The sequence below is a fragment of the Gastrolobium bilobum genome, unplaced genomic scaffold, assembly GCF_033153095.1.
Source record: "Gastrolobium bilobum isolate Gb01-03AN ecotype WA unplaced genomic scaffold, APGP_CSIRO_Gbil_v1 utg5371, whole genome shotgun sequence".
Taxonomy (NCBI): domain Eukaryota; kingdom Viridiplantae; phylum Streptophyta; class Magnoliopsida; order Fabales; family Fabaceae; genus Gastrolobium; species Gastrolobium bilobum.
Window position 1 is genome coordinate 7,422 of NW_026895568.1, and position 72,089 is coordinate 79,510.

The 72,089-nt window shown below is 33.7% G+C and overlaps 5 protein-coding genes across 5 annotated transcripts; 2 read left to right on the plus strand and 3 right to left on the minus strand.

The window, feature by feature from the left end:
• The first annotated feature begins 7,266 nt into the window (after positions 1-7,266).
• Positions 7,267-8,851, plus strand: LOC133317082 (transcription factor bHLH71). Its single transcript, XM_061518898.1, has 3 exons — positions 7,267-7,655; positions 8,114-8,524; positions 8,753-8,851. The coding sequence occupies exons 1-3, from the start codon at positions 7,284-7,286 to the stop codon at positions 8,849-8,851; spliced, it is 882 nt and encodes a 293-aa protein (XP_061374882.1). The 5' UTR covers positions 7,267-7,283.
• Positions 8,852-13,437: 4,586 nt separating this feature from the next.
• LOC133317112 (RING-H2 finger protein ATL52-like) lies at positions 13,438-14,538 on the minus strand. The gene has a single exon (XM_061518939.1). The coding sequence runs from the start codon at positions 14,536-14,538 to the stop codon at positions 13,438-13,440; it is 1,101 nt and encodes a 366-aa protein (XP_061374923.1).
• Positions 14,539-18,857: 4,319 nt separating this feature from the next.
• LOC133317068 (30 kDa ribonucleoprotein, chloroplastic) lies at positions 18,858-22,891 on the minus strand. The gene is made up of 4 exons (XM_061518871.1): positions 22,495-22,891; positions 22,078-22,176; positions 20,752-21,045; positions 18,858-19,301 (listed from the first exon to the last, which is right to left on the minus strand). Exons 1-4 carry the CDS (start codon positions 22,852-22,854, stop codon positions 19,188-19,190), a joined length of 867 nt encoding a protein of 288 aa, XP_061374855.1. The 5' UTR covers positions 22,855-22,891; the 3' UTR covers positions 18,858-19,187.
• Positions 22,892-30,758: 7,867 nt separating this feature from the next.
• LOC133317121 (protein TORNADO 2-like) lies at positions 30,759-32,047 on the plus strand. Its single transcript, XM_061518947.1, has 2 exons — positions 30,759-31,256; positions 31,736-32,047. Exons 1-2 carry the CDS (start codon positions 30,759-30,761, stop codon positions 32,045-32,047), a joined length of 810 nt encoding a protein of 269 aa, XP_061374931.1.
• Positions 32,048-52,459: 20,412 nt separating this feature from the next.
• On the minus strand, positions 52,460-54,829 carry LOC133316991 (protein RGF1 INDUCIBLE TRANSCRIPTION FACTOR 1-like). The gene is made up of 4 exons (XM_061518791.1): positions 54,520-54,829; positions 54,130-54,327; positions 53,513-53,728; positions 52,460-53,118 (listed from the first exon to the last, which is right to left on the minus strand). The coding sequence occupies exons 1-4, from the start codon at positions 54,580-54,582 to the stop codon at positions 52,885-52,887; spliced, it is 711 nt and encodes a 236-aa protein (XP_061374775.1). The 5' UTR covers positions 54,583-54,829; the 3' UTR covers positions 52,460-52,884.
• Between the last annotated feature and the right edge of the window lie 17,260 nt (positions 54,830-72,089).

Genomic DNA, 72,089 nt, shown 5'->3' on the forward strand with positions numbered 1-72,089 from the left:
CCCCTTCTGAAAATTCAAGGGGTCGATGCTTTGCATCATAATAACTCTTTTGGCGACTCTGTGCTTTCTTCAATCGATCCTTAATCATCATAATTTGATCGGTAGTCTCTTGGACCATATCAGGCCCAAATAACTGCCTCTCACCAATTTCTGACCAACAAGTAGGCGCCCTGCACCTACGGCCATACAAAGCTTCATAGGGAGCCATGCCCAAACTGGCATGATAACTATTATTGTAGGAAAATTCCACCAGAGGAAGATATTTATCCCATGCATTTCCCTGCTCTAAGGCACAAGCCCTCAACATGTCCTCCAGGGTCTGAATAGTCCTCTCAGTCTGACCATCAGTCTGGGGATGATAAGCCGTGCTCAGCCTCAACTGTGTACCGAAGGCCTGTTGCACTGCATCCCAGAGTCTAGAAGTAAATTTAGGGTCCCGATCACTAATGATACTTTCAGGAACACCATGAAGTTTCACAATCTCTCTTACATATATCCGAGCCAACTGCTCTGTGGAGAAACTCGTTTTAACTGGTATGAAATGTGCAGACTTTGTCAATCTGTCAACAACTACCCAGATAGAATCAAAACCAGCCTGAGTTCTCGGTAATGCCACTACAAAATCCATAGAAATACTGACCCATTTCCATTCCGGAATATCCAAGGGCTGCAGTAATCCAGAAGGTCTCTGATGCTCAATCTTAACTTTCTGACATGTCAAACACTTACTCACAAATAGAGCAATGTCTTTCTTCATTCCCGACCACCAGAAATTTCGTTTCAAGTCTTGGTACATCTTGGTAGCACCAGGATGGATAGTGTACTTACCCATGTGACCCTCAGTTAATACCTCATCTACCATCTGACCTTTTGGAACAATGATCCGATCCTTGTAAAACTTAAGACCGAACCTATCAGTGGACACAAAGTCCTGCTCTTTCATAGACTGAATCTCTTCATCAAGCAATTGAGCTTCTTTAATCCGCTCAACTAATGAATTCAGGACTACCGTAGTAGTCAATAAATGCGGACTATCTTCTGTATTCACAGGAATGTGGAGATCCCTGAATTTCTCAATCAAATTATACTCAGAAATCATCAAATTGGCCATACCAAGCGCCTTTCTGCTTAAAGCATCAGCTACTACATTGGCTTTACCAGGGTGATATTGCAATTCAAAATCATAATCCTTCAGAAATTCCACCCATCGGCGTTGCCTCATATTCAGCTCTTTCTGATCAAACAGATATTTCAAACTTTTGTGGTCACTGTAGACAATGAAATCGGCCCCGTATAGAAAGTGTCGCCAGATTTTCAATGCGAACACTACGGCTGCCAACTCAAGATCGTGTGTCGGATAGTTCTCCTCATGCGGTTTTAACTGCCGAGAAGCATAAGCAACCACCTGACGGAACTGCATTAAAACACAGCCTAACCCAAACTTAGAAGCATCACAATACACCACAAATTTACTGGTAGGATCCGGCAATATCAATACCGGAGCTGTAGTCAACTTCCTTTTCAACTCTTGAAAGCTCACTTCACATTCTTGGGTCCACACAAATGGGTTCCCTTTACGGGTTAACCGTGTCAAAGGTAACACCATCCGTGAGAATCCCTCAATAAAACGCCTATAATACCCAGCCAAACCAAGAAAACTCCTGATCTCTGTAATATTTTTAGGACGTTCCCATTCTAACACTGCTTCAATCTTACTCGGGTCCACTGCCACTCCTTCAGATGAGATGACATGGCCCAGAAATTGTATCTCAGAAAGCCAGAATTCACACTTTTACGGTTTAGCATACAACTGATGCTCTCTCAGAATCTGCAAAACAACCTTTAGATGCTCAGAATGCTCTTCTTTACTCTTCGAATATATCAGTATGTCATCAATAAAGACAACCACAAACTGATCCAGATAGGCTTTAAAGATCCGATTCATATAACTCATGAAAACGGCTGGTGCATTTGTAAGCCCAAATGGAATAACCAGATACTCATAGTGTCCATATCGGGACCTGAAAGCTGTCTTCGGAACGTCATCCGGCTTTACACGGATCTGATGATACCCGGACCGGAGATCAATCTTAGAAAATACAGTCGCACCCCGCAACTGATCCAACAAATCATCTATCCGCGGCAAAGGATACTTATTCTTAACAGTAACCTTGTTCAACTGCCGGTAGTCTGTACATAATCTCATAGACCCATCCTTCTTCTTAACAAAGATCACCGGTGCTCCCCACGGAGACACACTCGGTCTGATAAAATTCTTACTGGACAAGTCTTCAATCTGCTTCTTCAATTCAGATAATTCTAGAGGTGACATCCGGTATGGGGCAAGAGAGATAGGTCCCACACCAGGCAATAAGTCAATTGCAAATTCAATTTCCCTCTCTGGAGGAAAGTGCGGAATTTCATCCGGAAAGACATCCTCAAACTCAGAGACAATCGGAATAACAGAAATTGGCTCCTTGTTGACGCCAACCAGACCTCCCAATAAAACATACCCGGAATCTCCTTCCTTCAAGGCCTTTACCACCTGAAGTACAGACAAATAAGGAGACTCCCTTTCTTCATCATGAGATGAGACAGAAATGGTTTTACTGCAGCAGTCAATCTTCACACAGTACTTGGACAACCAATCCATCCCCAGAATTAAATTCACAGAAGCAAGGTGCAAGACAATAAAGTCGGCAGAATATTCCCTGCCTTCATACTTGAATTTCACATTTTCACAAACATAGTCTTCATTAAAAACTCTTCCCACAGCCGTAACAATACGCATAGGAATTTTCATTTTTTTCACATGCAGACCAAATGCTTCAGCTACATAATCAGCAATAAAAGAATGCGTGGCACCAGAATCAAACAAAACACTAAGCATTTCATCACGAATAGAAATCATACCTCGCACCAAACTAGCTGACCTCTCAGCCTCTTGCTGAGTCACTGCATATACTCGGGCAACTGGAGGTGGGAGAGGTAGAGATGGTTCCTCAACCACAATAGGAGCCGGAGTGGCCTGAATAGTAGAAACCTGTCCCCCATTAAAGGGGCAGTCCCTAATAAAATGCCCAGGTTGGCCACATTTGTAACACAGTCTTTGCTCTTTTCTGCAAACCCCTGCATGAACTTTACCACATGTAGCACATAGAGAAGCAGGCTTAATATTTCCAGGCTTAGAATTTCCCGCCTTTTTGAACTTACCATCAGACTGTCTAACCTGCAACCCTTTTCCTTTAGAATTCCCAGAGGTGTTTTTAGGACCAGAATTAGGAGCAGATTGGTCCTTATGCTTCCTTCTGTAATATTCTTGAATATTTTTACACTTTTTAACAAGTGCAGCAAAAGTATCAAATGAGTCACCTGCAAGTTTTTCAGAGATGTTATCATGTAATCCTCTATGAAATTTAAAAATCAAGTCATCCTCTGTAGGTGGAGCTCTCTGGAAATGAGAGTATTTGGCCAGCTTATTGAACTTATTCAAGTATTCATCAATAGACATCTGACCCTGATTTAGTTCTTCAAATTCACCCTTCTTCCTTATCCGGGCTTCAGCCGGAAAGTATTTCAGCAAGAATTGCCTTTCAAATAAAGGCCAGGTAATAGCATAACCCTGACATTCCAAGGGCAGACGGGTATTTCTCCACCAATCAGCTGCATCATTCTGCAACATATAAGAAACATACAACAATTTCTGCTGATCATCACACTCCATGACAGTAAAAATGCGATCCAATTCTTCTAACCACTGAATTGCAGCAATAGGATCAATGCCTCCTTTATAATTTGGTGGTGCATGTTTTCGGAAGGCATTTAGCATTCTTTCTCTTTGCTCTCTATTAGTGGCTGGCTGTGCCACACCACCCCTGTGACTAGATTCTTCATTCACATCATGATTTCCTTCACCCTCCACAACAATGGGATTTTGAGGAAGGAGGAACAGGCTGTTGTGGTTGTGGCTCAGGCTGTGGCTGTGGACCTTGCCCACCCGCCCTCACCTCAACCAAGAGTAATCTCATCATTTCAATATTCGCCATTCTGCTTGCTGCCATCATTTCTTGATTGGCCAACCTATTAGCCTCTAACAGATCTTGATTTGCTTTCATCATCACTTCAAGCTCTCGCTGCCTAGCTGCAGCCATATTTTGTTGCATCTCAGTTAAGGCCATTATCATTGGATCTGGCTGTGAAGTATTTCCCCGCTGGTTAAGTCGGGGTCTTGCCAAATCTGCTAATATTGGATCGGTCGGGTCAATAGGAGGATCAGAAGTCCTTCTTGGGCGAACCATAATTCTGCATATTTCACACAAAGGAATGAGTTAGCTACGCTCACACTCGGTGATCAGACATGCATATCATAGTATTCCAAGAAAAACTCAAGAACATAACAACCCGAACAGTTCATGCAATATTTCACAGGCTCTCCTAGAGAAACTGCTCTGATACCATAAATGTAACATCCCCGTCTCGAGCCGGTTCAATTAACATACACATGATATAAACAGAAACAGCGGAAGACTTAACTTCTGAAAATACGAGCTAACTTTTTCTGTTTCTGTTTATATCATGTGTATGTTAATTGAACCGGCTCGAGACGGGGATGTTACACTCTGTGTTCTGATAAAGCTTAATCCAGATTCCAGTGCTTGTTTAGTCATTTTGTATGAAGTCAACAGTTTTAAGCTCGTTACTTTTTCATGATGCCCAAGTCAGGTTATTAACTATTCTTCTAGAAAGGAAAGGCATGTCAAAGAAGTTCCTGGAGGATGGCTGGATGTCTCACTATGTTAAAGTATCTTACTTGGAAGGGCATTCTTTTGGCATCAATGGATGAAAACTAATAATGAATACCGTGTGCAATGCAACCTGTACTATTTTACCATGGTATTGGTTGACAACCTACATGTTATTCTCACTTGCTTTTTATTCATTCAGTCACTGTCCAACATAATTTGATGGGTCATGTTGACTTTGTTGTAACTTGTGAGGTTTCCACTTATTTGGAGTGTATAGATTCTATTGATGCAATTCGATCCTCTTGAACTGAACTGGCATAAAATATGCAGTGGTATGGATTTACTTCAGTATCATTATCGTAATTTCACAGCTGAGCATTGTTGAGTACGCCAACAATGTAATTGTCAATTTGGCATATGATGATGGATTTGGTTTGAATATTTGAATGTGCAGTGTCAATTCTAATGCTGGCCGATACTATTCCTGGCAGTAAAACTTCAGCACTCGAAGAAGCCCTTAATTGGAACTTGGTGACTACGTTTCTTCTGGTGTACAAGATATTCTTTAGCTACATTCATATGCTTTCTCTCTATCTTTCAATTATAATTTTTTTAATAATTTGTATGCAGGCAAATATCCAACGGGATTGGTAAACTTGTCTGTTGATGATGCCCTTTTTGTGTCATCAAGCACAGCCCTTGTATCTTGCTTGTATATGCCTATATTTTATCAACTGTGGTTGAAATTGCAGATTAGTTTTGTATGAAGTTATAGTTTTTGGTGAAACAGCCATTGGCTGTGTTGTAGTCCTCTGTTAGTGTTATTATCTAATTTAAAAATAGGTATTTTTTCTGCCCTGTGTGTTAATAATCCGGTAAGTGTGACAATTATAATTGATCGTAAAAGGTAGTCATGAAATTAGAAGCTCTGGGCTACAATTCTAATAATACCTTGACAGTAGAATGGTAAGAGTCTGAACAGAGTGTTCATCCTTGATGGCACTTAAATATTAACGATAGCCATTTGCATGCACATGCAACTGTACGTTATCTTTGCATACACTGATTGGACACTCACAGCAAACACAACTCACAACTCATACTTAGACGTTGTTTGTTTGCTATACTTCATTTTCATGCATTTCTGATGTGGCATGCTTTTAGAAGTTTTTATATATGATGTGCAGTGACAAAAGTAGAGGGAGGGGCAAAAGAAGCTTCAATCTCCTAGCCAATATAGAATGGGAAAATAACGTGGAAAATGAATTATGGGGATTTTAATGTAAGTTAAGCGCTGCGGCCTCGGGTGAAGTAGTTTTTCGTGAAAGGAAGCCTACACTACAGTCACATGTTAGCCTAACAGAGATCTGACAGCTTGGACCATGGTCCAAGCTCGACTTCTGTCCTTCATATGTCATCATCAGCACATAAGGCTAAAATTGTTTGTAACATCTCTCTTTCATCCAACAAACACGAACACATTTGCATGCCGTAAGAATACGACATTGATAATAATGGTTACAAAATTTTACTCAAACTAGACTTAATTTTCTGCAGTTACATTTGCATGTTTGTTATCACGTATTAGCAAGGTGACTTGAAATTTTTTTCCTTGTCAAGTACCTGGTGGTCCCCGATCAATTTCAATACACTTTGTTATATCAAAGGGAGTACTTGGATCAGATGGTACTGTTCCCTTGACAATCAACGTAACAACGGGAAGTACGCCCCTTGTAGTAGGGGCTGCGCTGGTCATAGTAGAAAAGTTGTAAAATAACATCTCATTTCACCAACTCAGTTCACAGATGTCATCAAAATGTTCTTCTTGGCAGTTTTCGTATATTACGATAATGAAGTTCTAAACAGCTCTAACAATTTTATGAGTTCTTATCAGGGAAGTTATATTGTTGATTCAGTATTTGTACAACCCTGCATGGATTATAACAGCCATCGTTGGATTCACAAGTCAACAACGGCAAAATGTTGATATGCCTTTGACATGTAGAATGTACAATAAATTCCCAAGTAGACTCTATAGTCTTTGTCTAAAATCTAAATTATTTACAAGGGAATCTCGGGTATGTGGGTCAGCCATTTCCTGCAAACCCAAACAGAGATTTGAATGTGAGGAGTAGCTATTGTACAGCTTGTTCTGTTGTTTGTATGCATATTTCAATATAGATTTGGGTCCCCCACCCACTCTCCCTTGCAGAAACTGTGCCAGACTTTGACAGCACCTATGAAATTGTGAAGGGAACCAAAGCTAGGTTGAGTGAGGGACCTGTTTCCTTTTCCTTCACTTTCTTATTGCTGAAAAGCATAACACCTTTTCTGTCATTCTCACGTGCTGCGTATCCTCTAATCTAAATTACCCTTTCCCAAAATTTAATCAACTTTGAAAATCTCTTCCTTTGTCTCAAACTGCAATGACTTGGATTTGCTATTATAAATGATTGTTATGTTCCATTAACAACGCACGAAGCCTCTTGGGTAACTTACTTCTCATAAGAGAATTCAGACCAACAGTTGGAGAGAGTAATGGCTTTAGAAACTCTTTCATCTAATGAGTTTTCCAACTTCATTATCTATGACACTATCTCTGCAACACCATTTAGCAACCATGACTCTTCAGAGACTAGTTTCTTATTAGAAGAAAATAGAGTGAAATATCATGAACGTGACCCTGCATTTGATAACAATGCATTGGGGACACGAAAACGCAAAGCTGGCGAACCAGAAGCCACTGGCAGGAGGAAGAAGAGAAGAAGAAAGCCAAGGGTGTGCGAGAACAAAGAAGAGGCTGAGACTCAAAGAATGACCCACATTACAGTAGAAAGAAATCGCCGGAAGCAGATGAATGAGCATCTTGCTGTTCTGCGTTCACTCATGCCTGAATCCTACGTTCAAAGGGTTTGCCTTTCATCCTTCCTTCCTTTTCAGCCTCTCTCTGTCTTGTCTTTCTCATAAACATGTACTTGGAAATTTTCACAACAATGCTAGGAAATATGTTATGGTCCCCAATAGCAAAGTTGTGGAAATTCTCTTTCCAAAAAACTGCTAAGCAACGCAAGGCTAAAATCGTACAAGCATATATTCAAAACTTCATGAGAATAAATATGAGCTGTGTTAAGTGTACAGGGATATAGTTCTTTATGTTGGATATTTATTTCTTTGGAACGTGAGAAAGAAAACAGTACGAAGCCTGAACCGTATTGCACTTATTGTGGTGCCAAATAATTGAAGTTTGAAACCCAACGTGTTGTTAGATATCATACTTTGGGTCACTAGACAAGTATAATAAATAAATTCTCTGTTCCCTTTTGTCAAATACCTCTACTGATTCAATGTGCAAATTTTGTATGTTTTAGGGTGACCAGGCCTCTGTAGTGGGTGGCGCTATAGAATTTGTTAAGGAGCTGGAGCACCTCTTGCAGTCCCTTGAGGCTCAAAAGTTGCAGCTTTTACATCAAGGAGTAGCAAAAACCAGTGAAGATACGGCCATTTCCAAATTCATGAGACCCCCTTTTGCTCATTTTTTTGAGCATCCTCAGTACACATGGTCCCAGGCTCCTAACAAATACACATCTAAAACTAAGGCAGCCATAGCTGATATTGAGGTAACTTTGATCGAGACCCATGCAAATCTTCGAATTCTCTCGCGGAGAAGCCCCACGAAGTTATCAAAGTTAGTTGCTGGCTTTCAAACACTCAACCTAACCATCCTACATCTCAATGTCACCACCATAGACCCCTTAGTACTCTATTCTATCAATGCCAAGGTATGAGCTATACAATAATACTGTGCCATTTCCTTTTTCTGCCTCGTCAGCATAATTTGGAAAAGTTTTGAGGCTTAAATAGTAAATGAGGCAGAAGAGTCTTTTCATGAAGTACTTTGAGAATCTAAGATCTTACTTTTGATTAATGGAAAATGTTTGTCATTGTATAAGATTATGAAAATTTAGAGAGAGATTCTTTAGCTGAAATTGACTCTTTTTCTTATGAAGGTTGAAGAAGGATGCCAACTTGGTTCAGTAGATGACATTGCAACGGCAGTTCACCACTTGCTTAGAATGATTGATGACGAAGCTTCCCTTTGCTGTTAATCAAGTTTATTTGGTAAAGTGTCCAAATCAACCCCTTCCCTTTCAAGAGAGAGAGAAAGAAAGAGGACAGAATATTTTCCTAGAGCTTTGAATTTTGGATTTGTGTTTGTTTTGTGTGAAGTTGAACTGTTAAAGTGTTAATGCTAAGCAATAGTTCTGCGGTTGATGGTGTTTTGGTTCCTTCAAGTACTTGTGTTGGAACAAGTTCCACTCGACTGGCTTGGGTTAAAAACCAAATGGAAATTAAAATGGTGACACTGTTTATCTTGTTTTCAGTTTAGCTGTATTGTCCTCCTGTGGCTTAATATAGGTCCTTTCAGAATGAGGGTGATGTGATATCTTCTGCATATATGGATAATGGTGGACATATAATTATAAGTGTCTTATTAATATATTTTTCTTATTATTTGAAATTTCTCTCAATTCATTGGTACAGGAAAAAAAAATTAGTTAACTGTATATTTGAATGAAATTGCGCTGAACAAAATTTTCACAATAGACAAATGCCCACCCAACCATTCTCTATGTGCTGATATATATATATATATATTCAGGGAGATGAAGTAGAAAACAAAAATGGTGCAGCTAGGCTGTGGCCACATTAAAATTTTGTTTTTTTGTTTATCAATAGTGATAGTTGACATTGAGATACATGGGCATATTAGTCCAGCAAGATAAACTACAAGCAAATAACTATCATCGTTGGCCTGAAATTTTAAGTAACGACAAAGGGGCTTGCAAACTTTAAAGACACCTTTTGGATTTAGCTGAGGTTGCAATCGGTGGTTGCCTTTATTAGAGAACAAGAGAAGAGAACATTGAATAGCAAAGATGTATGGTTTTTACTTTGTCTTAACAAAAGCAAATTAGTTTGGCTGAGTACGATTAAATTTAGTTAGTACGAGCTAAAAGTGGGATTGGAATTGAAGCTTTAGAAATATATACTCAAAAATATCATCCACTCCCTTCACAAAAGAGAAGAAGGGGTTAGGGGAAGGAAGAGATATCAAACTAAAATTTCTCGAAACGGTGGATGTTTTCAACCAGAGTCTATCTTCGTTACATCCTCGTCTTCCTGGCAATGATAATGAAAGCATTTTTCACTTTAACTCGGGGGAGGTAGAAAGAGAGAATTTGTGTAAGTCGTGTAAATTATATTGTAAGAGGGTCTGCGACCTGCTTTTGGTATATTGGGATGTGTGATACGTTTTTGTAGTTTTCAAATAAAGGCTTGGATCAAATTAAAGGCCATTGTGGGATCGATGCAATTTTTCTTCTGTTTTGATTATCAGCTTCCAGTTTTGTTTCTTTATGTGGTATTGATAGATGATATATCCTCATTAAGTCATTGTGTCCACTAGTGTAAACCAGAAGCACATAGAGACATGCATGGATGATCCCTAGACATGTGTGTGGGGATGGATTTGTTTGGAGTATGAAATGGAAAGGAAAGAGAAATTAATCAAAGCATTATATAGTTTTTTTTTTAAGTAGTGTTAAGTCATAACCTTTTTTTAGCGAATTTCTTTCTTAAAAAGATACAAATAACATCATTTTAAGTTTTAACCAGATTAATAAAGCAGCTTAAAAATAGTGTATGAAAAAGATACAAATAACATCCTTTTATGGGTATGAGAGAATGGAGCCAATGCATATTGACTTTTGATGCAGTTACCATTTTGGGTTGGTAAGTGGCTTCCCAATACTATGTAAGGTAGTGTCCAAGGCTTGCTGTTAACCCACAAGACAAAAAATATACTGGGCCTATGAACTCTAAATGCACTCTAAGAGTAATTTCAAGTCCGTTATGAAATGTGAATGACCCATTTTCGGTTTTTCCACACAAAGTAAAGTTGACTCATTGGTTTAGGAATGTAGTTATTACAAATTACATTGAGAAAAATATTCATGCAATTGCTGGAGAAGTTTTGATCTGCCACATACTTTATATTCCCCAAAATACATAGGCAAATTTTTTGACACAAACTGTTTTGCAAAGGATTCACTTTTTTTTATGAGAGAGACAGACAAACTTTTCTGCAACATAAAAGTTAAACCCTATTACATTACACTATTGGCTCGTCAATTTATTTTTCTTTCCACATGCTTGCTGCGTTGGTGCATGGAGGATTAAGAATTCAAGTGAATAGGTCTTTTGAGAATTGAGACTTGTCATATAGCTGAAATATAAAAAAACTACTTTTTTAAATAGTTTTTGTTAGTTTATCTTCTTGATTTGTTGTTAGTGTATACTTTTATCGTTTTAGAATTATTTATAATTCTTATGGATTACAATCAATTATATTTTATTATTTTTCTAAAAATAAGTCCAGTCATGATTCATGTGGAATGCATTATACATACCCACTTAATTGAATGATCTTTCTGTTTTGGCTTAGATATTTATAACAGTTTGGAAATCTCGATCCTCTCGTATCAAACATGTATGAAGCTGATCATACAAAATAAAAGCTGCAAAAATTGACCAGCAACCTTGAAGTCTGAGATGATGTGAATCAAGTCATGAAATAAATTTAGCCATGCCAATTCTTCTACATATCACAGTAGTATAGATCTACTGTTGGAATCTATAAGCCCATTATGCCACTAGCAGAAGTAAAGACTAAGCTAGAAAACACTATACCAAGTATGATGACAAGAAGATAACAATGGATGATTCAGTATGAGTATATGTGACTTAATATAAATGAGCATAATAACTATACATCAGATAAGATCCTTTCATGGTATGCCCAAGGGGCTCTTTATAGGGGAAGGTGGTGCGCACATGGTGTGAGTTGATGAGGAGGGGGTCAACCCTCCTTGGGATTCACTACGGGTGACAGTATTGGGCGTGGCAGGCGCTGATATGATAGCAGCGCTGCGCCCATGGCGATGTCAGCGTGGGACAAAGGGGCAGTTTCCTTTTGTGGTGACTGTGGCGGTCTCCCTTGGGGGTCGGGGTCCCAAGACAGGACGTTTTAGTGCTTCTCCTAGGTAGAGTCGTTGGAGGTTGGGGAGGGATCCTTGGTAGCTCCTAAGGCTGACGTGAGCAGAAGGCTGAAGCTGGGCCTGAACCATTGGGCCGCCAATGGTTGGGCCATCCGAAAGAGGAAACCCTTCATATTCTTTCTTCTCCAAAGTGTTGTTGGGTATGGCTTATGAGAAAGCGGGTCCTTAATTTATTTTATTTTTTTAAATAATTTGAATTTGGACTTTAATATTGTTCAGAATTTTTAAATCAATTTATATTCTCTTATAACGCTAAAGAAAATTAAGTAAATGGTAAATTCTGTATCTCCATTCTTTTTTTCCCTTATTTTATTTTCTATTTTACAATTCTGTAAGTGATTATTATTCGGTCACAACGCACACTAGATTAGCGATTAAACTACAATGCTTTGAAGTTCATAGGGTCATAGGGTGAACGCACGTAATCCAAGTCTTTTCATATTATATGACATGTTAGAGGGGATCATTTAACTCCATGAAGTATAAGATTTGATAACAAATCGCTGATTTCATTTAAATTCATACTTTGGCATGAATGGCTTCGAGAAAATATGAATGGTTCAAGGAAATGTGAATATTCATCATCTGGCCCAATTACCGGGACAACCTGACACAATTATTTAAAGGCACGTTATTCTATCTTGCTAATAATGGAGAGGGCTACGGTCACTGATAGCAATTTCTGTACCACCGATTTGACACCTTATGGGAGGCATCAAAATCAGTCACACACACTGATATGGTCTAGTAAGTGGGTGTATCATTGCCCAGTAAGTGGATAGCATAAGCAGATGAATAAATATGGTTTGCAGAATCATAAAGCGTACGTCATTTTCACGTGAATGTTGTTATTTGCACATTATTTGTTTTGTACTTGTTTTAATTTTGTGTGAAAACTACTAAATTTTGCTTAGGTTTTTAGTAATTCATTGTATTGCATTGATAATTTTTTCTATTGGTAGATTTTAATATTATTATTTAGAAATTAAGTTAGTGAAACATTTAAAAATTATCAATTTAAAAAGTTAAAATTACAAGTAGGCAGTGTACAAACTTCGGTACACAAGTAGTATCCCCCTTTTTACATTGCACATAGAACTATTGGTTCATGAAGAATTCATAAAGTGAGGAAAAATTTAATTATGAAAATGGCATGAGTGGAATAATCATGTGAAAGTAATGTCATTAGAAAGAAAGTGCGTATAATCTGGACTGGGTGATAGTTTGATACAGAGCTTGCAGCAAAGCTGCAATATATGGCTTCCAAGTTCCAATGCTGAAATAAAGAGAGTTCGAGGTGCTGAGTAAATCTTTCTAGTTAATAACACACAGAGAGACATAGCATTTGATCTTTACTGAAACGTTAAGTCACTGATCAAATACAAACCAATAAAAGATACACATAAAAAAAGTTTTGTTTTCCAGCTATTGCTAACATCACACTGATTAGTATACCATATAATACTTAATATAAGACCTTCACATAAAAATTTGGTCAATCTCTTCTTCTTCTTGATCATACTTTCAGAAAGAGGATGAGAAAAAAGGTAAAGGAAAAAAGAAAAAGGGATTTCTCAGACAGGCAAAATCCCCTGCTTTCCTCTGCCATTCCTAGTAAGCGAGAATCTTCCACTGGAAAAGGATCTCTTCATTGTAATTGGACTCAAAACACAATGCAAAACCCTTCTTCTATAGCTACTAGACTTGCTACTTTCACCACTTGATCTCTTTGATGGACCAACTTCATTAGAACATCCTTCTACTTGGGAATCTTGGTCTTGATTCATGTTCAGAACATCAGCAACTGAAAGACCACTTTGGAATGAATGATCCATGGATACTGACCTTCTAATAGATTCATAGTCTTCATCTCTAATCTCAATTATACTATGCCTTCCCTGCAAATTGCTTAAATCACTAAAAGCACGCAATGCAGTCTTTGGAACTGCTCTAACATGCATGCTTTCTTCTTCCACTGCATCCAATTCACTGTTTCTTCCAACAGCTAAGTTTTCATCTGCATGTTGATTTGCTGAAGAAGTTTCGTTCCTTGAAGGAAGTTCTATCACTGGGACTGGAACATTAAATGCTGCAGCATTGAAGGTAAATATGCTAGCACGACATAGAGGGCAAGTGGAGTGAGATTTTAACCATGTGTCTATGCAAGGAAGATGAAAAGCATGGCTGCACTTTGGCAAGAGTCTAATACTTTCATCATCTTGAAACTCACTGAGACAAACGGAGCAATCTATTACATCAACCAAACCATCACCTTTCTTGTACTTGCAAACTGTTATGGACTTAATCAAAGCCTCATCTAAGCCTGTGGTTGAAACATGCCACGGCTCATGGAGTGAAGGGTTATGATTCTCTTCCAATTCAACGTTTGCTTCATGGTTTTCCCTTTGTGAAGATTCTCTGCCACCACAGTACTTGGATATTATAGCATAGTAACTCACAAGAAGAAAAGCACTGATCAAGATCCCAATGATTGTAATAACGAGAGGGGAGAAATTTGGACTTGAATCATCATCAGGAAATTCAAAAGGAGGAGGAGGAGGAGGAGGGTAGACCACATAACACCACTGTGGACAGTACAAGCTACAAAATCCTTGAGAACAGTCTTTGCTGTTCATATATGGAACCCAAGTTCTTGGGTTTCCTAGAGATGCCATGGCAAGAGAACCTTAGTAGCAGTATATACTATATGCTAACACATGAGCAATCTTATAAACATATTTCCTCCTTCTATGGCAAAGTGGATTTTCTTAGAACAAAAGTAAGCTATGATTGATGGAACATTAGAATTGAAAACAGAAGAACTTGACCTTCAGACAAACGTAGAAGCAAGCAAGAAAAGTTACAAAACCATAGCAAGAGCTTCTGCAGTAAGCAAACACATAGAAGATGTATATGTTACGTTATAACCTGAAAAATTAAAGGTTGAGATTGTGAGAACTGAGAAGCTTTATCTCATAACAATGATTAGTAGCATACAAGCAAGATGCTGGGTAATGGTCTTATAGAATATACATGAAAGTGCAAGAGAAAGGACAAGAAGACAGGGAGACTTGCTAGAGGTTATGTTTCTATCAAGGGAAAAGATAGCGTGGAAAAGGGGCCAAAGGTGTTAGATAGTAAGCAGGGCAAAGACAAGGAAAATGGGGTGCTGATGAGCGTGCTTTAACTTTTTTTTTTTTTTTCACCTTCTTTTTCTTTTTCTTTTTCTGTTCATAGATTTCTCTGCCCTCTAGTTTATCTTTCTTGGTTACTATGATTTGTTGACTAAGGAGAAGGTGGTGAACTTGTGATGTTGATTGAGAATTTATAAAATAGAAATACTTTTCTCTTTTAAGTATTTTAACCTGAAAACTATTCAAGTACAAGTAGCAGGACATTTTAGTCCTTTACAAAGTGACATCCAAATTAACTGAAGAACTTCATTAATGAGGGTCTAGCTATGTGTGGAGCCAAATTGGCTGTAAAGTTAGCTGTATCTGACACACACAAGTGGATATGTTGGAAATTTCAGGCTTTTTGCTTTCAGTGTATATCACTATGATGTTATTGCCTGTTGGCAAAACAAATTCAGAAAGAAATTTCCTAATAAATTGTGTCATGTAGGGACTAGAGTGTAAACAAATAACAATATTGTTGGAAAAAAAATAGAAGATCCAAAAACCAGTTTAGCAGTGAATCTATGTGTTGGGAACGCTAGGACTTCTGTCGTTAAATATGGTGCACAATTGTCTACTCTGTGCATCATATCTCCTTAATTTGTGGGTGTTAAACATATGACTATCCTGTTTTACTTTGCATATATTCTCTCTATGATCCCAACAGTAAGTATCTTTCTCCCCCACAACTTGAGGCCAAGTGTGATCCCAACTTTATACAGAAATATGACTTAGCATATCCCAATATTTAAAATTAAATCCAAAATTAGAACTATAATCCTCCAAAATTATAGATAACTATAAATGAAAAGTCTCCAAGTTACATGAATAATCTTTACTCATATGATAACTTAAATTATTTTGCAAGTCAACTTGATTAGGAGAATATATTCACGAGGGAATAAAGGCACAGTTTAATAACAAAGTACATGTTTTAAAGCGAATTACAGTCAAATATAGTTGTCACTTTTCACCTAACACCTTACCAACCATTTCCTCAGAAACCTTGAGCCATCTCTTCTCTTATCAATTTCACTTGACGGGCTTCCCTCTGTCTGAAGCCACACAATCCTATTAGATTTGTGTTTATCTACGAAGTTCCAAATCAAATGATTCCCTGCGTTTGCATAGGGATATATATGGCTAGAATAAAATTAACCTATGGGTCTAGCCGTCTTGTGGTCACGAGAAGCAAAGAGATGTGATCTTATTTCTTTAGAATCTAGATGTGATCTTCTTTTATTTCTCTTCCCCTAATGCACACTTATTTTCAACGATTCATTAACAAAATATCATACTTCAAGTTGGTTTCGGATCATACAGTAGATGTTGCTTTCTTCGAATAAATGAGAAAGTATATATTATGATAAGTGGGAGAATATTTCATAAGATAATGAAAATTAATTTAAATATTCATGTTTGACATGCTTACGATAAGAAAATTTTAGTATATTGTTAATTTTAGTTAAAATAATTAATGGAAGGAATATCATTAATTAATAAAGTTTGTTCTCTTAGCTTACCAAAAAAAAAATTGTTCTCTTAGCTTTTATAAAAAAAACTAAGTTTATTCTCCAAGCAAAACATGGTTTGCTAAATTATCGGTCAGTTTAGGCGTCCAATTGCTCGCATGACCTGGAAAATGAGAGAGCGACGATTTTGCCACACCTCGCAAAATAATTTATCACGTTGTCACGTCAATAGTAAATTTTTTTAAAATGTCACGCGACATATTTCGCAATATTGTGTAACGAAATATGTTTGTATATAATTCGTTACACAGTGTAGCGAAATATGTCATGTCAGCATGCACAGTCAGCCAAAAATTCGCTACACTGTGTAACGAATTATGCTTGGATTCTTCTTGTTTGACACGTGTCATTTTTGCTGACCGTGCATGTTGACATGACATATTTCGCTACACTGTGTAGCGAATTATATGCAAATATATTTCGCTACATAATGTAACGAAATATGCCGCGTGATATTTTGAAATAATTTACTATTGACGTGACAGTCTAATATATTTTTTTGACAGGAGTGACAAAATGTCGCTGTTCCCTAAAGAACTGAATTCAAAAAATATTTTCCTTTTTTTCCTGCTGTCTGTATTTACGAAATTATTAGCTTGAATGATGTGCCGTCATAATGCCTAAGAATCGGGCTCTTTTTCAACTTGTGCAGAGACATAATCATATGCACAAAAGCCAAGACACTCCTGATCTAACTCCTTTTTAGTCTTTTGACAACAAAAGAAAAGAGGACCCTCATTTTTAAACATTCAAGTCACTGTTACTATTAAGACTTAGCTGGCACGTCACTGAGTCTCTTTTCCTTTTTCTTTTTTCCTTGGATAATTTCGTATTTAAGGAGATTATATACTAAACCTGCAAAGTATGGGTTTTAAGGAGATTATAAAATTGTTAAATTACATATGAATTTGCATACAGAAGTTTTAATATGATTTGATATCAGTTTTATAATAAAGTCAAATAATACAGATAAAAACGTGTTGAGCTTTATTTTCGTTAAAAAGCAGATGTCGCAATAATTTGTTAAACGTGGGAGACACACAGCAGAGAATATAATCTTGGTCAGATTATATGCACATTCCACAAACAATCAACTTCCCCCCTTGAATTTCGCTTATAGGATGATGTGAAATTTTTTACTTGGACACTATAGGCTCTCAATATGTTAAAAAAAATCACGGTGAGATTCTCAACTGCAGAGAAACCCAAACAATTTATGAGAGTGCAAGTGACACTGACAAGAAAAGTTCTTCATTGTACAAGATGCAGGGTTAGGCCACAACAAAACATCAGCTAGTATAGATTTAAGCTAAAGCACTATTTTAAAGTTTTTGGACAAAAGAATTGTTCGGTTAAAGCTGATTGGATAAGTTTTTTCAAAGTAATGCAGCCAAACATGTCACCTATGCTGACAGGACTAGTCTCGTCCGTCACTGATACTGACGGGACTCGTGCCACGTCAGCGCCACGTAGGCAGTCCAATTACCGTAAATCTTCGGAAGACCATAACTTGTGACTCGGATATCCAAATCAGATAATTTTTTTTTTGATTTCACATAACTTTTCGAGATCTACGCAATGATACCTCATTTGATATATTTTATCTCCCACAAACATAGTCTTATGAATAAACACTCTTGTGATTGTGATACAATTGTTACAAATTCAAACTATGTTTGTGGGAGATAAAATATGTCAAATGAGGTATCATTGCGTAGATCTCGAAAAGTTATGTGAAATCAAAAAAAAAATTATCTGATTTGGATACCCGAGTCACAAGTTATGCTCTTCCGAAGATTTACGGTAATTGGACTGCCTACGTGGCGCTGACGTGGCATGAGTCCCGTCAGCATAGGTAACATGTTTGACTGCATTACTTTGGAAAAACTTATCCAATCAACTTCAACCGGACAATTCTTTTGTCCAAAAACTTTAAAATGGTGCTTTAGCCTATAGATTTACCTCCTCACTGTATTGTCATCACCTTAGGATAGTAGTGTAGCCCAAGTCATCCCAACAGACATGTCATCATGTCAAACTCAAACAGAAATGCCTCAGCGGAATGTCTTAATTTGCTTCTTACACTCACGTCAGTATTTTGGCCTCAGAATAATGAAACCGCAGATGATTTGGATGCGGGTCATCACAAGCGTACACAAAGTTTTTTTTTCCCCCGTAGCTAGTAATTCATGCAGTTTAGTGAAGTGACCATTGAAGCTAGAAACTCGATATATGCATGAAATTCCAAGAGTTTAAAAAAAGGTTCAGACTTTGGAATCATGCGTACAAGATGGATATCTATGGTTCCAAGATAATGGATTGAACATAATTAGTCTCAATGTACATGGTTTGCAACTATTAAATAATTAACAAGATTTTAGAGTTTTATCAACCCTGAAGAATACCCTTAAAAATGGGAGTGAAAAAAATTCAGATAAGAGATTTATATGAAAAACTGAGAAGTTTCTTGAATTTTCACCCACATTTCAAAGGTATTTGTGAATGCAAAGAGCCATCCATCAATATTCTGTATACATGAGGCAAAATTCCAGCTCGTAGAGGTTTCCTCTCAATCCACATACCACGACCAAAGATCAGTAAATGAATAATTAGGATTTATGATTCTTCCAGCTGAGCATCATCAACTTGGTCTTCATCATTGTTTTCACTTCCAGCTTCTTTAACTTTCTTTTCACTGAATTTGAGGCGAAGTGGTCGTCCCATTAACTCCTGCAAAGGGATAGGTAACGGATGAAGAATTTTCCTAGAGCAGGAAATGACTAGCGGAAATTTTATCCACATAATGCAGTTGAAGTTAGTGACTTTAGAACAAACAAGAGGAAACTCACTCATAGAGTACTATGGACACAACTTGGGTTGTAAGGAAAGAGTTGAATCAAATAAAGAATGAAAAACAGACAAGTGATCTCACCCCGATGCTCCTTTTTAACTCCTCAAGACATGAAATTCAGGTAACTCCACAACTTTCATTGTATAGAACTTATAAACAGCTGGTAAATTTGAAAACTTAATTACTAGTCCATTCATCTTGTCTATTTTGTTTAAGACATCCAGTTTAATTCAACTTCCAACATTAGTTGTTATAAATTGTCTGCCACAGTCATCTTATTTCCACTTCATTTTTGTTCTCGCTGGCAGTTCTACATACAAGATGAAAACCAATAGCACCATCCGACTTCAACTTAACCATAAAGCCGCATAAGAACTCAATACTATCTTAAATTAACCTCTAGCATCATTGTAATGTAGCATTTTTCAAAGGCACCTACATACTTAAGCTTAACAACGATCCAAATAATGCCTAGTTTAAAACAAAAGCACCATTCAGAATTGCAACTCGAATCCAATACTTGGCAAGTCACATAATACTCTGGCCATTGTAAAAGCGTATTGGCACAGAAAATACTAGTAGATGCAAATGAAGGCACTTACTATAACCCAAAAAAAAAAAAAAATTTATAAAAAATGTGGAAACCATCATTTAAAATTTTGATTCTATTACGTATCACAAAACTATTAGCAGAAAGCTAAATAGGGCAGTAGCCCACTTTCTAGAATTGTAATTATGGCAGCGAATGAGTTCAACTGCCGAAAGAAAAAAAATCTAGAATCAAAATCTGTGTACATAAATCTAGAACAGTAAAGAATATAAAGAGCAAGTAACAAATCAGAAGGTGATGGAAGTTTATAGGCTGGTTCATATGTTGGTCGAAGCAACCATATGTAGCCTTGTAATCTTCACAATGGCAATATGAAACAAAACCATTTCAATTAAACTCAGCCTGTATTCCTCCAGCCATTTAAAATCTTTCAAACACAAAGACAACTATAACCTAGAAACTCAAATATCGTTTAGCCATCATAATCCAGAAAATAATTGAGTCTCCTTGAGATAGTTTGTGATTTTACATCCAAGAAAGCTATAGTATAATTCTCTTGAACTTAAACATGAACACCTAAAATGCTATGTAAAGATATTTAACGAAAGATAATTTTGATTAAAGATTATTTTTTACAAGCATAGCTATTTAAAGTCAATAAATCTTACTGTATATAAAAGATGAACACAATTAGTTTAGCTCGGTCATGAAATAGCAAAATTTATCAGCATCTGTAAAGAAATAGCAGAGCAAGTAACCATCAACAAGATGATTATTACCTTCCCATCCATAGCAGAAATGGCAGCCTCAGCTTCCTCCTTTGTAAGAAAAGAAACAAATCCATACCCAGCAGATCTTCCAGAAGGGCTGTCGAAGACAACTCTGGCTGTAGCTGGCGTCTTAAAATTCTCAGTAAAGAGTTCTCTGAGATGGGTAGATCTTGCTTTCCATGCAAGGTTGGATACATAAATTACATGACGTGTCTCACCAGGAGGGGGGCCTGGAGGACGTGGAGGAGGAGGTTTCTTGAACCTCCTTGCAAGCGCTACCCTTATTATCCGTCCTGATATTTCCTGAATCCCACAATTTTAAGTCAACAAAATTGTTGTGATACAGATTTGAAAGATATTTTCAAAGCAATATTTCTAAATTTATTTTTCATTCACTTTAGACACTAGTTAAGATATCTCAAAGAATCGCCCCTAAAGGTTTGCTTTCCAGGATGTCAGAAGTGCTTTGCCAGATGTAAAACATATATAAAGGTCATTAACATGGTCTCACATTTATAAGGAGATCCTACTACATGCCACTGGAAAGTGACAACTTCCTTTTTAGGTAAAGATGCCAATTTTTGTTGTAAAATGCTGGTAGACTCTTGGATGTGCATAAAAAACATAAAATTAAATCACACTTCCACGAGAGCAGAAAGGTATTGAAGAAACGATAGTTCACACTATAATAAACCCTAGCCTTTAGAATAAATCTGTAGAGTCCCAACCAAGTTGAGACAAGTTGTTGCGTATCATGTTCAGTTGGACCTCAAACTACTAAACTTCAAAATCTCTTGTAAGTACTACAGTATGCAGCAAAAAAATGTGGAAAGTAAGAGGTGGAGGTGGTATAACAGGATTGAGAATAAAATGAACTGGCTATGGCTTGTGTGGAAAGCAATTATGTATTTTATCATCATTTCATTTGACTTATACACTCTCTGGGTTATATTTGCATAACTCCGTACATATTCAAAATGATGTGATTCCTTGGTTTACTACACTAGAGGATTCTTTCATTACGGACTATAGTCTCTACCATTTAAGAAGATTCATAATTTTAGAGCCCCCATTGAGAAGATATTCATCGGAGTTATTCACCACAACAAAGACCAAATACTAACACAGTGGAAGCAACGAACACCCAATTTAGAACAAACACCATAAGACTGATCCAATTTACTCTTTGGACAAAACTAAATATACATTACATAGGGAGTGTAAGAGCTAATCTTGATTGCTCATGTTGTCAAAATTAACTCTTTCACCTTTCGTTCTCTTTCTTGATATGCCCTTATATATATATATAATATAAAGAAAATTGAAGCAACTTACATGAGAGTCAAATTTATCAACAGCAGCCTGAGCCTCTTCCCCAGAAGCCATAGTAACGAAGGCGAATCCTCTGCTCTTCCCATTTTTGTTCTTTATTATCTACTATAACCAAAACACATTTCTCCAAATTACACAATGACTTAGAATACTAAGTTCAGACTCTTCAAAAAGTACTCCATTCACATGACAAACAAAATGAAATATCAATATTGTATCATTATGCAGAAAAAACGTGAAAATGGTCTATATATTGAGTCAAAGTAACTAAACACATCAACAAAATAGTCCTATTCCGGAATAAGATAAAAAAATTCTTAATAACATATAATCCCAAATAAAAACCATAATTTTCAAAATTAAAATTCGAAAACTGCGTGCCCTAGTTTATGTCACGCAAAAACAGAATATTAAAACAACCTCGACGTCGGTTACAGTTCCGCATTGGCCAAAGAGTTCCTTGATGTCTGACGATGAGAGAGACCAAGGTATGTTAAACACGTAGAGCTTCGTCTTGGCGTTGTTTGTTGGTTGGGTTTGCTCTGGTTCTTCCTCTGTTGTTGGTGTTGCTGCTACCTCTTGCAAAGCAGAGCATAACTCGAAGCAGAGTTTTCGGGTTTTGGAGGTGGACTTGGAAGAGAAGAGTAGGTTTTGGGAAAGAGAAAAGAGAGAGGTGGGACCATGGAACTTTATGGAATGGGGTGGTTTTGCAGTGAATCGATAGTTATTGGAAAAACGATGAGGTGCGAACACGGCGAGAGCTGATTCTAAAGTAGTCATTGGTTTGTTGTATGAACACAACAACACAACGGGGTGGAGAAAGAGATAAGGGACAGTATTGCACATTTCGTTTATATTTTTCATTCTTTAAAGAGAAGCGTTAGATTGACGTTGATTTGTTCTATAAAATTAACGATGAAAAAATAAAATTTAAAAAGTTATAAAATTTTTAGATTATAAAAATAATGCTTCTCTTCTTTAAATATTAAAAAACTTAGTTACATTATTTGTTGAATCATGGTAAGTGCTTGTGTTGCAGAGACACCAATATAGGACACAACATAATATTCTGATATGTTGATTTTAAAATAGTTAGATTTTTTTTTTTGATAACATTAAGGGGCGAAGCCCCAAAATAGTTAAATTTTAACACATTAAAACACATGATGATATTAAATAAAAAATTTTAATTTATGTAGTGTGTAACATACCCTATAACTAGCTAGCATAGCAGATATTACTTTAATTGTTAAATCTTATTTTAAATAAGAGGATGAGAAATTTAATGAGGTTCTAACACATCAAATATTAAATAAGACATATGTTAAAATATTCTTAAAATTTGAGTATACTTAAGACAGAAGTCAAATTCACTATTACATTTAAAATGGACTATATTATATCATCATCATCTAAACTAAAAAAAAAACAATTCTATTCAATCAGCTACTCCACTGAACTCGATATAGTCTTTAACCATAATGCTTTATCCTACTCTAAAGTTACATATATCGACATACTTACTTTCTAGAAAGGTTAACATAAACACTCGTGAGAAAAATCTCAGTAATATTAGAGTTTTCATACTATACCCAATTCAGCCACTTTACTGGAAATATTATTCTCTCAAAATATGTTTATAATCAGAAAATAATATCATGAATAATGAATATAAGCCAAGACCTTTTTGAATTCTTCATTCAGACATACCAAAATCTTTGTGTGGGTTATATATACAAACACACCAAAATTTTTGTGAGTTTCTGCATACAAGCATATAAAGGAACGTGTAGTCTTTAACTGAAATGACTAATGCTCAAATTGTGAGTGCCCAAATTTTGGGGTTCTTTATGTAAAAGATTTTGTATGGCGGAGCTCAAGCCATGTAAAGGCGTCCCTTACCCTATAACCATTTTGATTCCCTTGCGGGTCATCTTATAATGATCATAACCTGTGTAATATGAATTTAAGCTTTGATTAATGGTTTAATCATAGTAATTCTGGTCTATTTGGGGTGAGAAATTAATTAGATAAAAATAAGACATATTTGGAAAACGTGCAAAAAAATGAGAGTTTTGGAAGAAATATAATTGCTAGTAGGCAAAAGTTACATGTAACTTAAAAATAATTGAATGAAAAATAGTAAAATAATTTTAGTGAAAGTCTAAAATCACGTCATATTAGTTAAATGGTGAGAGGACATGATTGGAATACCGCTTAAAGTTGCTTTGACATATGTAAGTTAAAATATCTTAAGTCATTGCACATAAACTCATTAATTTCTTTTTTTTCCTGCATGCGAACCCGCAAACACCATAGCCTTGGAAGCTTGATTTCAAACTTCTAGTGTAGTCATCCATTTGCCTTGAAGTAAAAACCAAAGTTGCTTAAAACTCCCTACAAACCTAACCTATAATTCACAATTGGTTGAAAGTGTATGTGTGAGGAGAAAAATAGAGGGGAAAGTGGCGATTTTGTGAAGTATGGGAGCAATGGAGGTTTTTTTGATCTCGCCAAAAGGTTGGAATCTACTCCTTGCTTGATTGTGAAGCCATTAGTGGTAAGAAAGCCCATTTCTATCTAAGTTTTTGATAAGTCTATATTTAGGTTGTCATTTTAGATATATTTCATGGATGATGAGGTTAGGTTGATATTGGGCCTTAGTTCATGTTGGAATATATGTTAAGGAACCTAAATAATTGGTAGAAATGAAGTTAAATCATCCTTTGCTCAATCTTTAAGATTTTCGAAAAATGCACACAGAAATAAGGGTGATTTCTTGTAATACAAGTAAATGGTTAATGGTGATTGATATTCCTTGTTGTCATTTGATTCTAGGAGTGACTTCAATGGAGGAATAAAGAGCATGAATCCATTGGATACTTGAATCTCATTGGATCCAGTTTGGGTGTGCAGGAAAGATTTGATAGAAAAGCTATTGCAGGTAAGCTTTCAGACCTTGGGATTGATCCAATGCTTGTTCCACCATACCCTGGAGGGGTAGTGGTTTATGTGGCATATGTAATTGCAAGGATTTAATGTGATGCATTTGATATATGTATGTGTATGCTATATTCTTGTACTTGGTATGTATCAAGGAGATTTCCTTGTGTAATTCATAGAGTATAGTTTCTTTGGCCCGTAGGATTCATTGTTATTGCTGCCTGAGCATTCTGGAGGAATGTTTGGATGAGCATTATTTGCATAGCATGGATATGTATATGTTGTATCATATGATTTATTGCTTTTATGCTGAAGTGAACTTGGAGGTGGAGGAAATCTCCAAGGAAACTTGGTTTACTAAGATATATATGTACATCTCACCCCATATTATGGGGATTTCAGGTGCAGGTACTGAAAGTGCAGGAGCATCACAGGGTGCGAGGTCAGGCTAGAATGCCATGATATTGCATGCTTGTGGGATTTATTTTGATGTGTATATTTATATCTCATATGTCATATATGTATTTTTGGAGAGTATAGGGATGTCTATACCTTTTTTTTTATTATGCATATGGGTATACGTTGAGTCATATGTATAGGTTATTTCACTTATGTATCTTTTGCGTATATTATAACTCATTTTGGAGACTTGTACGTGGACTTGTATATGTACATTTGGATAATATGTAATGGACTTTGATGTTATATCCACTTGATATGTGTATATGAGATAGTTGGGTATTCATTAAGAAATTCGTGGATAGACCATGTGAATAAGCCTTAATATGGCTATATGCATGCTAGATTAATTGAATATAATGTCTATTAGGTTCTATGTGAGTTTAGGGAAGAGTCCCTATGGTCCATAATGTACCAAAATGCTGTCAAAATGGCTTGACCCAGTAGGATAAGTGATTACCTGAAACAGGGAAGGCAAAAATCAGCCATTGTCTTGGCTGGTAATCAATACCTTGAGTATGGTAATTGATTACCTAGTTGAGTAATCGATTAACACATCTTTGATAATCGATTACCAAAAACAAGGGAGGAAGTTTTGAGATACTCCCTCTACAGTAACGAGGTTGATAATCGATTACCAAAGATATGTTTGTTAAAGATATATATATTAAATTTGTTGGATATTACATAGTGTATATTGTATTTAATATCAATAATTTAATAAAAAAATACAATTAAACTTATAATACCCATCAATTTTGCAAAGAAACATAAAATGTAAATATTTACTATTATATTTTTCAAATTGAAAATCTCTTATACACTTTAGTGATATTTATTCGATATTTATTTTTAATTTTTATTATATCAGTTTAGTAAAATATCAATTATATTTTTTATGATATGTAATAAAATTTTAAATATTATAGATGTCGAAGTGAGTCAAAGTGTTGGAGAGTGTCGGACAGGACACTTCAGGTTTTTAAAAATGTCGGTGCAACATAAGTGATAAGCAATGATTAAACCCAGCTCGATCATTGACTCAATTGAGGTACTAGGTCATTGTATCACTGATTTAACTGCATGACCCGATAAATATATGCAAATCTATAATTTATATTAAAAAAATTATAAACATAGTCAAGTACTTGTAAAAAGTAATATCAATTTCAAATATTTTAATACGAAAAATAATAAATCACACACATTATTTAACAAATGATCAAACAAACATATAATGCTTGTGATACGAGTACTTCAGATTCAGTAGATGACATCTCTAGCTATAAATTAAATAAAAATTCATTGCATAGTGCATAACTAAGATAATATTAGTGTTATAGTTACATAATCTATGTAAGTCAATAAGCAACAAGTCACTCAAATATTTTTTTTTAAAAAAAAACCATTTGTGAATTTAAAAAAAATGATATCCTATAGGAAAAAAAATTTGAAATTTTTTTTTTATGAACCGGTCGGGTCACTGGTAGAATCGGCCAGGTCACTGATTTTCAGCAAAAATGAACGGGTTGCACTGGTTCATACCGGTTCAATGCTTGGCCGATCTACTGCTTCATTTGAATTGATTTATTGGTTCCTGGATTGACCTAGCCGAGCCTATCTGGGTTTATCACTACTATTGATAAGAGTAATAAATATAAAAGGGAAGTACACAATAAGGGTGTTCGCGGTCTGGATTAGATCAGTTTTGGAAGCCCGTGATACACCGATACGTTCTTTTTAAGAAAAAATGCATGTCGGACACCAACACGCTCCGTCACATTTCGACACGCGGTCAACAATTTGGGACATGTTGACTCTTGGGACACGCGATTTTGACCGTGTCCGACACGGTCATAGCGTAAAAATGTAAAAATTTTGAAATTTTTATAGAAATAAAATTTGTGTACTGACGGGAAGAACCTCTTCCAAGGTTTTTATGGTGTGCAAGGGTCCATCGTAGGCACTCTCATCCTCGTTTTCTCCACTTTCATCATCCACCACTGATCTCTCCGACGACACATCGTTGTTCGTACTAGTCGACGATGAAGACGTCGGTGACGTTGTCATATTGCACCGCTCCTCAGACACCTTCGTCGTCTTCAAGACATCAAATAACACATAGGCGCATGCCATCGGCATCGTTAACCTCCAAACAAAATGAAGGAAACAAAAGAAGTGAAAGAAAGAAAACAAAAAAATGAAGAAAGAAAACAAAACGGTTTATTTTATTATTATTTGGCCTTATCCTCATCCACTGGATGCTAAAAAATGAGGTATCCATAGTTTTCATCCCTTTTTTTTGTTATTAAAAATGAGCTGTTATCCAATGCTAGTTGGAAGATGAGTATGCCACATTGACCCAATCGGTACTTGCTTCTAGGTGTTTTTAAAATTCTGCACAAATCATTAATTGTGGCTTAATTAATAACTCTATTTTTGACTTTATGTTTTAAAGGATAGAAATTTATCTTTTTAAAATTATGTTATAAAATTTAAATATTTGATTAGTTATATGACTTATTATATATTGATATATGTATTAAATATAAATATATTATCTATTAAATTATTATTTAATATCAAAACATGTCCTAACGTGTTGAAATCTAACATTTTTTAGAATTAACGTGTCGGCGTGTCGTATCTCGCGTCCCGTGTCGGTGTCGGTGCAACATAGTTGGAAGCAAAAATCATCTGATCCAATCCTTTCGGTTTAATTATGTAATCATCCATTTAGTTTGAATTTTTTTTCAAATCTGATCCGTTCCAATTTTATTTGGTTTGGATTGGATCAGTTTTTGATTTTTTGAAAAGCCTAAGATTTGTATGATAATTATTGTGCAAATAACATATCTATTATATGTATCGGCTTTGTAAAGTTTGTATGATGATTATTGTGCAATCTATAAGCATTGTACAACAAAAAATTGAATTACCATCTTTTACCTCAAAGAAAATATTTATAATATGGTTGTCTGAGATGTGAAGTAACACAAATTTTCATCTTATAAAGGAGCTGTTGTACAACAATAACCCATGTAATAAAAATATATCATGTATCTTACCGAAAAAAAGCATAACATAGATCAAGCACAACCCACTTTCTCCAACATGATGGGTTAATGGGTCTTGGATTTAGAATTTTGCTATATGGTGTTTAGGCTATGATTGGAGAAAGGCCCAAGTAGGTAGATAATAAGGTTGACGAATCATCGGATCGATTTGGATTGGATCGATTTTCACCAACCAATCCAAAATTCGATCCAATCCAATTAAATTTTACGATTTTTTTTTTCAGTTTTCAATTTTCGATTTTTCGATTCGATCACTGCGATTTGAATCGGTTTAGTTCGGTTGATGAACATCCCTAACACACAAGTACATGGAACAACCTTTATTACTCCAACTTAATACATGTTGAGTTTGAATTCTGCATAATATAATTGTTAAAATTTGATAAAATGAACTTTGTCGTTCATATAATTCTATAATAATAAAATAATTGGTAAATATATGAATAATATAGAAAAAAGAATAGGAATGCGAAAACACCAACTGCCCTAAGAAATACGTGCAATAAATAACGATGTATTAAGAGTATTATTCTTTCTAGCTACCTACCTTTAATCAAAATGAAAAGAAGGCCACTTCCGTGTAGTTCAAATCATTCAAATGACTAAGAATTTGAACAGAAAACATATAAATCATAAGTTTAATAATAAAATTACGCTTATGTTTTTTGTACTTTCATTCTATATCTTTTTTCAGATAAAAAAATAAAAATTTACTTTTTCCCTTTTTCTAAAGTATAAAGTAAAGATATGAAAAGTAAAATATAAGAATGACACTGTTAAAATTATAATATCTTATGTTAAAAATGAATGTGAACGTGTGGGCTAGAAAAGTTATTAGAATATGTGAAATAAGTCAAATTAGATGCTGAAAATAATCAGGAGTAAGTACATAACGATTCTTTCTTCTGGGGTTTACCCATCACCTACACCTATGACAGATAGCTGGCAACCATTTCCTTTCCCGCCTTTTTGCTCTCCTCTCTTCCCTATGTACTGTACAAGGTATCACTTTTCAAAAAGTTATCCCAGCCAAATGACCATTTTACCATGCCGTATTTAGGTGTGACGTGTGATGCAATATTATATTTAGAGATAGCATCATTTGATATCAATGTCAAATTTAAAATTTGAAATCTCATTGAGAGTCGTTAGATCAAAAAAAAATTAATGGTGTCACATGCTTATAAATTAGAATCATTGATCTTTTTTATCTGATAACTCTCAGATAAAATGTTAAATTTTAAATTTGACAATAATATCAAAGTACTCAGCTTATATTTAATATATCATAGAGATATAGCTATTACTGAGGGGAAGCTGATGTTATCACATGCTTTGGTACTTTGGTACAGGAGAAATTTTTATTTGTCCGGGAATCTCGATTTTTAAAAATATAATTTTTGCATTCAGTTTACGATAATATCTGAAAATTTAAAATTTAAAAAAATTCAGTTTCCCGGGAATCTCTCAAAATCCCACGTACCAAACACCCCTCGTTTCAACATTCTTTTTGTAAACTTTTTCATACAAAAGAAAAAAAATAGAGAAATCATCTTGAAATATTTTTTTTATAATTTTACTATATAAAAAATTAATATAAGAATGATAATTCAAAAATACAAATTAAAATCCTAAATTTTAAATTATTGACACAAACATGTAAATAATATTTTTTTATGATTGAATAAAATCTTATATTATTCTACAAAATAATTAAAAAAAACTTTCACTCCTTACTAAACCCTGATTAATGAGAATAGAGGTAATGATAATTTTTATATGCATCCTTATGACCTCATCTTTACGTATTTGTAAAAATATTATTTTTGCAATTCGAACCATAAACTTTCAATCATAAATAAGTAACTGGCTCGCCTTCTTTATTCTACTAAATAATGAGAATTAGTAGTAAAAAAACTACCATGAAATTTTATTAATAATAAAAGTATTTGAAAAAAAGGAAAAAAATATATATAAAATATTTTAACCGCTTTCTGGTATCCAAGGTAAGGAAGAAATTAATTTGAGTGGGGTAGGATAATAAAGACCACTCCATCTATATACACGAAATTCACACCTTTTCATGTATACTGTCTAAGCCCCACTTCCATTTAATTTTTCCATCAATTAGTCTTTTTAAGAAACAACAAAATCCATAAACATCTCCAAATTAAACCAGGTCATCTGAATTTTCTCTTTACCAAGATGGCAATGAGCAACAATGTCATCGGAGCCATAAACTTCGTTGGTGTGCTACTCTCAATCCCAATCATTGGTGCTGGAATCTGGCTAACAAATGAGCCAGCCAATACTTGTGTCAAGTTTCTACAATGGCCTGTCATCATCCTAGGGGTTCTAATCCTGGTTGTGGCTCTGGCAGGTTTCATTGGAGCCTTTTGGAGAATCTCTTGGCTCTTAATATTCTACCTCATTGCCATGCTTGTGCTCATAATATTGCTGGTTTGCTTGGTGGTTTTCATCTATATGGTCACACTTCGAGGTCATGGTAACATTGAACCCAACCGAGCTTACTTGGAATATCATATGGATGACTTCTCAGGCTTTCTTCGTCGAAGGGTTAGAAGTTCATTCAAGTGGGATAGCATCAGAAGCTGTCTTAGCTCAACAAACATGTGTGCTGAGTTGAACCAAAGTTTCCGAATGGCTCAGGACTTTTTTAACGCCCATCTAACACCCATGCAGGTAATACCCATGTTAATTTGTTTTAATTGAACATTTTTCTCTATATCATGTTTTCTATTTCAACTCTATTTTTCTAATGCTTTGGTTTCAGTTTCGTTGCATGGTTTTAGTCTCTTTATTACCCTCTTTGTTTCTTAACTTCCCACACCTCCTTGTCTTATTACATTTTCACACACTTTTCAACTTCTACATAAAAACATGAAAATGTAGCTTTATGAAGTTTGAAATATGTTTTAATTTCGTAGTTTACCTTATTTGAACTTTACATTTAGAACACATATTGTTATTCAAGGTGCAAATCATTCTTAGCTTTTTGAGGTGGATCAACTGACATAGGATTGTTTCTTATTTTTCAAGTTCGATTTTCTTAATATATAAATAATTGTATTAAAAAACTTTAGTGTTTGTATTGGGCTCGACCGGATTAGTTGGATTATTTGATAAATTATTTTTCTTTTTCTTCGTTTCATAACTTGTAGTCAGGGTGTTGCAAACCACCAACGCAATGTGCTTACACGTTTGTGAACCCAACCTATTGGATTAGCCCGATCAACATGGCAGCAGATATGGATTGCTTGCAGTGGAACAACGATCAAACACAACTTTGCTATAACTGTGACTCGTGCAAGGCTGGTTTATTGGCAAGTCTTAGGAAGGAGTGGAAAAGGGCTAATGTGATATTGATCATCACCGTCGTTGTTCTCATAGGAGTATATTTAACAGCGTGTTGTGCCTTTAGGAATGCCAAAACTGAGGATCTCTTTCGCAAATACAAACAAGGTTATACTTGACAAGATTCAATATGTTTCATGTTCATGTATTGGTAAAGTTTCGTACTGAATAGTGTGGGTTATTTTGTTTATCTTAATTATTAGTAACTTTGTTGAAGGAAAAAAAAAAAAATCATGTCTCTTCCACTATTTTACGAGGAAAGATGTTTGTTTTTTATGAGTTATCGCGTTGAAAGTTGAGACTTCATATAAAGGTTTTCAAAGAGCTCAGCGTGATTTGAGGAGGCCACCGAAAGATGATGCCTCGATTCCCGAGTTCTCAATTCGATAAGTATGGAAGCTATAATGGAGGATTTTCGGGTTTCTTATTTGTCCCACGCTTTGGCATTTGGCACTCGTAAAAAGGTACCATTGACGAAAGTGATTTCGATGACAATGACATTAAGGGCCCGTTTGGTAGGGGTGCCAACATGGCTTGAGCCCGGCGGGTCAACCCGTCAAAACGGGGCGGGTTGGGTTGAGGTTTTCAACCCACCAACCCACCTCAACCCGCCCCGTCTGGAAGTGGGTCAAAACGGGTTCAACCCGTCGCGGGGCGGGTTGACCCGCCGGGTTATAATATATATTTTTTTTTACAATTTGATAGTATTTCTTTAATCCTTAAATTTGTGTGATATCTATTTTTTTTTTTTTTATCTTAGTACTTCTTAGAAAAATAAAGAATAACAATTTTATTTATGACAAATGTTATCTATATATAAATTCCTAAAGAATGTTTGACAAATATTAATATACATTTAAGATTGAGACTAAAAAAATATAGAGAAGTGTGAAATAAAATAAAATAATATTAGAAAAATTCATAAAATACAATTTATTTTTAAATTTTAATTAATTTTTTTAATTGGCGGGTTGGTGGGTTGACCCTTCAACCACCATAAAACGGGGTGGGTTCATTTTTCTAATCCATATTTTTTGGCGGGTCAACCCGCCCCGCCCCGTTTGGTATGCGAAATTCGTGGAGATTCTCGGAAAACTGAATTTTTTTAAATTTTTAATTTTCAGATATTATCGTACTGAAGGTAGAAATCATATTTTTGAAAATTGAGATTCTCGGGAAAAAAAAATTTCTTCTCGACCAAACGCCGCCCGAAAAAAAAGGATGATTTTAAACTTCACACCATATTAGGAAAATCTTGAATGTTTCCATGTGCACGATCGACCTTTTTTGAAAATAGAGGATTTTGAGGAATCTTTTTGCCTTCTGCTTTTTCCATAATATGCGATTTTTATTTTTATTTTATTTTTTTGGGTGAAAAAAAGGTGGACCATGTGAGAAAATTTGGTAAGGCAATGGCTTCACTAATTTGCATACATACGGAATGCAATAATGCATGTGTAATTTTAGGTCCATTTGATAATCAGACAAGCCACTGACATAAACAACAAATATTCACACCTATTTGATCTAATGTGTTGTTGAAGAAAAGCCCAAAGACGAGACGATGGATAGGACATTTTTGTTTTGTTTTTGTTTTTGGATGAAAAGTTATCTCCAATCCTTTTCCATCTAACATTGGGCTTAGCTGGGATCCATGAAACCCATAAAGTTTTAAGGCCTTCAGTTACCTGTGGATCCTCAAGAGGGGAAAGCCTTTAACAGATAATTAAGGGTGATATGGACTTCAAAACCAAACGCTTTGTAACAGGCTTCCGGTGAATGGAAACACATAAGAGTCGTTCCTATATGAAAATTTTTAGTGCAATTACAATATTGAGAACTAGTGCTGCACTTATTTAGATTGGGTCCCCAACTTCGAGATTTTTAGCAACCAAAAATAATTATATCCAATCGGTAAAGTATATTTATAGGAGAAAGTTATATTTACAAATATTTTATTTACAAACTCTTACAAATTACACTATGTCTGACTGCTAATACATTCTTGAGTAGAGTATTACCGGTCATACGTAGTTTGTAAGTTCGTAAAATTTTTTTTTGTCAATATAACCCTATTCATAGTTATAATATTAAAGTTATTTTTTCTCTCTCACGTTAGACGAATGAAGAGAAAAAAAAAACTTTTAAAATTACAATTACGTCTTATTATTAAAACATAGTTATTTTTGGTTGCGGCACAAAAATCTCTTCTATAGTGAAAGGAGAAGTAACACATAAACTTACCTGATATAATAAAAGTATTTAGGTGACTCTATATGTTACAATATACGACTCAGTTCTCATTATTTCATCATTAGGACTAAAAAATTACCCCATCCAGTGCTGGTTGCTTGGAATGGTTAGAAAATATGCTACTACCCTAATTTGCAATACGATTACAAACACGGCACAAGTGAGAACAATATGTAGTAGTCGTGTCAGGGTGTCAGGCATCACTAGCCATTACAAACTCACGGGACTGAATTAGAGTTGACACTCAACAGACAGCAAAATTTGAAAGCAGAGTATACTATACGACCTGGCCAGCCAGCTTTTCTGACAAATATGCATGAGAATTCCCACCCTCTCTGTTGCATGTCAGACACAGTCACCACTTAGCAATTGATTCCCATATGAACACACAAGTCACACTCAGATACGGAACAAAACAACACAACACTAAATTCCCGTCAGTCAATTCCACCCGTTTCTTTTCCCATTTCACTACCAATACCATGCCATAGTACTTAGTTAATTAAGAGATCAGTTATTTAGCTTAATAGGCTCTTGTGAGATGATAAACTAAGCTTCAAAAATCTATGTATGATAATTACTTGTTAGAATATGGCGAGAGAGTTGCAAAGACAAAGACAGTATCCTAATTTGGAAAACAAATCCATCAAGGGGCCCTTTCAGAATTCAAGCGTGCCTCATCAAGTGGTTGGCCGTTAGGAACACAAAAAATGCCTAGCCTAGGTGGTCCTATCTATCTCATTTATAGTGGCGGTCTGGCTTGGTACACTAACCCATTGGAATGAGTGGAATATTGAAATAAAAAAAACAAAATTTTACCTATAATTATATACTAATTATTTGCAATAATATGTTAATAAATGATTTGGGAGTCGGGCAATTAAGTTAGTCACCTTTGGACGAGTAAAAAATTATAGTCCGTGTTCAATTAATCACATGTTTTGTTCCCTGATTCTGTGCATTGAACTGAGAGACCAATATAACAAAAAATAGACAATAGATAAATTACCCGAGCTGTATTCAGTCAGGTACTACGTAGCCCAAGATCATCCAGCCATGAAACAGATCCTTGTTCTTGGGGCTTGGGCCTGTATTTTTTAACAATCCTAAAAACATTGCATCTGATTATATGTAAACTTAGCTATCTGTAATGTCATTATATTTAATGGGGAAGATTACAAATGATAGTAAATTACAGTGCATCTCTCTGATGAAGTGATGAATTGATCCATGTAATATTTTACTGCACATATGACATATCCATTGTGATATCTAATATTTGAAATTTATATTAACTAAAAAAATTGGTGTGAAAAATTAATATTGAGCTTTTCGAAGCCCCAGCTAGTTTACTCGTAGCAAAAATTGGGTTCTCGCACAACCGGAATCAGGACTACTACTACCACTACCTTGAAATTTTGGTCAAAATTTTGTTCTTCAATCATTTGAAAAGTGGAAATAAACGTGAAGTTTTTAACTCAGAAACCCTCACAAAAGAAACACTAGGCTAGCTAGTTTTACGCCTAAAATTTTGTGGATCTACTAATTCAGTTTGGCCAATCATTCTCCTATAAAATTTGGGATCGTTTTGCTAACTAGGTTATTTTGAAGCGTGATTAGTGACTGACCCATTATATGTCATGATTAGAATCCAAAGTACCATGGAAACTAGTAAAGTATCAAAGCAACAAAGCAATAAAAAATTGTTCATTCAATGAGGAAGTTGACTTGTATACATGGCCTAATTTCCCATCTTCTATTTTACTTACATTAGGTCAAAATAATTGAGGCTCTGACTTTATACCACTAATTAATTAATGATATGAAGAAGTAACTCTATCGTAGCCTTAGAAGGCACCTTGCTCAAACATATACACCCACTTTGGCTTCTGCAATTGACAAACGCTTCCCCGTCTATTATCCAAGATATTCTTTTGGGCCACTGATCTTTTCTTTAGAAAGCAAGGATATTTTTCGGTTTCATTAACATATCTTATATTAAGGTCAAGATGAAGGTAGATTTTGCGGTGTAGACATTGAAAGGGTGACATGTTTGCTTCCGTAATTGCACAATAATCAGATTATATATATATACTCTGAACCACACCACCAAAAGTCGTAGTCTTTATAGACATTACCTATCGGCGATATTTTTTTTTTTTGTTGATTTGTGCTTCAGATATTACCGAAGTATGAAACATTATTTCTCAAAGTGTTACATTTTGTAACTACAAATGGAGCAATATTAGATAGAGAAAATAGAATAGTCCCTATTCTAAAAAACTAACGTGGCTTCTATGAATTGTCACGGAGCAAATAATGGAGGCAATGTCATCATCTGTCCCCTTCTCTTGATCTCTTTCCCTAAGTGCCCATCAAACGCAAAGCAACTGTGACTGTGAGGATAACAAAGCTATACTTTCAAATTTTCCGTGTTGTTCCTTCTTCTTCTTTTTTTATGTATTGAATGAATAGATTCCGTAGAGGGTTTAGAGTTTTCAAATTTGTGGATTTCAAGTTTTGGATTATTATACATTCAATTAATTAGAGACAGCAGACAGGCAAATGGGTCCACCAGAAATGAACCACATGCATGATGATGATGCTTGTACCCTCGAGTATAACGAAGAGTTTTTTATAAAAAAAATAAATTTAACTTCGAAGGATGCAAGCAACTTAATAGAGATTTAGAAAATGTTCTATGTGATGTGGAAGATAAAATAAAATAAAAATTAAAAAATTAATTTCTTTGGTACCACCGTAGCGGCTTACACCTAGTTTTATGAGTATATATATATATATAGAAATAAAGTTTACATCAGCACACCATCAAGACTTGTATCAAATTCTGCATATACTAGAGTTGAAAACGAAGATATTAAGATTGCTTGAAGTCTTATTTAGAAGCTATTTATTCAGTAGTTCATGCTTTTAAAATCTCCATATATTATAACTACTACTCTTGAAAAATGAAAGTGGTTTATCTACGTTGGTATTGCATTGATTTCGTTTTACTATATTTCTTTAGTTTTGTTTACCTCCTAGTCAACTTGCCTGTCATGAACAATGACTGCAAAGTTAGTTTAGATATCTTTATTGAAGGCTATTAATAAAAAAATTATTCAACCCAATTAAAATAAATTGTGATTAGGCAATCAGATTGTGTAGATCTTGTCCTTGTTAGGCATTACCAGTGGCAACCTCGAAACAAATCTAAATAAATAATGTGTCATCTGAGGAAAATAATAATAATCTTGATCCAAATAAATATAATCTTTGAAAATAATGGGTAAATCTGAAAGGTACTAATCCATGTACAGGCATTATCAAGAGCAGGTCTTTCAACTCACGCTTCACAAAGAGATATTTTATTCAGTGCAAAGTGAAATTTGGGAGATGCGACATCACTCAACTATCACGAGCATGTGTAAAGTTTACCTGCACAATTTTTTTAAGATACATTATAACAATGACACGTTATGTTTATAATTTTTATTTATTTATAACTCTTATAATTTTAATTATGTAGTCCGAAGAATACATTCTTAAATATTTATATTCCCGGAAATATATGATTGAAATTGTAAAAATTATGATTTTTTTTTTTAATAATCTTAACCCTTCCATAATGGATTGGATTATATATTTGAAATCAAATTACGGGAAAAATATGCACACAGCTCTGAGCCTCTGAAGACATGGTTGGCCCGAAGCAAGATCGGTTGAAGTTTCAATAAATTGGACGGTGAGGAGTTTCTAGTGTGGCAAGGTGGATTTGTGTTGCGGCGAGGTAGAGTTCCAAGGTTGGGTGTTTCGGTAGCAATCACTGATCGGACCACAAATTTTTGAAAAGGCTAAAATTTAATTTTTCTTCTATCCATTAACAAATTAATTTATTTTAGCAGTCATTTAATTAAAAAATTTAAAGAAAAAGAAAGATAAAGCAAAATAAATATTAGAGATAAGAGTTATTTATTGAGAAAGAACAACATTAAATGTAAATATAGTGACATTATTAATTTCAGTTCCGTTGTCCTCTTGTGTCTTGGGGCCAATGTGTCTTGCGAACCCCACCAACATAGTTCTTTATTGGCTGGTGCAAATTTAGATAGCTACTCGGATCCTTATCCGGTTGTGGTTGAAATTCCGAGGTCAGATTCCCAAGATCTAGATCATTCCTCTTTTATATATCCAATTTCTTAATAAATATTTTTTCTTAATCTATGTCAAATTCTTTTTACTTTTTAGCAGTTGTTTATTGTAGGATTTTTATTGGCTGGTTTACTTTCCCGGAAAAATTAGTGGATCCGGGATTTTTACTCTGGAAAATAAATTAAATATTAAAAAAAAATCTTACATTTATAAGTATTTACATAACGTGCTCTTGTTGAAAGTAGATGCACAAATTATAATTATTTTAAGAACTCAATTACATTAGGGGAAAATCAACATTATTAATGCAGTCGTAACATAAAATGCATTCATTAAGCAAAAGAATAAAAGAAAACTTAAAGAGGTTCCATATATATAGAATGAAAAATGCCAAAGGGCATGCAAAAAATATAACAAAATGCTTCAAGAATAATTTGACTTTTATTCCTTTTTTTTTAAAAAAAATTCATACAAATTTTTTTAGTGGAGAAGCAGTTCAATTGGCACATCACAACACCTAAAAGTCATTTCTGTGAAATAGCATTCCTCATAATTATTCAAACCAATATGATTGTATTCTTTTAGACAATTTGGAAAAAAATATATTATATGATCTTTTCGTCCAATGAAATTGCATATACAATTTCGGATTTAGAATACTGATTCGATAAAATCATTTAAAGTGGTAATTCTAAGATTTAAACCATAATTTTATTTTATTTTTAGAATTATCCAACACTGATTATCTCTTTTGAAGCGAGTTGGGTCTTCTTGGTATTTTCACAAGCTTCGGCTCTTAGTTAAATTTTGTGCTTTACAAATTAGAGTCAAAAATAGATTATTAATATGGTAAAGAACCTTGGGATACACTACCCCAAAAGTTAGCTCAAAGGGTGGGAGTGTCAAGACCTTATAAACCTCACATTAGTTGTCCATACTACCAATGTCGGACTATATTTCTCAACAAATATAATGCATTAACTAGCCACATATAATGTAGGATATCTAACCATTATTGACCCAACTGTGGATCAAAGAACAAGAAGAAACAAAAATGAAACCTAAGTATGTACAGAATATGGAGGCATGTTATAATATAGTGCAATATAAAATACATAATCCGGAGGTCACATAAATTTTCGATGAAAGGACTATACAGAACCACGGGTCTTATTGATTCTCAAACATGCCGAGTCTGGACAGTATTATATATACGGTAAATTGTGTATTGTTGTTAAGCACAGCACAATTTGTAAATAGCTATGTTACTTAAGTATAGGTTTAATTCTTCACCGTGTGTATGAAAAATATTTTATTGGAAGAGATTTATCCACTTAATATAATTTCCCCCCTCGAAATAATTAGTATTCTGGAGGATATTTTGAGAAGGAAAAAGTATTTATCCTTTTAAATAACACAACTTATATCCTTTCACTCACAAAAAGATGGGACCCACACTTTTATATTTTTTTTTCCACTCTCTCTTCTCCTTTATCTATCTCTTTCTCTCACTTAAAATGACACCCCTTTTGAAAAACCAAAAATAAAATAAAATTGTGCATTGTTGGTAACCTAGATAAGAACAACTAATCATAAATTGGTAACACATCACGACCCATTGAAGGGGATGATCAATGAAGTTGGGGTAATCAGCATGCATTGTGTGGAGGGGAGTATCGGCGTGAAAGAGGCTTTCTTTTACTTCAGCTATCATCATCATCCACCTATTTTAAGAGTTAGCAAATCGATGACATCATGGCTTAAGCTTTGATTAAGTAGGACCACCTTCACCTGTAGCTACTGGGAAAAAAAAGAAAAGTTTTCATGACTCTCTTTTAGTGATGGGGGCTCATTTGATGAGCAAACAACAACAGAGAAATGCAATATCTATTACTATATTATACATTGAAACTCTTTTTCTTTCAAAGAAAAAAAAAACATAAAAAGGTTAATTTACATACACTTTAGAGGGAGTTATAAATAACTTATGTAAAGTTGGAGAACATTTGGGGAGAAAAAGTTGGGTTATGAGCCTGTCATCAAAAGAAAGAAGCTAATCTACACTAGGCAAAGTAGGAGGTGGTGAGTGAGATGTACATGTGTATCCACCCACTGCTTTCGCAGTCTAATAATGTGCTCTTACATGGCTGCCACCATGCACACGGTAGAGAAAAACAAAGAACAAAAAAATGTTGCTTGAGAATATTCTATATATAAACCACTTTAGATTGCAAGATAGTGTGAAATAAATGCTTTTAATAATTTGCAGTTATATGTTTTGTGGCGCATAATGAATGGATGTTTCTTTCAATGAATAACCTTTTCTTGGGACGCTTTACGAAGAAAAATTCTTAACTAGGCAACAGCCTACTAAGGAATTTCTCTTCAACGAATAGCTTATGAGGGAATTCGAGTTCTGATCTAAACAGCCTTGCTCTCATAAGTCATAACCATATTAGCTACGAGCTTACTTTCGGTGAGCTGTTATAGGTACTACTTTACTTTAAATTGAAATTTTTTTAGGATTTGGATGGATATATAATTAAAGCAAGGGGCAATATAAAATTATATTTTTTACTAAATATCATAAGAGATGCACCAAATATCGGTGCATCTGTAAGAGAGCATTTATTACACTACGGAACCATCATTTTTTTTGGGGTGATCTTTAGTGTAAATAGGAATGTAAAAATAGATAATAAAAAAAATAATATGAATAAAAAGAAAAAAAAAATTAGTTATGAAAAAAAATAGCAAATTATTGGATGATACTTAATTAACCATAGAAAATATTTCCGCATCTATATTACAGTAAAAATTTCCATTAGCTACAGACCTCTGGAATTAAATGACATAAAGAGGTATGATTGCATGTTTATTTGGGATGTAGCTAGGTACTAGGTATGATTGCATGTTGATGTGTACCTACGCCTATGGTACAATAGTCTCAATTTTTTGTGAACGAGGATTTTTTATTATTATTAGGCTAAATTTCGTAAAACCACATCGAAGGGAGGGGAAGTTTTTTTAATAATATGCACGGACACGGGACGGGACATGAGACGATACTACACGTCGACACGTTAATTTTAAAAAGTGTCATATTTTAACATGTTGGGACACGTTTTAATATTAAAAAAAAATTAATATATATAATATAATTTATATTTAATACATATAGGAGTCCATAGTAAGTCATATTACCAATTAAATATTTAAATTTCATAACATAAATATAAATAAATAATTTTTCGCATTTTGTTAATTTTTCATGTCAAATTTCATAACAGAAAAAATTAATTTATAATTTTTTTTATATTTAGTTAACAAAATAAAATAAAGATTAAAAAAAAACGTGTCTGAGCGTTGACCGTGTGTCGGGAAAAGTTGACTGCATGTCAGAAAAACGTGTCAAAACATGTCAGAAAATTGACCGCATGACCTCAAATGTTGACCGAGTGTGTCCGAGCGTGTCAGACACGCAAAATTTAAAAAAAGCAGCGTGTCCGGACTATATAGATACTAGCTATAAATGTGCCGAATTTGATACACTTATTTATTAAAATAATTAAGTAATTTTTCTTTCAACTTTTTTTTTTTTTTTTATATTTTCCTTCATATCTCAATTTTTTTTTATATTTTTCTTCGTATCTCAATTTTTTTTCTCATTTAGTCAAGATATAGGTATACCCGTTGTACCAAAAGTTGTTCATAGCTAGGGTTTTTTTCAAAATACCACGTGACACTTTCAATCCAAACATTTTACCTCCTTGTACTATTGAATGACAATAATTAAATATATTTAATAAATTTAATATAAAAATACCCTTCTCCTTATCAACCATTTCATTTGTTACTTTTATTGCATTGGATTTCAATTGAGGCTGCGTCACATTCGGTCACTAGAACATTTATTCCTCTTTTCTATACAGCTAAACCTAGACACAAACCCAAATCAAAATTTCAAATGACATGAACATCCATGCATATTTATGCAAATTAAAAGCAAGTGCAGTGACGTGAAATATTTTATTATTATTATTATAGAAGGAATTCATTCACATAAGAAATCAGTATCTCCAAGATGTCATAAAATCAATTTTAGTTAGATAAAATTAATTAAAGAATAGATCCATTAAAACTAAGCATTGAGAGGAAAGCAGAGACATCATCACAAACCAAATAGAATTTGCAAGTATGGAAAAAGTTCAATGTGATAATCAAACAAAATCCAGTTTTGAGAGAAAAAAAATTGTAACTAAAAAATACAAAGCTACCAGAGAATGCAAAAATGCTGTGCGTAAATGAAGAAATGTGGATTAGAAAAACAAATAGCAAAAAAAATGAGATAAGCATATTTGAATCAGTAGAAAAGTACTTTGACTAATGGAGAGTGATTATTCCATAAAAGTAGCCGATCAAATAATTGATAAGAAAAAGAGTATTTTGGTATTAAAATTTTGAAATATATTTAATTGTCGTGATTTAATAATATAAGGGAGTTAATTATTTGGATTAAAACTATAAAGTGGTCTTTTGAAAAATACCCTAAATTCTTTGTAATTTAGCCTTATTATTATTCTGTAATGCAATTTCTAAAAGTCACTATTTCCCGTTTGTTTACAAATAATAAAGAGGGCGACGCTTATTGAAAGAAAAATTAATGGACGATGTGAATTACTACCAAACGATAAAACAAACCAAATGCATGTATAGTACGAACATTAGCCCATGAGATAAGAAAGTCCAAAATTTATATAAATCTCTCATCAAAACTTTATGTTTGTAATGTGGAACTCCAAATCTCATACCTTAGAGCGAACACTGCACTGCCAGTATTACGTCAATTGGTATGAACTTCATTTGGAGAGCGCAATATAACGATAGTTGTATGCTGCGTTTGGGAAGGATAAATCGCTCCCGAAAAGAAATTTATTGATTTTCTCCTAATTGGTTGGACTGTAGGTGCGATGATTTACTTCACGGACGAGGTCTCTGGTTCAAGTTTAGGATGGCCCAGCTAGTGGTGGAGCTAGAAAAATTAGAAAGCTAGTGCCAAAAATCAGCCAATCATGGAGAAATCTAGTGCCAAAATCAGCAGCCATGGAGGAAGCAAACCATTTACAGTCACCGAAGATCAAAAAAAGTTTCTGATTTTGAAAACCAATCAATGCTAAGACACTTGTTGGTTCCAATGCGGTTACGCCATTGGACCCAACTGCGCCAAGGAAAAGAATAGAATATTGACTTGAGTCCTCATGCATGCTCTACTTGACTCGGGGGGATATAGCTTAGTTGGTAGAGCTCCGCTCTTGCAATTGGGTCGTTGCGATTACAGTGGGAGAGCATCACCCTAAAAGTTAGCCCATGAGGTAGTAAAACCTAAAATCCATATAATCCCACACCAGAATCTTATATTTTCAATGTGGGAGGCTCCAAGTCTCATACCTTAGAGTACGATTAGTTGTGGAGTCACTTGGTTAGTAATTGATGCCTTGACACCAACTGATTTTAAAAAATGTTACATATCTTTTGTAAAAGTTATAATATAGATTTGGTATTAGTTAAGTTTTTAAAAATAATATAATATTGATACTAATTGGATTTTATTCGTTGAATCTTTTGATATTTACTGAGTCTTATTCCGTGCTCCGCCTCTAAGTAGGATCGTACCAGTTTGTCCATTGTAGATAAGTTTTCGCTGGAATGCTGGAAAAGTTATAACGATAAAGAGGGCAACATGGTAAGACAGTTTGGCATGTGATTAATTTTCACAACTCCTAGTCTGTTACCGCTTATCCCTGTGCAATCTCAATTGAAGCATGCCAATCTTTTTCCTCTTTGTACTATAAGGCACAAATTTCTTGAATTGCCAGTACAATAGCAACTTTCTATTACTAGCCAAGTTAATTTTATCACTTAGCTAATGCCACACGACGAGCAATTTAGTCACAGGGATGAAACTTTTGTACAAAAGCTCACCTAATCTAAGATGTTAACCGTTTTCTATAATTGGTGTGGGGGATCCTTTTCGTAAGCTTTGTCTCATATTAGCTAATTAGTGGGAAGAAAAATGTGAACTGACATGTGATGTGACCCCAGACCCCAGGACGGTTTTTTAGTTAGGATTTGCCTTAGTAACATGACTTTGTTGCCTTCGCTTTTATAACTTCAAACCGTGTTTGGTTTTCTCCTCTCTTTCGGCGCTTAAGTTTGATTTCTTTCATTCAGCTTCACATTGACCAATTTATTTCACAAATTATGCTGTAGATATCCCGAAATCAGGAATAAATCTTTAGTGATATGGAACACTGAAGTATTACTGTCATTTATTTTATAACAATATATCATATTAATGACAATAAAATTGAATTTTCAGTTCTACTGTAATATTAAAGATAAGAAAAGTATTTTTTCAGCGACAGGATGTAAATTTTTTTCCGAGAAACTCAAAATGACATCGTTCGAAGTTTGAAAGATTAAAAAATTATAATGATAAAAATTAATATAACTCTGCAATATATTATAATTATAAAAACACCTTAATTTTTGCTTCAAATCGATGTCATTTTGAACTTATCGGAGATAACTTATCTCCATTAACTAGAGAAATTCCTTACCATAAAGATTTATTTCGAAATAAATGAAGAAAAAAAAGTTACGGTATAAAAAATAGAAATGTTATATTTACAAATTGTTTTTAAATTCTTACACACTACACTATGTCTGACCGGTCATGCACTCTTGATTGAAGTCTGGCCAGTCAGACATAGTGTAATTTGTAAGTAGGGATGTGCATGGAGCAGTTCATAATCGGTTTTAACAAAAACCAAACCGAATTGGTTTTAAATGATTTGGTTTTCAAACCGATCCATTTTTCTTCTTTTAAAATCGATTTTTAATTTTCTAAACCGACTTGAAATCGGTTCCAAAATCTGTTTATCATTCATAACCGATTTTGATTCAAAATCGGTTATGAACCATAAACCGGTTATCATTTTCAAAATTGATTTTTGATTAATTGTGTTATTTTTATAAGTAGTCGTTTGTTTCTCCCAGTTATAAGTAGTTGACCAACTATTTCTTGCAAGAATCTTTATTGTTTTGGAACTCTCAGTACGAAATGATTCTTATAGAAATTATTTCACGTTGTTTTGAGAGTAATTAATAGAAGAGCAATTGAACTAATTTAAAATTATAAAAAAATTGCTCTTCGTTCTCTCAAGATTTATGTTACTTAGAGTTTCATTTGAACTGATGGAGGAAGGTTTGTGTATGAGTGTTCAAAATGTCCAAAAGAACTAAACCAATCCATAACTAGACTACTCCACATTTTAAAAATCGATTTCATAAGAAATTGTATTTTAATTTATAAATTGGTTATTTACCAAACCATAAAATAATATGTTTTCCATAACCAAACTGCTCCATAATTAAAGAATAAATAAGTAAATCTGTTGTGCGTTATCCTTTTAACGATACTGATTCATCTTCTCATCTTTGTTATTTCAAAGTCTTTGTCTAGTCAAGTTGTGAGTTTACCCGGAGATCTATATGTGGTTTTTTTTTTTGAGAAAAAAAGTTGTTACGTTACATAAGAAGTGCTTTCTTAAGATGCAACCTTTCAATTTATGTATACTTTTTTTTTTAAATAAATATTTTCTACTTGAGCTGCCTAACTTTTTCTGTTAGTTTATTATTTGGAAGTTTGAGTTAATTGACTAATATAATAGGCATGATAAAAGATAATACTTATTTATTCTTTAATTGTAAAGCAATTTGATTATGGATAACCAATTATTTTTATGTTTTGGTAAATAACCGCTTCATAAAATAAAATGTAATTTCATATGAATCATTTCTAAAAATAACTGATTTTTAAAATATGGTGCAGTTTGGTTATGGATTAGTTTGATTTTTTTTGAACATTTTAAGCATCCTATTTGTAAGTTTGTAAAAAAAAAAAATTATCAATATAATTTCTCCTATAAAAAAATATATTATAGTCAAACTCCGTGAATTAAGAGTTGCTATTTTCCTTTTTTTTTTTTTTTTACCATAGTCAAATCAAACCCACCTGTTGAATGAGATTGCAAGAGCAAAAGTTTTTGCATTTCTTTTTTCAATTGAAAAGTATATTAGACAGTAATCATCTTCAATAATTAATATAACAAAGCAATATTCCAAATGCAATTAGTAATAATGCAATTAAAATTTTAAAAAAGAGATTTAAACCATAAGATATGTATAATGAAGGGGGATTAGACAAACACATATGGTTGGAGTGCGTTGAGTGGATGCCATTCCCATTTGTAAGAGAATCTAACACTTTTCTTTTTCTTAGACCAAAGGGAATGTTCTAGCGTACTACGTAAGCACTAGGCAGCGATGCGTTGGACGGTTCTCGCGAATTACCTGGAAGATTCTTAGCCGCGTGTCACCTTCCTTCACCCCATACCCAGAAATTCATCATCGCACATTTTCCCCTGTAAACGTCACGCCACGCGTCATGCAATACCGCCTTTCTCCAATTTCTAAATCATTATCTCACACAAAGAATTAAGAAATTTGTTTTATTTACATATATTATGACATTTCTACCACGGTTTTTATGAAATTATAATTATATATTATTCAATTAACATTTTAAAATAAATTTTATAATTTTTATTTAAATTATGTATATAAAGTTAAAAATTACATTTAAATATTATTACACATAAATAAAATTAAAGATAAATTCTTTAATTTAAATATAAGTTTATTTATTATACTTTAAAGTTTAATCGTATGTTTAACGTTTTTAATTGAATGCTATATAATTAAGGAAATATCTTTCTGATATTGCATGAGATAATTTATTTCATGCAACATGCAAAAAAGTGAGTGAAACCCACGAAGAAGAAGAGAGAAAAAAAAAAAATAATCCTATCAATTTTTGTGTGAGTTGCATGAGACAAATTGTCTCATGCAACATGAGAAAAACATATCACATATAATTATTATAACAGTAAAAAGGCAAGTCCACGTGTCGTCAATGAACCTTTGAAGAATCTACACCAGTATACACTTGATTAGCTACCATGAAAGCTACCTTTTTTTTATTTCTCTCTTTTTGGTCTCGACATAATCCCTCTAACCATGATCTTTATTCAAGTTTTCATTCATTTAATTATTTAAAAATATTAAAAAATATCTAATATTATTTTAGACAATATTATTTAATATTCAACGAAACGGCATTGTTTTGGAATTGAAAAATTAAAAAAATAGAATTATAAAGACTATTATAACCTAGGAATAAATTAAAAATACAATTACACCATCATTTTCGCATCAAAACGACATCGTTTTGATGAATATTAAACAAAATTATCTAAAGTAACTTTAAAAAAAAATGAACTCTTAAATAACTTATCAAACATAAGTCCATCAACAGTTGTGGTCAAAGTAGTATTTGTTCTATCATGATGACATGGATGTCCAAATTATAGATTGATATGTTACTATTGGATTTAGATGCCTCTTAGGTACGGGTAAGTACCTTAGGACTTGTTTGAGAGTTATTTTGGGAGGGAAAGAGAAGGAATGAGAAACTTTTTTTATATCTTCCTATTATTAAAAAAATTAAAGAAGAAAATTGGGGATTTTTATAAAATCTTTCAAATCCTTTCTCGCCCTTAAAATCAAGATTTCTTGAATTTGAGAGATTTGAGGAGGAGAAATATTAAAATTACTTATTTGTCCTTCACATTCAAATATAAAAATTACATAAATATAAATCATTTTTTAAATGTGACTTTACTAGAAAAGTCTCAAACATCTACAAAATTTACTGGCAGAAAATATATCGTAGAAAATAGTGACAATTTTTTATGGTAAAATTTCAGTCAAATTTTTTGACAGAATCTAAATTTCGTTGAAAGAGACGGAACAAGATTTGGTTAGAACCATTAATGAAAAAAACCCTGTTAAAATTTTGGACACAATCTAAATTCCGTCAAAATTTCAAAGGAAACATTTTCTTTGAAAATTTCCTGGAAACATTTTCGTCAAAATTTTTGAAGGAAAACATTTCCGACAAAAATTGTGAGGGAAACTATTTTTGGTAGAAAATTTTGATGGAATATTTTTATTGACACTTTTTATGAAATTTTTTTGATTTCAAAAATATTTAAAAACTCATTTTTGTCAAAAATTTTAGCGAAATATAAATTCCATCAAAAATTTCGAGAAAAAACATGCAAAGCCAATCCATGTCCTACTTTTGCGTGAAGATTTCTAGGAAATTTTTTTTGGTCAAAGACTTTGGACTGATTTTTTTTTTGTCAAAATTTTTTGACGAACTGCTGTAAATAAAATTTATGTTAATGCTTTATTTTTTTACTAAAAATATAATATTTGTGACGAATTATTTTTCGTTGAAAATTTGGACTTTAATTTATATCCAACAAAATTTTTGACAGATACTAAACTTTGTTGCCTTTGGAAGAAGCGCATTATGTTCGAAAAATTTCGACAAAAAAGTATTTTTCGACAAATTTTTTGTTGTTTACAACAAAAATATTTCGTCCAAAAGATGGTCAATTTTCGTAGTGTGAAAAAGTATATGAATTTTTTTTTTGAAATTTTAAATTTAATTTCATTTGGAAAATATAATAATTACATTAATTTTTTAAAATGTTAAAATTATAAAAATATTTCATTAACCCTCTGTTTTTCTCTCTTATCATAATTTTTTTTAGTAAACAAACAAAAACCTTTACCAATTTTTTAACTCACAAACAATTGAAGGGAATACTATTCATTTTCTTTCCCTTCCTTTCTCTCCCTCTCCCTTGGTTACCCTTCATTTCCTTCCTCAAACTCTCAAACAAAGTCTTAGAGAATAATGTATATGCACTATAACAAAACGTAGACAAAGGTATGATATGTGTGCACAGTTACAACCAATAAAGAGTATTTTATCATGTGTGTACCTGACTGGCTTAACCTTTTATTTATAGATAGGTTATCAACCTTGAGTAGATTTCTTGGCCCATAAGGAAATTGGGTTCCAATTCCCAATCCTTAGTTGTCGCACTAATATTGGTGTAACTAATGAATCTTTTCTTCATTTTCCTCTCAATCGTTCGCCGTTCTTGGGTCTTTTAGAATGTGAGCATTTATCGGGCCCATAACAGTTGCCTCCAACCTTATAGTCTGGTTGTCCAGATTGCTAGGGTGTAATAATCGTTAGCTCTTCTTGGACCTTATAGAATGTAGGTCTCCATCTCAAGTCTATAACAGTGTCATTTTTCTATTAGTGGTGTTTGGTAGGGAAGATTTTTTGAGATTACTGAAAAAGTGATAGTGGTAATCTTATTTACCTACGGTTAGTATAAGGATTTGAATTTTTTTTTTCTGGAATCTAATTTTTCCGAAATTTTATTTTATGTATAATTTTTCTTTCAGAATGTCATCCAAATAATAGTATTCTTGAAATTTCAGGTATTGAAATTTTTTTAATCTTTTTGAGACAAAATTTCAATAATATTTTGATCTACCAAATAATTTTTTAATAATATTTATGCGAAAGTAACTTTTTCAAAATATTTCGCAAAATCATGATTTTTGTTCATGAAAAAATTTATCTCTACCGAACGCCGCTTAAGAAACTGATTGATTTTAACGTCGGTTTCTTTTTTATTTTTATTTTGAACCTCTTTCTAAAAAAAACATCAAAAAGAAAAAAAAGTAATTAAGTATGCCAAAAACAAGACGTAGGGCATACTTTAAAACGTGGCCGGTAGCTTTGGCAAAGATGGGGTAATTCACTAATTTGGAAAGAAAATAAGAAAGAGTGAAACGCGGAAGGAAGTAAGAAGAAACGTGTTGAACAGGTATTTCTCCACGCTAAACGCGTGACGGTGGCACGTGACCCAAAAAGCATAGCTGAGTCGGTCTAAAGCAATAAAGTTAAGTGTAAATGTCCTTTTTGATCTTCAGCAAATTTTACGATATCCGATTTAGTCTCTAACAAATTAAAAAGGTCCATTGTGGTCCTTAAGAAATTCAAAATAGACAAATTTAGTTGAAATCGTGGTCCCTCACAATTTCAAAAAAAGCCCATATTAGTCCTCAAAAGGACTAAAATGGGTTCATTTTATATTTCTTAGGAACCACGATAGGCCTTTTTATTTGATAGGGACTAAAATGGGCATCGTAAAATTTGATGAGGACCAAAAAGGTATTTACTCTAAAGTTAAAACCCACTAACAGAAATAAAATTTTAAAAAAAAAATTGTTACCGTAATTTTTTTAAGCGTAAAAAAAAAATAACAAGGCAGAACAGAAAGACGGAAAAGAAAAGAAACGAAAAACGATCGCATGACAAGACACTTAACGGCCTTCACTTGTTGGCATAGATTGAGAAATGTTATTTTATTTTATTTATAAACGGTGTCTAAGACTCAGATAAATGTCGTATATGTAATTATTAACGGCGCAAATAAAAATATTATAAACTAATAGACTTATATAATTTTTAAGAAAACTACTACCTGATATTGTCTTTTACAAGGAAAAAAATTCTAATTGAATATTCTTATCTATAAACCGACAATTTTATTTCTCGCGCACATAAAAAAATATGTAGAATTTGTTTATTTTTATTTCTTTCTCTTTTCTTAATGAGTTTTACTAATTTTTCTAAGTGTGTACGAGATAAATAAAATTATCTCATGTAATATAAAAAATGTAATATCAATAAGTATATGAGTGCGAGAATAACAGTATAGAATCAACTTTCGTGTAATCTAATAATTTCCTAAATATAAATAAATTTTAGATGCTCTCATATAATAGTTGAATCAACAGTATAGAATAACAGTATTTTAAGCAAATAAAATCAGATGCTCTCAAATAATAGTTGAATCCACAACCAGCATGGATATCCATGGCTCCGCACTTAACCCATTAAATAGAAAACTAAATTTAGTTAGTGTGATCCATTTAACTGATTAGGATCAATATATCAGTGCTTGTGACTTGTCGTAACTAAAAAGAAGTACCACTCTTAATTTTGTAAAGTGTAATCTGAACAAATTGTCCTCTTTGGTCCAAAAGCGCTAAGAATAAAAATTAGGAATCTGATTTTTTTTTTTTAATAAGAATGTGAAATCTTACACTCTAAGAAACATTAACTAATGAATAAGTCACAACAGTTTCCTTGAAATCTTAAAAGACATTCTTTATTAGGAAAGATTTCACATTACACCAATCAACACTTGATTCTGACCCTGATAAGGTTCTTTCTCTTTAAATGGGGTGACAAAAAAGATTTCTAATTAGAAAAATTTAACAGAAATGCATAACTTCAGTCGATTCCAACCCGGGGAGGAAAAATCACGTTTAGGATGACAACATGAATCACTTTAACTTTATCATCCTCATGATTAGACCCATCAACAAATTGCCAAGGTAAGAAAGTTTCCAACAAGTGACACTAACCCGTTCAATTTACGACAAATCTACGTATGCTTTAGGTAATGCGTTTTACTTATACGGTCCATATTCAATAGTTACATCAAGGATTCTAAGCCCTGGATTTCTGCATTCGATATGAGAGTGATAAGTTTGAAGAGATCACGGCCGTCCAATGATGTTCAATGGCACAGAGTGTAAAAAACCCAGGTACTACGGAACCGCCTATAGAATAATATTTTTTTATTTTTCTATGATTGAGGGCGGCTGACCTACTCTCCATTTTCGAGAACCAATACAACTTGCTTTCACAACAACCAATGAAAGATCGACACGTGCATGTGCTGACGACTCCCCCCAAATAAGCCGGCCGTAGTGGGCCCCATGGTATTGGAAGCTAATATGGCCTTCACCACAACCAGCATTCAAGGCCACTCAGCACAAGTTATATTGATAAATTTCTCTTTCAAAATCAAAGATAAAGTGGAGGAAAAATACTTGTTTATAAGAGATAAATTATCTCTTATATATACATAAGAATATAAAATTCATATGAACCAAGAAAGAAAAAAAGATAAAATACACCTCACATTTTTATACATATATAAGAAATAACAGTAAACATTTGCATAAAATTATAATAATTGGAATACACGTGGAAAGAAAATGTAATAAAATCTCTTTATTTTGTATTTCCATATATAAACATACCACCTATTTCCAAGAAGTACATTGTCATTTGGCTTCTTCCCCCACCTCACTAAACCACTATTTACATCCTCAACCCCAAAACTTAGGTATAATTACTCTAGAAACCAAACCTATGTTTGCATATCTTTAACTAGGTTGAAAAGAGCCTTACTTATTTTGCTACACGCACGGCTACACCATTCTTTTGCTTACTGCACCATCAACTATTTCACAGGTGTCTAGTCTTATTTTCTACTTCGTCAACCTTTTTGGATTTTCTATATATACAAAACGCTAGAAACCACGACAGGAAGCATAAGAGAACAGACGTCGTAATACTTGCACTAGTATTATATATCAGGGGCATTATAGCAAATAACCTAAAAATACCAACTATCTAGTATTCTATGATTAGTCCCCCCATTGGGGCTCGGTGCGGTATTCCCTTTCTTCTCTTGGCCGTTCTGTAATTAACTGAAGTTGGGGGTGGTGTAGATGGTGTGAAGCTCTGCACTTTGCTGTTCTTCTGCCGGCCATGGCTGCTGCTGCTGCTGCTGTATGAATCCTCCGAGTCCGATGCCATTGTAGCTGGCTGCTTCTTCTTCTGGAAATTCTTAGATGTTCCTTTAATCTGCAATTCATATTCACATTGATTAATGAACCAAAATACAAAAATTGAATACAATAAACGTAAGGTAAGGTTGTTGAAGCCAATGGTTTTGACAAGTTAAGGATTAAAAGTCAATATTTGAATCCCAAGATTTCAAACTTGAGTGGTGGTTTAATGCTTTGAAGAAATTTAAGGCAAAAGAATAAATCAAAAGATCCAAGAGAGTCCCGTGAATCAAAGGGTGCCCATTTATTTTCATGGCTATAAGAAAAAGTCAACTCAGTTGAACCAAAAAGTTTCCTCTGCTCGCTTGAAAAGAAAGCAAACAAAAGTCTCACTTTTCCAAGTTTTTATATCTTCAAAATGCTTAGAAGCTGAAACAATGAATGGATGAAAGACATTGGTGGTAAAGTACCTTGCAACCCAGAGAACAGAACCGGTAAGAATCGAGAAGGCTACGCTCGCAGACTTCACAAGTGTTTGTGACACCTTTTCCAGGCCTTGGCTGAGGCCTCTCGTTCAAGAACACCACCTTGGCGCTGTTGATAATGTAGGTTTGGACGCCAGTGATGTCCAACACCTTCTGAATCTCAGAGACCCTGATCACATCATGGTACGAGGATCTCCTAATCTGTCATAAAATAAAAAAAGAACTGAGAATGTTAGACGGGAATGGTTAAAGAGAGAACACGCATTGAATAACAACTCAAAATCATCAAAAGCTGACATTTTTCTCTCCCCCTGAGTGGTTACTTTCACACCATTCTAGGAGTTGGTAAATGCAGGACACGGTTTGACAAGGGACAATTGGGCACAGAAATTGAAAATAGAAACCAATTAATGACAGTTCAAACCTCTGCAGGGAAAGAAAGGTGGGACTTTTTAACTGAAATCCAGGAAAAGAATGAATCTAGTAGCTCCATAAATGGAAAATTGATGATTTTGATAACAATGACAGTGTGAGACCTGAACCAAGAATGACTCAGATGCAAAGTCGAAAACTTTGATCAATTCATGAATGATGTAACAAACCTGGATGGCACGATGATCCTTGTGGTAAGCGAGGCAGAGAGAGCAGAGAGGGCCGTTCATACAGTCCAAGCAATACATGTTACATTCACTCTTGTGAGAATCAGCATGTAACTTGCATTGAACAAAGAAGCTCTCTTTGAGCAGAGGCTTCAACCATGGCGGCCACCTGTTGTCCTCATCATCAGGACCTCCAGCACCCTATTCAAAATCAATCAAAGACAAAAATTTGAATCAGACCCAGAACAAAATACAATAAAATAGGGCCAAAAAATTCAACAATAAAATCCCAATGCCTTTCCACCCCAAGAACAAAAAAGAGCATATACATTAGCTAGACTCATCAAACATAATGAGAGGAAGTTCAAATGAAACAATCTAGTATATACATACCATGATTCTCCTGTTCTTGGGCTTGATTTCTCGGACAGGGGTGTCTTGGTTTTCGATTGCCATCTTGAACAAAGTGGTTGGAGACACAGTTTGTGTGCTTGAAATGAATGTAAGAGGGTGAGGGTTTTTTTTTTTGTTTTTTAAAGAGAGAGTAAAGAGAAGCAGAGAAGAGATATGTTTTGAAGTTAGAACTTGAAGAAGTAGAGAAGAGTGGGGGCAAAGAGGGAGGGAATGGGTTCTTGTAAGCGGTAGATGGCGTTCTAGAGAGAGAAAGATGAGAGAGGTTAGGGGTCGTTCTTATCCGCACAAAGTCTTCAACCAAACCTAGCTCCGAACCCAAACCAATAAGATGCGTTGGGCTTAAGGAACCCTCCTCCTTCTTTCCTTTTTAATCTTCATTAAATATTAACATTTCATTTTCACGTTGTCTCTTTGAGCTTATCATATATATTTTTTTATTTATTTCTCTGCTTCGACTAATTTTGCTTTCATTATTAGTGATTAAAGCATTTATTTTTTCCACCAAGTGTTTCTTTAGGCATGGATTTGGGCACACTTGTTTCGTCCTCTTGTATTAATAAATAAATTTTCGCGCCTTTTTTTATATATGGTAAAACATCTGATGTTTTTTTTAGGGCTGCTCAGGCCCGTATCCTAATCCAACTTGTATTGGTTAATAATACGAAAAATCTTTCAATTGTTGACCCAAATGTATTAGCTATATTGGGTCTTGTCCCTACTATATGTATACGAGCTAAAGCCTAGGCTATTCCTATCAGAATTCTTGGTTTTGGTTTAACAATGTTTTCTCCAAAAAAAAAAAAAGAGAGTTAAATATTGATAAATTAGTCAAGCCATCAACCAACATAAACTCTGTTTTCGCTAGAGGATGTTTGATTAAAATGCACATTGTAGCGATAACTAAGATAACAAGTTATGTGGTGTTTGAATAATAATATAAAACCAAATAAATGGTAGGAAGTGTAAGCATCAACCCCAATAATGTGGGTTAGGTCTTGGTTGGCCATCCCTGATTAGAATCTATAACAGAACCACTTATATGAGAGCAATTACGATTTCTAGAAACAATTGTTTCAACAAATATTAAAATGTAAAAATATTATCCCATTTTTTAGGTTACAGGGTTTTCTTTTTAATTTGTGTCTATAGTATGCTATGTAATATTAGGTAGGATATACTTACAACCAAAAAAGTTTACCATATTTACAACTAATTTAATCATCGATGATTTTCGTCAATCTAACGGTTATAATTTATTGAAAATTAATAATTAATTAATAAATATGACCCAATAATTTTCAATAAATTATAACCGTTAGATTGACGAAAATCAACGATAATTAAATAAGTTGTAAAGATTATAAATTTTTTTGGTGGTAAACATATTATTCTCCATAATATTAATGTTCAATGTCTATTTAAGCTTATTTTGGAGTGCTAAACTGCAATGATGATTAAAAGATATCACATTTTGAATACTCCTTGATATGCTGATAAACAATATACGATCTATAGAATTGTTAACCTCCACATTAGTAACGTAGATATGACGTCGTTCACATTTTTAATACTCTCTGCACCCCCTCCAACCATGAAAATAAATAAAAGAACTATCTACTCCAACTCATAGCAGTGATGATCGTATTTGACCTTCCCTTCTGCAACTCCTATCCCAAGTGGATTTGTTAGATTTAGTAATAATCGGTGTTTTGATTTTTAAGGTAATTTGGAAATTAAAACGGTGGTTTAGCGGTTACGCCTTGGTTAATGACCCTGGTCAGTAGCAGCAGTGTAGCAGGGAAGTGAGATGGTGCTGTGTCATAAGATTACACGCCACTTGTTAGAGAAATTTCTGAAACTTTTGGAGACAAAAAAGTCGCATCTTGATCAATTTTATTTTCCGTAGATTATATGAAAGTCAACTGAGATAAAGAATTTCCCATCAACAATCAATGACTGAATGGAGGACCATAAATCATTGTTACTCATTGGTGCATGCTATGAACGTTTTAAGTGTTTTTAATGCTAAGTGATATATGATTAATTTTGTTTAAATAAAATTTTGGTTTAAATTTTTGTGATTGTAAAAAATTTGCTTTAAAAAAAATAATATTCTCTACTCAAATATTATTGCCTTTCGTGTAAAAGTGACATGTCTAATTTATATATATATATATAATTTATCATCATCTCATTTGATATAATAAGGTTGGACTCTATTAACTCTGAGCGTTAAGTATTCAAATCAACTCCCTTTGTTTACTTTGTCAAAAGAGGATCAGACACTTGCGGTTGCTTTGCTAAGTAGTTGGAATTTGTTTTCCGATATATCGCAAGAATACATCACACATTTTGTTATTGGGTATTACTATTAAGTTTGGATAAACTTATAACTTCTCTGCATAAATAAAAAATCATGGAATCCATTAAATTTTTTAAAAAAGGCTCATAGGATGTTTTGGTGTATGTGCAAGAAGTTATGATACGCGGATACGATACGAAAATTCGTGTTCAGGTTAAACTACAAAAAGTTTTATGTCGTATTCATATTAGAAAAAATGACTCGCAAAAAATTTGCGTCATATCATGTCAAATTTATGTCGATCCGTATTTTTTAATTATTTTTTAAGATTTAAACCGTAATTTTTTTTGTCAATTACAATTTTAACTCATAATTTGCGTGTCATTCGTATCGTGTCAATCGATAAAAAATTTATGTCGTATTCATATCGTGTGTATTTGTGTTATATCGATATGTTTTGACACTTTTATTTTCTTAAAAAATTTAGGCTTGTTTTAAAAGCGGAAATTTTAGTATAAATTAAATAATAGATCATTTGCGTAAAGATTAGACGGTTGATTCATATTTATTTGAAAAATTATTTTTGTGTCTCTTTAATCCAATGAATTGCTTAAGATAAACAATTCTGGGTGTTTGAGTTCTAACACTAGGTGAGCTTTGCAATCAATTATGTGTCTAATTTGTACTTTTTTTTCTGAATGACTCTAGTCGGCAAGAAATTATATCCTTTTGCACAGTGCCTTTCTTTTGCTCTCCTTTTGCTTGTAGTTTTCAGGATTTGGAAGATGACAAAATGGTCACGTCACTAGTAAGTACAGTATTCATGATGACTTTTGTTCAATGAGACATCATCCTTAATTATGAGGAATATTAATTTTTTTTTTGGTAATCGAGGAATATTAATTTTTATGAGGATAAGATGTTGTGTTTAAATATTTTTAATAATTTAAAATATTTATTATGGTTGAGGGAAATTTTCCACCCCCAATTTTTAAGTATCTATCTAGACAAGAAAAAAAGGTAGCTTGACGAAAAATTGAATCTACAACAATAATATTACACCTAAATTTTAAAATTTAAATCAATGTCAATTAAAATACATTCTTACATTTCTATAAAAAAAAAAAAAGACACTCTTACTTTAAAAGAATATATACAAAAATAAATTATTTTAAAAATAAATTAATCAAAATACTAAATACGTTGAATTAAAATATATTGTTGGGAAAAGTTATTCTCATGTTACATGAGGTAAGTTTTCTTCTTACACACCCTTCGATAACTGTGCAACATTTTTCTTTTATTTATTTTTTATTTTTTAAGTAGTGCGTCCCACCACTATGTGTATACAACATAAGATTTCTTCTCTCATGCAACATGAGACTAGATAAGTCCTATATTGTTAGCTAATTTTCAAAGGAAGTTCAGTTGACAACTGAGCTCCTAAAAAATTGCTTGGGTCAAAGGTTTAAACTTCAAACCCTATTTCAATGACAAGATAGCCTTCGAGACCATACTCTGAGTACAAGATAGCCGGAAAAGATTGAATGACGATACCTCCAGACTCCAGGTTATAAAAATAAAATAAAATAAAATATAAATAAATATATTGCTAGCTTGTTATATTTAACTTTTATAAAAAAAAATATTTAATGTTAGATTTGGATTTAACTTTTTAGTTAATCTCAACACTCACACTTTATTTTTTGTCATTATCTTGCTAAATTTTAGAACTTAAAAAAAATATTTATCATTTTCACTTTGAACAAATTGTCCAAGCAAAAGCTAGTATCACATTTACCTACAAGAGTGGGGTGTGTGGTGAGTTAAACTCCCATAAAAAAAGAACCTAAGTTCAAGTTCTGAAAGATTTTTTTTTTTCAGTTCAAAGTAAAATTCATCATTAAGTTAAGGTGGACCCTGGGAAAATCCCGTAGGAACTCGTGGGAAGTAAAAATAAGAAAGAAAGCAAAATGCATTGTGAGACTCTAACCCTTTCATTCTTATCACGTGTGGCGCACAAATCGACAGCCAAGTTGTTTAAAAGGAATGGCTTTTTTATTATTATTATTTTCACAAACAGTACAATCGTTGAATAATAAACTCTCCAAGTCTTTTTAATTTCAATAATTTACACTCCTCAATCCTAACATAGATTCGGATAAATGGCGAAGGTTATTGGTTTGATACAATTTATAAGGCAATTTAAATGTTTTGTACAGAAAGATTAAACTTTTCTTTATAAATTTTATCACATTGCCCCATTGCAATTTCTAATGACAAGTTTCAACAATTAATTATCTAAAAAATTTGCACGGTTAAGTTAAAGTTTATGAATGATTTTATATTTAATAATAAAATTATATTTCTAATTAGCATATAATTTGATAATATTTTTTAAACTTTTAAAATGAATAAATTTCAGGTTTGAGAGAAAGAATCCTAATGATCGAGGTGTGTGATATGAATGAATAGGAGGCCAGGCATCTCCACTAGAGAGGAAGATGACCATTTCGCAAATAAACATTAAAAGAGAACCGGGGGGGATGGGATACCACTCGAGAGTATTTTCATTACTACCATCATAATGTTCACTAGATGCGACTGTAGTATTTACATTATGTATTCCTATAAATACATAGGAAAAATATTTAAAAAAAAATCTCTCTTCAAGAACTATTTCAGCTAATGTGACACACTCCTATTGATCGGTTGTGGTTGACGAGATTATGCAAGAGGAAGAAGTGATGGTTGTGGCAAATAAGAAAAACGTGGAAAACCCTAAACATTTGGGGATGGGCTGCAAAGAAAAGTGATTTCTTATAAGGATATATTACTTCACTTTAATGGTGATTGAGGAAATATTGATAGCCAATAGGAAGATTGGATATCCAAACAATGTCGAGAGGAGACTAAAGATGATGAGACAAACACTGAATCAAGTGATGAAGACGATGATCCTTTCTATCCAAGTTATTACTAAGCATACTAAAACCCTTCACAAGGAGAGATATAAACAACGGAATAAGGCTTTATAATTGGGTGTCAAGCTCTAAGGAAAGAGATTAGGAATTCAATTCTTGTTTATTTATTTATAAACTACATGTATTATTAGAATGCGGAAGTTATGAAATGTTGAGGCAATTGAATTACTTTCCAGTAATTCCTTGAGGTCTTTTAAATAGACGTAGTTACAGAAAACTGTTACAAAGAAATAGTAACAAACAAAGAAATAGTAACAAACGTATAACAAACCAAAACAGCTAACAACAAGTAAACCTAATAAAAACTATCGGATTCTATCAACAACTTATTGGTTGTTGCTAAATATCCTCACACTCCCCCTCAAGTTGGAGAATGTAGATGAGAAGTTCCCAGCTTGGACAACAAATAACTGAATTGTTTCTTCCCCAATGCTTTTGTAAAAATATCGGCCAGCTGATCTGCAGAAGCAATATGAGCGGTGGAGATGGTCTTGCTAAGAACATGGTCACGAACAAAATGGCAATCCAATTCGATGTGTTTAGTACGTTCATGAAACACAGGATTTGCGGCAATATGCAAAGCAGCCTGGCTATCACAAAACAACTTCATAGGGGATGAATGAAGAACGCCTAATGAAGCAAGGAAAGATTTAAGCCATATTAACTCAGAAGTTACAAATGCCATGACGCGGTATTCCGCTTCAGCTGAGGACCTAGACACCGTAGGTTGTTTCTTGGTTTTCCAAGAGATAGGAGATGAACCAAGTTGGATGAAGAACCCAGTGAGTGATCTGCGGGTGAGAGGGCAACTAGCCCAATCTGAGTCGCAATAAGCATAGAGTTGAAGATCAGAATTTGATGACAGCAAAAGACCTTGGCCAGGATTAGCTTTGACATAGTGTAGTAACCGCAAAACTGCATTATAGTGCTCTTCTTTCGGTTTTTGCATGAACTGGGAGAGAACATGGACACCATAGCAAAGCTCAGGTCGTGTAATAGTTAAGTAAACCAATTTGCCAATGAGTCGACGATATCTGGTAGGATCATCGAAATCAGGACCATCCACAGTAGCAAACTTGTGGTTTTGCTCAATCGGACATTCAGTGGGTTTGCATCCAAGTAAACCAGCTTCACTTAGAATATCAACAACATATTTTCGTTGAGACATAAACAGACCAGAAGAATTGCGTGCAAATTCTATCCCAAGAAAGTATTTTAATGGACCCAAATCTTTGATTTGGAAACAAAAGTTGAGATATAATTTAAGCTTGCGACAAGCATCTACATTATTGCCTGCTACAAGAATGTCATCCACGTAAATGAGTACAGCTAAAAATGTTTCACCTCGGGTTAGAGTAAAAAGTGTATAATCTGCCTTTGACTGAATAAACCCGTAATTGAGAAGAGATGAAGATAATTTTGCAAACCAGTTGCGTGGTGATTGTCGAAGGCCATATAAGGATTTTCGCAAACGACACACTTGATAAGGATTATCAGCATGAAACCCTTGAGGAAGTCGCATATATACTTCTTCATTGAGATCACCATGGAGGAAGGCATTACGGACATCTAATTGATGAATGTCCCAATTTTTAGCAACTGCAACTGATAGAAAAGTGCGAACACTCACCATTTTAGTAACCGGAGCAAATGTCTCCGTGAAATCCTCTCCATCAACTTGGTGATTTCCAGCTACTACAAGACGAGCTTTAAACCGTTCCACATTACCATCGGATTTGTATTTGATTCGATAAACCCATTTACATGGAATGGCATGCTTTCCTGGAGGAAGAGTAGTTAAGGTCCAAGTATTATTATCCTGCAAAGCTTTAATTTCTGCTTGCATAGCCACACACCAGCATGTATTAGCAGCGACTTCTTTATAGGAATGAGGCTCGACTTCTGTAGATAATGCTGCCAAAAAATGTCTATGTTTTATAGTAAAAGGTTTGTATGAAAGAAAATGTTGAATGGGGTACCTGACACCTGAAGAAGCGGATGGAGTAGGAGACTGGGGATAGAGTATATGTGTTTGTGCAGAATGACAAGAATAATCATCCAAATATCGTGGGGGACGACGGCTCCTATGAGTTCTAGGCAAGAACACTTGATTTTGTTGCTGAGTAGGAGAAGCAATTTCGGATGATGCTTCCTGTGCACCAGTGTCTTCAGCAAAGGACGAAGGAGAATTGCTCCCCCTGTCATCCAAGGTAGTCTGTTCTGAAACCAAAGAAGACTGATCTGGTGGAGGAACATGAGGAGATACAGCTTCCAAGGGATGGTGATGAACTGGAAGTATATGGGAAGGCAATTGCACTTCATGGGGAGACTCAGGTGGAGCACATGCTGAATCCAAAATGAAAGGAAATATAGTCTCTTGAAAAATGACATCTCTGGATGCAAAAACTTTGCGTGTGTCAAGATCCATTAAACGCCAACCCTTCTTTCCAAACGGATAACCAAGAAACACACATTTTGTAGAACGAGCAGCAAACTTGTCAGTAGGTTTGGGACGGACCACGGCGTAACATGAGCAACCAAAAGTACGTAAATGAGAATATGATGGAGAATGCCCATGTAGAAGTTCAAATGGAGTTTTTCCAGCAAGGTTTGTGCTAGGTGTTCTGTTGAGAAGATGAACAGCAGTAAGTACGCATTCTCCCCAATATTCAACAGGTAAGTTACTCTGAAAACAGAGAGCTCGAGCAACGTTAAGAATGGTTCGATGTTTTCTTTCAACTCGTCCATTTTGTTGAGGAGTATCGATGCAAGTTGTTTGGTGAACAATCCCACGATCATAATATAACTTATGCATAGAAGAAGAGAGAAACTCAGTGTCATTATCTGTTCGAAATACTTGAACCATGGTGGCAAATTGTGTTTGGATCATGGTAAGGAAACGTTTGATTAAATTATGAGTTTCTTATTTTTCTGACATAAGATATACCCATGTATTTCGAGTATAATCATCGACCAAGGTGAGGAAATAACGAGCTCCAGTAATTGTAGACAAACGATACGGTCCCCATACATCACAATGCACAAGTTGAAAAGAAGCAGTGGTTTTATTATTGCTTAAAGGAAATGGATATCGAGTCATTTTTGCTCGACAACAGACATCATAAACAACATCTTTATTTTTGCTAAGAGGCAACGAAATACAAGGAATTAATGACAAAACAGCATGTGAAGGGTGTCCCAAACGTTGATGCCATAAGGTAGAATCAGCTTGAGTGGCAAATGCTTGATGCTTGGACGGCTGAAACACATATACTCCATTAACCAAGTTACCCAATCCAATCGGCATCTTCTGGGTGAGGTCCTGCATCAAACATTCAGTTTTAGTAAATGTAATCACAGAAGAGGATGCTTGTAACAACTGAGATACAGAAATCAAGTTGCATGTGAGATTAGGAACAAGCAGAACATTATGCAATGTTATCTGTGAGGCTAGATAGACAGTTCCAGCTTGGATGGCAATAGTGGTAGAACCATTTGGCAAACCAACTTGAGTTGGAGCAATATGAACAATATTGTTGAGCAGGTTAATGTTACCTGTCATATGTTGAGAGGCGCCACTATCTACTAACCAAGAGGGAATAGCAACGTTACCACTTAATTGTTGAGATTCATTGTTTGGCTTGTCCACAAGAGAAAGTAGACGTTGCACCACGTCAGGAGTTAAGGCTGGACTGGACGCTGCAACATGATTTGCTGATGGCGTAGGCAGAATCGCAGCATGAGTTGAAACAGGAGTGCTCTGTGGCTTGAAACGATCACGTCCGGTGGTTTTAGGAGGAAAACCATGGAGAAAGAAGCACCGAGAAATATCATGATTCGGACGGCCGCAATGAGAGCATATGCGAACCTGGGAAGCGGATTTGGCAGTAGGTGGTGCAGGAGGGTGTGTTTGAAGAGCATAACCAACAGCATCAGCTGGATCAGGTGATGATCGAACGATGGTTTTATGAGTTTCTTCCTGAGTAGCCATTGAATACACACGATTTAAGGTTGGTAACGGATTGGTGTTGAGAATTTGTGAACGGATTATTCCGAAAGTAGCTTCATCAAGGCCCATGAGAAATTGATACACCTGATCATTGGTAATAATATTATTGAGAAGCTTGGTAACAGGACATTGATCCCCATTTGAGCAAGGATCAGATGTGTAATGTTCCCCAAGTTCGTCCCAAATGGCACGAAGGCGTGTGTAATAGGAACTAATATAAGAGCCTTGCTGTTTGATATTTGGAAGAAGACTTTTGAGTTGATAGATTCAGGGAATATTAGCCACAGAATACCTATCCTTGAGATCATCCCAAAGCTGTTTAGCAGTAGGAAAATATTTTATGAAAGGACGTAATTGAGGGTCGATACTATTATGAAGCCACCCAGATATCATCGAGTTGCACATACGCCAAGCATGACCTTCATCAGAATTGGCGTTAGTAGGAGCTTGGATGGATCCAAGGATGAGACCTAACTTATTTTTGGCATCAAGCGCATTTTTCATGGCTCTGCTCCATGTATCGTAATTGGAGTCACCATGTAACAAGATGTTAATGAGAAGAACCCCAGGACTGTCAGCTGGGGAAAGATATAGAGGAGAACGACTATCTGAAGGTTTGATGGTTTCAGGTGGAGTGGGTTCAGTCATGGTGATGAAGAAAAATAGGTTTAAGAGTAGGAAAAACACAGCTTTTATGCATGAAAGGTTTGAAGGTCTGTATTGTTACCTTCTGATACCATATTAGAATGCGGAAGTTATGAAATGTTGAGGCAATTGAATTACTTTCCATTAATTCCTTGAGGTCTTTTAAATAGATGTAGTTACAGAAAACTGTTACAAAGAAATAGCAACAAACGTATAACAAACCAAAACAGCTAACAACAAGTAAACCTAATAAAAACTATCGGATTCTATCAACAACTTATTGGTTGTTGCTAAATATCCTCACATGTATCATCCACTAGAGGCAATCTTGTTCGAGCCGAAAACATTCACATTATGATGGGGTTAGCTCTCCCAAGGGATTTTTTTGCATTCACAAAGACTTAAACTTAAGACCTTAAGCAGAATCAAGCATGTACTACTTGAACTAACTCCCTTTAGTTTTTAGGAATTAAATTCTTGATGACTAGGTTGCAAATGATGTGAACCTTGAGCGAGCCTATGAATTTATAGACTTGAAAAATTATTATTTTCTTATTAGCTTTGCAAATGAGGTGGATTATGTTCATGTTCTTCACTAAGGATCCTAGATTGTGATACAAAGGGGGGCATATGTCTTTCTTTGATCCATACAATGACATTATTAAGATGTAGGCTATATGGATTTGTATTCCCACTCTACCAATTGAATTTTACATTTCTCACTATTTGATGAGAATTGGCAACATATTCTTCGTTTTGGAAAAAAAGTTCTAAGGTCGGTTCGCGGCCATTGGATACCAAGGCGCCTTTAAGCTGATCATTTTTTCAGTGCAAAAGCTAATACAAATTCGTTAAATGGCACACCAACTCAACACTGGAAGGTAGGCCTCTAATCAGGTCGACCCAATACAAATAGAAACCCAAAAATGCATAAATTTGGGATGAGAAAAAAATATTGACACACAACACTTTTTAACGTGGAAAACTTCATTTAATGCAGATGAGTAAAAACAATGAGATTTAGTCCATCAAAAACCTTGCATTATGTGATTAGTAGGATTATAAAAGGTCTTTCCTAAAAAACACAAGAGGATTACACAAGATTTCTTCACCCTAAGAGGATGTAATGCATAAGTTATTCACAAGGGTCAACTGGATCCTTTTCCGTAGGATCTAATATAAGAAAATTCTAGAAGAGCCATTAACCCCTACTATAAATGAAGTCTATATTAAATGTCACCAATTATTCATCATACATACTCTTGACAACCCATCTCTATCTCAGAGTAGTCTTTTAATAGCATGTTTTGGTCCTCTTTCCCATTGGTTAGGAAAATTAATCCACTAATTCTTGTATAAAATATTTTCATTTCCGTCGGGTCATGGATGCTTTATGTATTTCCTTCTTCTACAAGTTAATTATATGGTTATGTATTGTTCTGTTCCTTGAGCAGATATGTTCAATATGATGATTGATATATTTTTTATCAGATTTAAATGCCATCTTTCAGGTACCTATAGGAGAGGTACCTTAGAGAATAGCAGATTATTGTGCATTATAATATCGACGACATAGCCAAAAGTTAGGTTGTGTGCGGAATGACAGTAACAGAGAGAGGGTTTAAAGTGTAAACTTGATTGACTTAACCCTTTATTTATGGATGAGTTACTTGCCAAAAGTGGACTTCTGGGCTTCCTAGGAATATTGGAGTCCAGTTCTTGATCCCTTGCTATTGCACTAAAATTAGTATAATTAAGGAATATTTCCTTAATTTTTCTCTTAACTGTTAACTCTTCTTAAGCCTTCTAAAATGTGGGTTTTTTATGTCAGGTCCATAATATATATATATATTTAAAGTGTTTAGTGAGTGTCATTTAAAAGGACATAAGTTGTGTCTTTTTAGTAACTTACACAAAGTATGACCGGTCATACTTTGTGTAAATCTGAAAAGTTATTTTTTTTTTTACTTTACACGTCAGGGATGTGACTGGGAAGAGAAAAAAAAAGTAACTTTTCAGATTTACACAAAGTATGATCGGTCATACTTTGTGTAAATCATTTAAAAGGACACAAACTTGTATCCTTTAAAATGATACTTCTTTTTCCTTATTTAAAAACTTAATCTTTAAGGTCTTGCTGTTTGGCATTTTTTATTAGTTCTCGATGGATATGTTAGTCTTCTACCCCATAAATTAGAACATTTACATAGAATTGAAAAATCGAAGAGTTAGAAAGGGACATGGTGAGAAAAAAAAAGTCTAATGAATGCTCGAGTAAAATATTATTTGAACGTATAATAATAATAATGATGATAATCATCGTCATCATAATTTTATCATATTTAAAAACAGTAATAATTACCCAAAAAAAAACAGTAATAATTAAGTATTTTTCTTTACATTTGTGGATATATATACATCAATTATAAGAGAAGTTTTGTTATAAAAAACAATTTAGTAATAATAAAGCTTATTAATAAAAAAAATTAAAAACAATATATGGTTGGATGAAGAAAGAAACGATGCCACAGGTAACAAATAGTCAAGTACAAGCAATTTCCTCAACTTTGCGCATCAGTTGCAACTTGCAGGAGAGTTTTCATCAGCCAGGGGACCCATTTAAGACTGATGGCAAGTTCAACAAAGCTCCGGGTTTCCCATGTCTCATATCAATTTTCAAGGAAAGTTTGGTAGATGATAAATATTTTTATATTAGAGGATTATGATTTTTATGAATATGATAAGAAAGTTATTTATTTCGAAATATTATCAAAAAATTATTTGATAATTCAAAATATTATTGAGATTTTGTTCCAAAAAAAATGTAATTTTTTTTAATACATGGGATTCTAAGAATATTACCCAAATTGTTGTATTTTTGGTATGACATTTTGAAAGAAAAATTACGCACAAAATAAAATTCTTTGAAAATTAGATTATTGGAAAAAAAATTCAGAAATTTTATAACAAATGTGAATAAATATGATTGCTAATAACACTTTCTCGAAAATCTCAAAAAATTCCCCTATCAAATACATGACAATTGTTAGCAAACTTTTCAACAACGTCAACTAAATGAGCTGAATTACTAAGAGACCACAACTGCGCCCTCCCTTCAGTCAATTTTATCTTTCCTCGTAAGAAACACCAAAAAAATGGAAAATAGATCCCAATACCAGATGCTACTTTTCCATGCTTAATCAAATTGATGTATTTGATGACACTCTAACCGTATCTCTGTTTGCTTCTTTTTTCCCCCTACCTCTTTTTAATATTTTGCTTTGTGAACCATATCTTTGATACGATTAATCAGTTGATAAGCACTGACCACTCTTTTCACATAAACCCTTCATTGAGTTTAAGTGGACATTATATTATTTTATTCATATAATTGCGGTGTTACGTCAGATGGAATAGCAAAGATATTTGTATATTATTATGCTTTGAAGAAAGTTGCTGAGATGTGGACCATGCCCAAGTGCCCATTGTTTCCTTTCCCTGTCTGCTTAGTGATGAACTTGAGACACCACCAATGACACATTCAAACGGCTCTTTTAAAAAAACATCTATTATTATATAATGTTAATAAAAAGGAATTATGGAGTATGACTTTGTTGCCATTAAACCCATTGAATACAATGTCCGTAAATTATCATGCTTAGGCATTAAAATATATACATGCGACCAACACAGAATCCCTTGTTTCACGACTCTGATATATTTATATATATCTTACTGCCTATTCTCGTAGAAAAATAATGTCCTAATTTTTTTTGTCTTTTTTCAATACCCTCTGTTTCTTTTTCCTTGGTTTACTTGGCTAATGTTATATACCTCCCAAGGTGTAGCTGAATCTGAGATTTTATAGGCCAAGAAAACAAAGGATAACAGGACAAGAGAAGAAGATCCATTTCAACTGGGCATGATTGGTTGTTTTAAATGGCTTAATTACCTGAGTGATTTATGCCAATTAAAAGTTTAATTTTTTTTTATTAATTCAACTTATTGCAGTGCAGAGAAAGAATGGGGGTTGAGATGTAAAGCTCAGTTTTCCTTTTTTGACCTGAAATTCAGTGGTTATTTCGTTTCCACCAAAAATCACAAAAGGACTAGAAAAAGAGTGGTGGTTTCTTAGCAAAGTTATAGGATTATTACACAGTGCACATTTTTCTTCTGTAGTCAATGTAGATAAGTTATTTACATTAGTAAGCTAAAAACGACGTTATTTTGGAGCAGAAATCAAGGTATTTTTGTAGTTATAATTTATTTCAAGGTTATAATAATTTCTATCTCACATTATAAATTTTTAACCTTTCAGTATAAAATGATGTCGTTTTGAGAGTGAATATAAATAACTTATCTATATTCACTATAGAAATATTAAACCCATTATATAAACTATATAATTCATTCCAAATACAAGAAGTTAAAAATAACAAGATGATTGTTCTAATCTGTTTTTTTTATAAATAAAATTAAACAAATTGATAGGCGAATATAAATGCAATCGTTTAAAGTTTTAAAATATTATTAAAATTGAATTAAAATAAAATAAAAGACAAATGCTAGAGTATAATAATATACATTTATTTACAGTCGTTTTTTTAGATAAAAAGAGACTTACATTGTAATAAAAATTTAGCAGCATAATTATAATTTGAGACAAAATAATCATTTGAAGTCATTATGATTATTTGTTTATTCCAAATTATAATTATGCATTTAAAATTTTTCCAAAACATGAGAACTAAAATAATGTACTTACGTGATTTTATTTTATTTTTGCTACTTGAATTTCGTCTATTTAATACAAAACATTTTGATTTTAGGAGTTAAATATTTTTCCTTTTAAATTTTGTTTTAAGTTTAACAATCCTTTTCTAATTGTTTATTTTAAACTGGAATCTTATTCAATTTATATTTTATTTCTAATCTTATTTTTAATATAAAGTGGATATCAAATGTAACTTACCGAGGATAAAAATAAATAAATAGCTGTATTATAGAACTTGTGCTCCAATGTATTATGGGATTAAATCTACAACTTTACTTCCATTTTTTATGGCATGTTACCCTTATCCATTTTAATTGTAACTAGTCTATAACGAAATTCCAGGAGACGAAAATTGCGATAGAGTGGGGGTTTGAAATCGATTAATTATAAAAAAAAAATAGTATGTTAAAAAAGTTAATTATTTTATCAAAATAAATTCGTGTAAAAAGACATAAAGCCTATATTTGTAGGTTGGAACAAAATTTAAGAACAGCGGGCAATGGGAAAATCTGACTTAGTTAAGGAAAACAATGGGAAAAATCAAGCAAGTTGATAGCGATTCTTTGATCTCTGATTGTGTGTATGAAAAAAAAGTTGTTGGTAAAGGCAAAATTCACACTAATGATTTCTACATCTTGAAAGAATTAGTACTATCGACCAGATGACAGATTAAGAAAACTAAAAAGAAAAAGAAAACAATTACATGAATAAATAATTAAATTATACGAGAGTATGACTTGGCTTAATTGTTTAAAGGATTTAGATATATAAAACTAGGGAAAAGCAAATTTTATTTTTATCTTATATGATGAATTTTATTGAAATATCCTGTATATATTTTCAAAACCCAAAACAATATTGTTTTGGGATTATAGGAAATAACATTATTCTCTGTTGTAGAAGAAATCTTAATCTCATAAAACTAATTGGTATTATGATAGAGTATTTTAAAATTAAAAAATATAAATTGAAAATAAATTATAAGAAATGTAAACATAATCAATTAAGTTAAAATAAAACTTTTGTATATTATAAAAGTAAATTTATGAAAAAGATGTGTATAATTTATTTAAATTTAATTGAAAAAATAGAATGACAATTGTCATTTTTTCTCTCAATATATTTTGTTAATTATACAACTGTTTCACTATTACATATATTAAATTAAAGGGTTCACTTTTTCTGCAGTAATCCCAATACGACATCATTTTGGGACGGAAATCATGATATTTTTGTAATTTTAATTTATTTCAGGGTTATTAGAATCTTTATAATTATAATTTTCTAATCTTTCAATCACAGAATGACATCATTTTAGAAGTAAAAGCAGATAACTTATATGCATTAACTCAAAAATATTTTTCTGTAAATTAAAATATACTATATTGACAAATTACTTAAAGTTAGAAGAAAAATCTTCAAATAAAATTTTTAAAAGTAACTAATATTTTATTAAAAAAATTTAAAATCTAAAAAAAAATGTAAACAACTATAAAATCACCTGTATCAGAAAAGAAGAGAAGATGATATAATATTATTTCGTGTTCAAGAAGTATAATTTTATTTTACTATACTAAAGTGCATTTTTCATTTTAATTATTTCTTTAGCTATGAATTCAAATTCTACTTCGAAGATTAATATGTAAAATATTTTAAATTATAAAGTTGATAAAAATTATATTTTTAATTAATAATTTAGTAAACGGATGAGACATGGCGTTGAATATGACCGAGTGGGTCAAAGTTGTAGGGTGGAAGTGGTACTTCAATGGCTTTATTATGGCAGTGGAACCTCTTTCTTTTCACATTACTATTTGTACCTTCCTCTTTCTTTCTTTTTTGTAAATTTTTTGGGTCAAAGAAGACACCGTAAAACCAAACTCTGTCGTTCCCAAAGGCACACCACCATTGACCACACTCTATCACTGTAAAAGTCTTTCACACGTGTGCGTTGACTACTAATACTACGACGTTTTAACCTCCCGAGGCAGACCCCACCCTTACCGCTGCCACGCGTTTCCGACCCTGTACCTCTATTGATTGTTTGGAATTCCAATCAAAATGCCACTCTTCACAAGTTTTTTATCTAAATGTCACGCGAACAGTGTTATTTTATAATATGCCATATGAGCAAGTTCGCTGGGCACTGTAGCGAAATCTGTTTGCTGACATGTCACATTTCTAGTGGATAACAAATATCAAATAAAAAAAAGTATCAAGTTCGCTACCCCGTGTAGCGAACTTGTGTCCATTAAAAACGTGACACGTCAGGAAACTGAGTTAACTACAGTGCCTAACGAACTTGCCCACGTGGCATATTGAGAAATAACACTGTTCGCGTGACATTTAGGTAAAAAACTTGATGAACAATGACATTTTGGTCACTGTTCTGATTGTTTGTTTGTTTTTAGTTATTACTATTGCTATTATAAGGAATGTGCATAGGTCAAACTGAATCGAATTTTTTAAAAAATCGAACCGAATTGGTTTAAATAGTTCAGTTTGAAAATGATTTGGTTCGATTCAATTCAAGAATGCTTTGGTTCGGAAGTGGTTCGGTTCGGTTAGAAATCGGTTCAGGTCGACCTTATTTTGAAAAGGAAAAAAAATTAAAATTTAAAAAATAAAGTTATAAAATTTAATTTAATTCGGATGGAAAACGGTTCGGTTCAGTTTAAAAATAGTTCGATTCAGTTCATAAACTGATTATTTAAAAACCGGTTCGATTCATGAACTCGTTTTTAAAAATTGGTTATTTTAAAGGCGACTTCGGTTCGGTTCATGGTTCAGTTCTATTTTTTGGTTATTTTGCACATCGCTAGCTATTATTGTATA

Bases quoted from the DNA above. Each gene is read 5' to 3' on its own strand.
- LOC133317082 (XM_061518898.1), top strand. From the start codon at position 7,284: ATGGCTTTAGAAACTCTTTCATCTAATGAGTTTTCCAACTTCATTATC. The intron at 7,656-8,113 runs GTTTGCCTTTCA...TGTATGTTTTAG, and splicing joins CTGAATCCTACGTTCAAAGG to GGTGACCAGGCCTCTGTAGT. The intron at 8,525-8,752 runs GTATGAGCTATA...TTTCTTATGAAG, and splicing joins TCTATTCTATCAATGCCAAG to GTTGAAGAAGGATGCCAACT.
- LOC133317112 (XM_061518939.1), bottom strand. From the start codon at position 14,538: ATGGCATCTCTAGGAAACCCAAGAACTTGGGTTCCATATATGAACAGC.
- LOC133317068 (XM_061518871.1), bottom strand. From the start codon at position 22,854: ATGACTACTTTAGAATCAGCTCTCGCCGTGTTCGCACCTCATCGTTTT. The intron at 22,177-22,494 runs GTTGTTTTAATA...TGGTTATAGTAG, and splicing joins GAACTGTAACCGACGTCGAG to ATAATAAAGAACAAAAATGG. The intron at 19,302-20,751 runs GTAATAATCATC...ATCCCTTTGCAG, and splicing joins TTTCTGCTATGGATGGGAAG to GAGTTAATGGGACGACCACT.
- LOC133317121 (XM_061518947.1), top strand. From the start codon at position 30,759: ATGGCAATGAGCAACAATGTCATCGGAGCCATAAACTTCGTTGGTGTG. The intron at 31,257-31,735 runs GTAATACCCATG...CATAACTTGTAG, and splicing joins CCCATCTAACACCCATGCAG to TCAGGGTGTTGCAAACCACC.
- LOC133316991 (XM_061518791.1), bottom strand. From the start codon at position 54,582: ATGGCAATCGAAAACCAAGACACCCCTGTCCGAGAAATCAAGCCCAAG. The intron at 53,729-54,129 runs GTTTGTTACATC...ATTTTATGACAG, and splicing joins AGGATCATCGTGCCATCCAG to ATTAGGAGATCCTCGTACCA. The intron at 53,119-53,512 runs GTACTTTACCAC...TATGAATTGCAG, and splicing joins TCTGTTCTCTGGGTTGCAAG to ATTAAAGGAACATCTAAGAA.